This window comes from Lactuca saligna, chromosome 1, assembly GCF_052625555.1.
Source record: "Lactuca saligna cultivar CGN05327 chromosome 1, ASM5262555v1, whole genome shotgun sequence".
NCBI lineage: Eukaryota > Viridiplantae > Streptophyta > Magnoliopsida > Asterales > Asteraceae > Lactuca > Lactuca saligna.
Window position 1 is genome coordinate 145,438,241 of NC_136417.1, and position 72,089 is coordinate 145,510,329.

Here is a 72,089-nt window from a genome sequence, read left to right on the forward strand (position 1 = left end):
AGTTTAGGATATCATCAGCTGAAGGTAAGAGAGAAGGATATTGAGAAGACTGCATTCAGAACTAGATATGGACACTATGAGTTCTTAGTTATGTCATTTGGACTAACCAATTCTCCAGAAACGTTCATGGATTTGATGAATAGGTTTTGTAAACCATTCCTTGATAAATTCATGATCGTGTTCATAGATAACATTCTCATTTACTCAAAAAGTCAGGAGGAGCATAGCAAGCATCTACGAGAGGTGTTAGAAGTCCTAAAGAAGGAGAAGCTATATGCAAAGTTCTCCAAGTGTGATTTTTGGATCCGAGAAGACCAATTCTTGGGTAATGTGGTTAACCAAGAATGAATAATGGTTGACCCAACAAAAATCAAAGCAGTGATGAAGTAGGAACGAACAAAAATTCCCACAAAGATTCGAAGGTTTCTAGGATTAGCTAGATATTACCGACGATTTATCCAAGGATTTTCTTCGATAGCTGCTCCATTAATAGCTTTGACCCACAAAGGAACTACTTATACGTGGAGTGAGAAGCATGAAGAAGCATTCGAGAAGCTAAAGAAGAAGTTATGTGAACCACTGTTTCTTTCTCTACCCGATGGAGTTGAAGACTTTGCGGTCTATAATGATGCATCTGGAGTTGGGTCGGGTTGTGTTCTGATCCAAAGAGACAAGGTGATAGAATATACATCTCAAAAATTGAAGGAGCATGAAAAGAACTACCCCACTCATGATCTGGAGTTGGTAGCGGTAGTTTTTGCCTTGAAGATATGGAGATATTACATCTATAGCACGAAGTGAAAACTTTTCACTAATCATAAGAGTCAACAGTATCTTTCTAATAAAAAAGAATTGAATATGAGGTAACGACGCTGGCTGGAATTACTCAAGGACTACGACTATGAGATACTTTACCACCCTGGTAAAACCAAAGTTATCGCAGATGCTCTCAATCGGAAAGTTAACCTTGTAAGAAAAAGACCAAGAGCGTTGAGAATAGAAGTTTTCTCGAAAATCATGGAAAGCATCAAGAAAGCTCAAGAAGAAGCTATAGAGAAGAATGACCGAAAGGAAGAACGTTTGGGCAAGACGTTAGAATTCAGTACCAACAGTCAAGGGCTGAAGGTATTCCAAGATCGGATTTGGGTACCTAAGAAGGGAGGGATAAGAGATCTTCTGATGGAAGAAGCTCACAAGACCATTTACTCAATTCATCCCGGTAGCACTAAAATATATATGGACCTAATACCCTACTACTGGAGGCCGACGATGAAGCTCGATGTTGCGAAGTATGTGGCCTAGTGTGTGACTTGTGCAAGAGTTAAGGCACAACATCAAAAACCGTATGGGAGTTTAGAACCTTTACCTGTACCCATGGGTAAATGGGAAGACATCACCATGGATTTTGTGACTAAACTACCCACGACGAAAAGTGGTCACGACATGATTTGATTGGTTGTGGATCGTTTCACTAAGAGTTCACACTTCATAGCAGCCAACGAGAGATGCTCTATGGATAAGCTCACAAATGCTTACGTGAAGGAGATAGTAAGACTTCACGATGTTGCTCTTACAATTGTATCGGATCGTAATAGTCGTTTCACGTCAAGGTTCTGGAGAAGTCTACAAGAGGAATTGGGTACGAAGTTGTGTTTGAGTATAGCTTACAATCCGCAGACTGAGGCCAGAGCGAAAGAATGATTTAAACACTTGAAGATATGCTGAGAGCATGTACCCTGGAGTTCCAAGGGAACTGGGCTGAGCACTTACCTCTGGTAGAGTTTTCCTACAACAATAGTTTCAACTCGAGCATCAAGATGGCACCCTATCAAGCTTTGTACGGACAGAAGTGTCGTATGACGTCTTGTTGGATCGAGGATGGAGAAAAGCAGTTTATGGGCCCCGAGATAGTCCATGAGACTTCTGAAAAGTTGAAGGTGATCAGGGAAAGAATGTTAGCAGCTTAGGATCGTTAAAAGAGCTATGCTGACAAAAGAAGACAACCGATGACCTTTGAATTTGAGGATTCAGTTTTGCTTAAAGTCTCACCGTGGAAGGGACTTATAAGATTTGGGAAACAAGGGAAGTTGAGTGCAATGTTTATTGGACCATTAAAAGTTCTTCAGAGGATTGGGAACCAAGCTTACAAGCTCGAATTACCCGAAGAACTAGATGGTATTCATAACACTTTCCATGTGTGTTATTTGAGGAAGTTAACAGGAGAAGTTCCCGACATAATTCCAATCTCAGAGTTAAGAATGGATGAGAATAAGAGGCTGATTGAAGAGCTTCAGGTAATTGTTGACCGTAAGACTAAGAAGTTAAGACACAAGATGGTCGACTTAGTGCTAGTCCGTTGGAAAAATACGAATGGGCTGAAACTCACCTGGGAAACAGAGAGTGACATGAGGAGTCACCATCCACATCTGTTTGCTGATGCATGATTCCTAGACAGAATCATCCAAAGGGGGAGAGAACTGTAATGCCCGTGTTTCTGGGCTAAGCATTAATATAGAGATGTAATAGTCAGGTCAACCATTGTAACCCATTTTGAAATAATAAAGATGAATTATTTGAGTAATACGTGAATTATGTGAATTTATGTGCTTATTACTTGTTTATAACGATATAATAAATAAAGGATAAAAATAAGCGTAAAAAGAAGTGTTAGATAAACCCAATATCGATGAAGAAATTTTTATTGGTCGTCACAAGGATTACGGACATATAAAGAACGTCGAAATTCGAGTTATAACAAAGAAGTTATGATCTGTCGAAGTTTCACGACAAAATCGGCACGACGCTTTGTAACGTAAATAGTGGATTTATGATAGAGACTTTTTGGGCTAAGTAATATAAACCAAAGTTTTAGTATATGTTAAACCGAGAGCGTGCATAAAAAAACGCCCAAATCTGACTTCGTATGAGGAAGTTATGAATTTTCTAAGATTTAGCTTAACAGTGCACAACCCGAAAATTTGAATTTTAGATCGGTCGATTTTCAGCCAAAAGAATCTAAACGAGAAATGAAGATATTGTTAATAGGAGTTAAACGATAAAAAGATAGTCGAAAACAGAGCTCGTATGCGAAAGATATGGACGAAGCTTAGTCTCTACTCTTCAAGCGCGATAAATACGATACAGTTTTTGTAAATCTGAGATAGAATGAGAATTAGCTAACGGGGTCTAAATGAAAGTTGTAGTACTCGTAAATACCAATGCGTGAGTATAAATAACGAAGAAAAAAGAGCTTGTACACGGTATATACGGACGAAGCTTAGGGGTTACTCTACGATAAAATCCTTATAAATAAAGGATGAATCCTTCATAATTTCTTCACACCATAACCTTTCTTTCTCTCTCTAACTTCTCTCTAGCCTCCTTAAACCCCTCCCAAGTCTAGGGAACCTCCCTAGCATGAGAAGAAATCCCCGGAGCGCCCGAAAACTCCGAGAAGAAAAGCTTTCATCTTGGAAACGCTACTCCAGTAAAGCCCCCGATTTTTTTTTAATAAAAACCCGTTGCAACTGAGCTATGCCTACGCTATTTTTAATATAGGTTTTAATTAATTATAATAACGTTATTAGGAACTTATAATAAGTACTTGGACTATTATTATGGGTTATATAAGTATTATTTAACGCTTATATAATAATAATAATAGCTAGACTATTAATTAGTCTTGGCAAATAAAAGAACAAACTATAGTGGTAATAATACTAGGTTTCGTTGAAGGAAATTATTTTTAAGAAGTGAAGCACTGTCTGAGTTCATATACGCCACATTTTCAGGTGAGTGCATAGTTACTTTCATCTTACATAGATATGAAGTATTTAATATAAACTACGTGTTATGTGTGCATATTGTTTGAATACTTGTTGTCTATGCTGATGAAAGATTTTTATATACGTTTTAAATGATTTAAACTGTATATGTATTTTATATCTACAAAAATGTTGGTGTAAAACATAGGTAGATGTAATAGACGATGTGTGAAAAATGATGAGAGGCTGCGATGTTGTTGTTGATTCTGTCATCTAGAGGAGTATGGATGACGACCACAGACTCTTCTAGACAGTCTAGTAGAACGCTAGCAGACTCGCAACCTGTAGGTGTTTGTGAACGATGTGTTCACCGGTGTACTCCATCCCCCTCAAAGCTGTCTTACGGACATTTATTAATGAGGAATCCCCTTAGCATTAACGTCCATCCCGATGTTGATCCTTAGTCTAGGTCCCTTATGATAGGTGTTTTAGGGACGTAATGTGAGGATAACGGGAACAGGTAATCGAGTTATTGTTGGTTAATGAAATTAATAAACTTATTTATTGTGGGTTGAAAACCTTATGTCCTCACCAGGCTCCCAAGCCTGACCCACTCAGTTTCATGTATTACAGGTAGTGGCGTTCGAGCATAGATGTGATGTTTTGGATGAGGGATTACGGATATAGGCATGTAGATATAAAATAATGTAGTAAGACTTATATTGTGTTGTTTATGATTTTGATCTGTAACGAACATGACATCCCTAGTCCTTTTAATGAAATACATTTCTACGGAAATGTTTTGATAAATCTTTATCATATTTTATTGTGGGAACAAATTCCGCAACACTTTTATGAAAAATAGTACTCTGATTTTCAAACAAACATAAACAAAATCGGTCTTTTCTGGCCGTGAAAATGGGGATGTCGCAAACTACAATATACTATTTTCTTATACAGATAAACTTACATTTCTTGAAACTACATCATACTATTTCAGAGTACAACTACATTTACATGTTTTGGTCTTAGGATATTAAGACTACAATACGTTTACAACAGAAATTATAGAATTTTCTAGAAGAACACATTTACATTTTTAACGAACCAATGACAGATTTCCAATACAAACATGCTTATGAACTGACCAACTTAATTGTTGATATTCTTTTCAAAACCACTTGTATTCTCAGGGAATCAGTAGACAGGTATCCACACAGGTATTGAGAACGCGTAGCTTCATAGAGTCACGTCTTTTATTTTTGCTATACATTTTGGTGTCAAGTATATAATGATTTGAACACAGATGTAAAAACTGTACTTTATCAATATCATGGTTGTTGTACTTTTATTACTATTATGCGATTGTCGTGATACTGTACATCATGTCATCCGCTCCCAAACGATTCCGCTGTTCTGATTTCAGAATGTTACAATGCTTATTGATGTGAGGTGGCCACTTGGGGAGTACGTTGAGCGTACAAGCTGGTACGTTGTGCTTACTAGCCCCAGAACGAGTAAGCTAAGTGTACGAGTTGAGTACGTCCTGCGTACTCAGCAGGTGGACTTCGGATTTGGGCTTCTCGATTTCTGCCCATATGTGGACCTTAGGAATTTAGGGCCTTGTTGGGGAATATATTTCTAGTTTGGACTCTTTTCCAATAAGGCCCACTAACGATTTAGGACCAATTTGGAAGATTGGGCCATAATAAGCCTTGGGTTACCATTTTTGGAATTAGACCTTTTTGAGTAATTGGTTTGGACTTTGGCCTTAGGTGAAGTTAGGCAAAGGGTAGAATGGTCTTTTACCTTATTTTGGACTCTTAGTATGAGTCAGGATCCAATCATTAACTGGATGTTATTTTATGATGATAACGCAGGAATCTTCGGACCATCAACTAGAGATTTGTTTGTGAGATTCAACAGTCTGAGGCGAGTCGAGGAACCAATGCCGACTCATGGTTTATTATGTTAGGGTGATAGATTTTCGTGTGACTCTTGCATGTGTGTGTGTTTGTATGCTTAGTGGGCGCGACCTAATGGGTAATATGTATTCTATTGTTTGTTATACTTGTAAGTTTGTATGCTGGGCGGGGACCGTTGTGAGAGTTAAGGCGATGACCTTTGTACTCAGTTAGTGGGGCCTGTTATGCGAGTTAGGGTGAGGCCCGTTATACTCAGTGGAAGGGGACCATTATGCGAGTTAGGGCGGGGCCTGTTACACTGATCGGGCAGGGCCCATTATATGTTCCATATGTGTGGTATGTGGTATTTTAAAGGAAACTCACTAAGCTTCATTCTTATGGTTTTCAGTTTATGATGCATATATATATGGTGCAAAAGGGAAGAACGGGAGATGATTGCAGTCCACACACAATATTGTTCCACATTTCATGATAACTCTAATATTTTATGATGTTTTGGTACATTTTTTCCACTTGGGATTTATGATGATGTTTTGGGATATTGTTTTATTAATTGAAAAATAAAATTTTTGGTCTTACTTTTGGAACACTACATTTAATTTGATTAAATTCCAACATTTTTATTATTCAAGATAAGTGGTCAAGATTTGTGAAATTCCCTTTTGTTACTGATTATAGTTATCTTCTTGATGATTTTTTTTAGCTATAAAAATTTAAAATGTATAAAAAGGTCGGGAATGATGTTTTCAAAATACATAGTTTCACAAACAAATATATTTCAATGATAGTCGTAAATTGCACATCATTGAAGAAGATATTACAGTGATTTCAAAAGTATAGCTTACGTTTCGTGGGCTTAAAGAGGTATCTTGAGCTATATGTCAGCAGAAATACATCAAGTTGAAGTTGCATTTGCATAAAGGCAACAACTTCGACTACGAGGAATGAAAATGATGTGATCAGGATTGGTACCCATTTAAAATTTTTATTATAAAGTAGGAAGAAGCTTGCACAATATGCAATCATCATGGCCGCAACAGAGAGAAAGAGTGCTCCAAGACCGGCAAACAGCTTTTTGGGCAACGTTTCCAAGAAATCTTGTTCTGAATAACGACTTATGAACAAAGATAGCATGAAGAGAATCGAGGTACAAGATGATATTAATGAAATGGCATCTGCTATCACAAAAACCGTGAGGGCCAATTTTTGGATAAACATAGGAAGACCAGAGTCTTGATCATAGCCACCCGGAAGTGTAAACGCAGCTGCAAATACTACGGTTGCTACTAGAGCGGCAACCACCATACACTGCGGTGCTGTTTCCTTCATCCACTTCTCACCATCGACAACTAGTTTTTCATGGCACTTTGTGAATATTTCATGTGGTGTTTCACCTTGTTTGTTCTTCCTTTGTCTATAAGCAAGAGGTATCATCTGCTTTACTTCCTGCAATACATGCATATTATTTAGTCATTTGTAGTTTATAAACTTGAATCTCAGATATATTAATAACTGTTGGGTTAATCAGATTTTAAGTCTAGGTGCAAAATTATTTTAATTTAAGCCTTTGTTTTTCATGGCATTTTAGTATTAGACTAGGATTCAAATTTGTCTAGTATAAATAAGACCCAACCGTGGGGTATTTTTATGCATTCATAACCTTTCATTAGTTTATTCTTGTGCACCAAGTAATTGTTTTTTTGTTTCAATTCTTCCGCTGTTACGTTTTTCCTTCCACCTGCTGCATACCTGTTTCTCTTTGATTGTAATTGAAGCAGGTTCCAACCTAAGTAATCTAACAATAACATGCTGCCATCTATATCGTTCTAACAAACATATTGTAGTGTTTGCACATTGTATGAAGATATATAACGGGGATATAATTCATAAATGTGTGTGGGGTCTTTGTTATAAGTACAACCAAAAGTTAGTACTTACAAACTTCGTAGAATCCGTTGGTTTGGAAATCAGTACAACTTATTTGCCTCAAAGAAATCAACATCACTACTACTAAGTCCACTTTTTTTTTATTACATAAATAACTGTTCATTGATGATATATATATATATATATATATATATATATATATATATATATATATATATATATATATATATATATATATATATATATATATATATATATATATATATATATATATATATATATATATATATATATATATATATGGGAAAAGTGAATATACACTTAAGGGTATATAAGCTTAGATACCCAAAATCACCATACTAAGTTGTTTTGCATCATATAAAACATTCTAATTGTCCAATGTTCTTATAATTTAACTTCTAACTTGATGTATTTCCAAGATTTTTGTAAATTACATATTTATCTTACTCTTACATAATTTTCATTTTCAACTACAATATATATAGCCTAGTAGATGTTCGGCAAAAAGATGTGATTTAAGAGAAAGTTAATAGTGAAATTTCGAATATCTTGAAAGTAAATCAAGTTAAAGTTGAAGTTTAAGAAAATTATAATAAATATATAAAAGAAAATGATGTATTATGGTGTTTTTGGGTACCTAAGCTTATATACCCTTAAGGGTATATTCACTTTTCCATATATATATATATATATATATATATATATATATATATATATATATATATATATATATGATACGAAACGATATATTATGGTGTGTTTGGGTACCTAAGCTTATATATCCTTAGGGTATATTCACTTTTCCCATATATATATATATATATATATATATATATATATATATATATATATATATATATATATATATATATATATATATATATATATATATATATATATATATATATATATATATGGTATTCATTCAACAATTGAAAAGAATACTTATAATTGCACGTAATCTACTATTAAAAGGAATTAAAATTATGACATGAAGAAATAAATAATATTCATTTTTAGGAAAAGGTGTACCTCGAACCATATTAACTCCTGTTGCATTTGTAGAGCGACTCCCGGTAGCTTCTGAAATTGTTTTGGCCCAATAGTCTCCGAAAGTAAGTGCAACATATTGTTCCCATTTTCGTCTTCAATGGTTGTTATTTGCTCTTTGATTGGGCCAATCTCATATAACAAATTATAGACATTTACTTGTCGATGTTTAACAGCAATGTGAAATATAGTCAGCCCTTTGTCATCTACCGTCCATATTAGATCTGGATATGACTGAAGAATCACGATAATGAATCTCACATTACCCACTTTTGCAGCAGCAAAAAGTACCCGGGAAGGATAGATTATTCTTTTATGTTTCTCCTTTTCAATTTCCAAAGGTGGTCCTTGGAGTATCTGTTCAATCTCATCATTAGGAAATATGGAAATCTTATTCCAAATTAATTTTAAAAAATTCAAGGCGTCACTTTCCCTTCTAGTATGCTCTAACTTCACTTCGTATACTACAAACACAAAAAACTACGAAGTAAGTCATCAAACCATAAATATTGTGATAGAAAGTCCATAATCTATTACGTGGTTGATCACTACCTACAATCATATATTGATTAACAGAAAGGCAAACTTTAGTCATAAATAATAGCTAGCGGCCGGCAAAGATGACACAATTTATTCAAAAATAATTGGTGAGTGGAGTTGTTGGGTGTCCAATCAATTTATTCTTAGGCAGGATGGTATCTTAGCGGAAAAAGGGAGAGGGAAGCTTCCCTCACACTGGAACACCATCCCTCGGGTGAGGGAAGCAACGAGCGGGAAAGAGGTGGGGGGAGGGGTGCTACACTCTCTCTCTTTATGCTATTGGGTAGTTTTTTTTTTTAATCTTTTTTTATATTTATAAAATTATATACTTATTAAAAAAATATATCAAAATTCATGGATTTTAATTCCCTACAAAATAAGAATAATATATGTATGAAATATATTTTTTCTAAAAAATAAAAAAATAGTGAGTGGAGTTTCCCCCACCCATTCCTTGGGTTTTAGGTAAGGGAAAAGGAAAGTGAAGAAAATTTCATGTTACTAAAGTGACAGATTGGCAGTATATTAGCCTTTTATTCTGAAAACGAAGGGTGTCTGTAACACCCCAATTCTGATATGATATTTATATTTTTATTTATTATTATTTTTCTTCAAGTTTTTAAGGGGAACTCGACGAGTCGGTAGCTGGACTCGTCGAGAAGAGTCAGGATTTCGAGCACGTTTAAGTTGGCGACTCGGCGAGTCCGCCAGTCTGGATGAAACCCTAATTTCAAGGGTTTGCACCCTATTTAAACAACTTTTGAGGCCACTAGTCAGCCCCCATCACCCCTCAGAGCATTATTCTCGAAACCCTAGAACCCTCTTTGCATTTTGTGTGATTTTGGTGTGTTCTTTGAAGATCTTGAGAGATAAAGGAAGGTGGATCAAGAGGAAAAGAAGGAGATCCTAGATCCTTGAGGAATTTCAGAAGATAGTAAGGTATATCTTGGCCTTTTTCTGTTTCTATGCTTAAATCCCCTTTTTGAAGCCATTAAAGCTATTCTTGAACCATTTCTTGGCTTAGTAGTAGCATAGAGGACTCATGGAGTTGATTAGCCTTCGGATCTAGCTAGGTTTGAATTCCAGAAGCTTAGATCTAGCACCTTTATGGATCCATTTTGGATGGAAGCTCTAGATCTACTATTATAGTGTGCTTTGAACCTTAAAACCTTCATTTGATGTTATTTACACGTAAAGTTAGAAACCTTACGTGTTAATCAAGTCCCAGGAACCCAGATCTATTAATGGTATTGACTGGTTTCAAGCATAATCGAGTATATAGTGTTTGCGCCAAAACTCGACGAGTAGTAGTGAGTGGAATCAAAAAAGTAAGAGTAAGGACTCGACGAGTTGGCGACCCAACTCGACAAGTCAGGTCAACTGAATGTTGACTTTGACAGTTAGGTTGACTTGGACCAAGGGTAGGAGAGTCATTACACCCTCAGTATTATTATCAGTATTTGATTGATGGTGCTCATGGATATTGTATCCGGGGTGAAACCGGAGCCGCAGCAGACAGATTCTGGAGTAGTCCTTTCAGCAGCTAGGCTATGAGGTGAGTTTCCTTCCAGTAAAACGGGTCTAAGGCCACAATGTCGGCCCGTTTAGTTAGTAGTAGTTTCTAGACTTCGGTCTGATGCAGTTTTTAGTTTGTTTGATGCCTTCGTGGCTCAGACCGGATTTATGTATTATGTGTTCTAGGCTACTGCCTGACTTAGTATGCAGTATATGAGTTGATGATGATGTGTGTTATGCTAGTTGATATGGTTTTATATTATGCTATGATCAGTTAGTTCCGGACTTCGGTCCTATGCAGTCAGTTCTGGACTTCGGTCCGATGCAACTAGTTCCTGTCACACCCCCAAACCAAGGATGGCGGAAACGTCCGGGGGTGGAGGACTTCATGTAGAGTATCACAACAATGAGTATAATAGTGCTCAAAGTAAATACAACCGACACAAATATAATTGAAAACGTTACATCAAAGCACATGTGGAACTTGATCTCGTCGAGGAGAATTGCAAGAGTCTCATCGGATAGATTCTTCTTGTAAATTTGGGACGTGTTGGGTAGGGTGTACTTTACTAAGCTCGCGGGAGTAGATTGAAGTAGCGAGTTACAGGGCTGATTCTGACAAGAATCTCGAAAGACACAATTATTTGGGGTATTGGCTTTCCATGCTTTCCGAAGCGTACTAAGCCTTCCCAGAGTGAGTGTCTCTAGAGGAATTTCGTCGGTTATACCGGTGTTCTAAAGGTTTCTTCTTCTTGTTTCTCTTCCTGTCAAGGGTTGCTCCCTTTAGGGTCAAAGTTGGGAGGGGGTTCGTATTTTTCGAGAAGTTCCGAAGGAATTAAGACGGTAGGTCAGCAAGACCCAGAATTTTTTTTTTTTTTGGCGTATTTCTGCTAACGCCTTCGATGCTGATTGTTTCTCAACGGTTTTGATCAATTGAAAGGGTCCTCATGAATTTCCACCTTGGTAACGATGTGTCTTGCGAATTGAACTCCTCAATTCCAAAACTCGTATCTAGAGAACTTCGGGTAATACTTCTCTGATCGTAATGCTTTCGTGGTTTGTTTTAACTGTTCTCCTTGGTTTCCTTCTTACTACGAGGGTAGATAAGTAAGTCATTTGTAATGACGATGATGAACTGATCCTAGCAAGAAGGGTATATCCTATTTATTACGTTCATGACTCCAACGAGTGGTTTGGTCCTATCCGAGGGTTATCACTACGAACTTTCAGCGTCTGCATCGAAATTGGAGGATTGTTCTCGGATATCCTTCTTCAATACTCGTGACTGGTGATATTCAGATCTTAGGTCCAATTCCTGAAGGGTACCTCGTTTCTTGAGGTTGGTCGGCCTATTCGTCAATGCGAGGCAGATAGTAAAGGTTTCTATTAGAGATGTTGTCGGGGCCTCTGAAATCAATGGAATTGTGAGCAATTTGTCTTTCTAATTTGAAGAATAAGACGAGAGCTTTTCAGGGTGAGAAACTTGGTTCTTCAATTTCATTGTTGAGTAGTTCGACAGGTTTGACCTGACAGCTCTTGTAGCTCGGTAGGAAGTATGTGGGTTTGGTTCACTCGACTATGACTTTTTCAATGGCAGGACATTTACTCGTCCTTCTGGGCAACCTTAGTCCGAAGCTCATGGCAGGACTCGTACCATATCTGTCCCAAGCATCTATGCTTGAATCTTGTCTGATACATGTGTGACATTCCCGAAGGTCTCCTGTAAATACATGTGATAAGGCTTCGGGAAGTATGACACTCCTCTGGTTCATGTTTTAGAGTTCCACAGCGAGAGATGACCCAAAGGTCCGTACTGGATGTTTATGAGAGACGATAGTTTCGATATTCAGGGGTTAGGCGAAAGGCCCTTTTGTAGTCGTTTAATCAGGAAGACAAGGGCAATATCAATCAAAATTGGAATACGACAACACTATCTTTTTTTAGATAACATGAGATAGTTGTCTTCAAAGGAAGAGATCACTAGAGTGATAGAGTGTCCTGTATTTCTTTTTTTTTTGTGTGTTCCGTTTTGTTTGATGTTATGATTATCATAGATGATTCATACCACAGTGTCTAGCACTGGTAGTGGGTGTGTTTTCGATAGCCAGTAATGATACTTGATATCATGATTCCTGACAGGTCTCCTTACGATCGAGCGGTATATGATTGTCGTATGTAAATTGACATCGTGAAATTTGTCGAGTGGGTGACCCCACTCAACCCCTAATACTAGACATGGAATCGGAGTTAGGATGGAATTATCTATTTCAAGACTTAAGTATTTTGATTTTAATTTAACCCCGATGTATGGACAAGGTCATTACAACTTACAAGTAATGCTCCTAAGGTCACATATGAATGTCTTTGGTTTGATTTGTATGAGAGAGAAAATATTTTAGCTACTTTTTAGAAGGAAGGTTACTTTAGTAAGCGTACCAAATTTATTACAAACATATAGTACTTAAACGTATTGTTGTTGGGAACATTACAAAAGTCCTAACATGGTTCCCTTGCTGCTCCTGTTGGTGTGTTCATCACATTCCTACTGTTCCTTCGTCGTTCTTCTCAGTTGGACATTCTCTCTTGAAGTGTCCCGTTTCACCGCATAGGTAGCATACTGGGCCTACCTTGGTGCAGTTGATTGAAGGGAGGTGATGGGCTGAGGCCCTACAGAAACGAACGGTATGCCCTTTCCTGTTGCAGTTTTTACAGTGCATCTCCCGGCAAGCCCCATGGTGGTGAAAGCCACATTTGTTGCACTTTGGGAGTGATCCCTTATATGGTCTGGCAGGCATTTGGGTGGCAGACCCCGAGGCTAGTGTCGAGGCATTTGTCATGACTGTTGTTGTAATGGTAGAGGCGGCCTTAGGCTGTTGTCTTTTAGTGTATCCCTTTGATTGGTGGCGCTTTTTCATGTCCCAAAACTTTCTCTTCTTGTTCGAAGGTTCGTGGCCTGATGAATTTTTGCTGGTAGGTACCCATTGGTGTCCCTGATTGTTACCACAATTTGTATTGTAAGTATCGCTTCCACCCTTGTTGATGTTGTTAGTATTGAAATGCACCATGATGGCTGCCACGGCTGCCGTGACTGCAGCTTGAAATGTAGCAGCGTCTATCTGAAGTGTTGGCGTCTTGCTAGTTGGTTTGTTGCCTCTTGGTGAAGACATAGCTTTGTTTCATGACGAAAAACGACTTCGTTAGTGGAAATGATTGTCTTAAGTGCATCCTTACAATTTATATTTACGCATATAAATTTTTGCACATTACTGTACTATCCTTAGTGTCTCTGCTAACGCTCCCGAGATAGAGTTATGGCAGTAGGTAGGAGTAGGTTTCATACGGACGTTAAGCTTTACTCCTCTTAGAATCATGTTTGTCCGAACACACTTGGCTGAGGAATTTTTGAGGGGGTCCGGTGCATTAGTGCTGGTATGATCGCACCCATAGGTCTATGAAGAAGAAACTTCTCAACAAATGCTTAAAGGTGAGACGATAATGAGTTTCTAGGATGGCTATATGTCGCGAGTTTTCTAACTAAGTTTATCTCATATCGATTTGTATCAATGTTCAGTTGTTTAGGGTGTTCTGAAAACAATTTATAACGAGATTCTTTGTATAATAAACTCATGTATTTTAGTAGTTCTGTTTCCAAGTGAAACCTTATACTTGACCCAAGCTAGGTCCTTATCACGACCTATTGATGTATGCTTAGTTATATAATTAAGGCTAGATAGTCCTTCGAGTCTGTTAGGTACATCCTAAACCCATCCTGTTAATATGACTCATGGTTTCAGTGAAAATTTTGACCTCAATGCAGGTCTACATCACATTTGTGCATGGGCGGTTTTGATAGTAGATAGATTTCTTGATTTATATGATCACTTAATTTGTAGTGTCGTGATTTTACTTACAATAGAGTAGCACCAACGCATACTTATGGAGCTAATTTACTAGGTCTGGTGAGCGGCATGAACTCTACTTACGATGATCCATCCCTTATGATGCCTGAGGCAAGGTCGATGCAATTTTTGTAGCTTTGCCAATCAACGCTTGGCTACAATCATCCTTTCCTTGAATGATGTGTGTCCTACCCTGTTACTCTCTTTCCTCTTCATGAGTGGCGATAAGGTCTTAAAAAGAGAGTTGGTCTCGGGAATAGTAGTACAATTCTGAGTCACCGGTACATGAGATGGTGGGGTCTATAGTAGTGCGCAGTTTTCTGAACTCAGATTGTAATCTTCTTGTTTTAATCCCCGATGATCGCGATCCGCCGGGTCTTTGCTGGGAGGGCTCTGTCCGTCGGTCCCCCGTGGTTGAGGTCATAGCACCCTCGTTGGTCTCCACATGGTGGTTGTTTTCATTGTTGTCGACATTCAACCCTCGATCACGATTGCCCAACGGTTCACGGGTTCGTTATAGTCGAAACGGTTCACGGAACCCTTGCTATGCATGGAGGATTGATTACCTCCAGTCCCGCTTATGATTCTTCTCATAATCATTCACCATTCCTCGAGTTCGGATTATGAAAGTAAGGGTCGTCCGCTAAGTAGGATTTTGCTATGCTGTATTTGCGAGAATAGAAGGGGAGGAGATAAGTACTATGCGTCTAACTCTATTATCAATTACTTATAGGGGGTAATCCTTATTAGTTACTTCTATAATGACATAGTGCACACTAATTACATATAACAAGATACGATAGACCTTTGAATAAGTGATCCCACTCTAGATCCACATCCAAACAAGGAAAAGGATGTAAAGTAATGACCACAAATTCTAAGTCTATAATTTCTAAGTTATATGTAACCTTAAGTATCCACTTAGGGACTATAGACCTATTATTAAGGATCTATTTAGTTTTCATATAAGTTATGATATTACAAAATACTCCTATAGTATTTTAAACTCATGTTCTATTCTATTGTTCTCATTGTGGTAGTGTTGGTAAGTTTTAGACTTGTTGCCATATCACAACTATCCTTGGGCATGTACTAATCACTCCTCGGACCAGCATAGTTGATCAGGCTATGCCACTCCCAGGACTGACCATGCATCCCCGAGCTTACCTGTGATATTCAACAATCATTACTTTTGTTTTGTTCTAGAGTGGTGCTGACCTTAATATGTATGTATGCATGTATACCTTTAATAAGAAACTATTTATTTCTAAAAGTATAGTTGTTTTGAAACTTTAAATCAGAGACTTAGTCCCAATGTATTTATAGTTTGTATATCTTATGTGGTTTGATATACTGAGTTCACTATAAACAATGCTCTGATACCAATCTGTCACACCCCCAAACCAAGGATGGCGGAAACGTCCGGTGGAGGACTTCATGTAGAGTATCACAACAATGAGTATAATAGTGCTCAAAGTAAATACAACCGACACAAATATAATTGAAAACGTTACATCAAAGCACATGTTTACATGATTCACATCAATTACATTATAATACAAAATGAACTGTTTGACGATTTATCGTCCCATCCTCAAAACGTTGTTGATTTCCTGTTTTCACTGAATTCCTGAGAATACAAGTAGTTTTGAAAAGTGTCAACACAAAGGTTGGTGAGTTCATAAGAGATTTCGTTGGAAAAGTAAATCGTTTTCCTTGTAAAAGCGTTAGAATATGTATCCAGAAAATCCGATATTTTCTTTAAAATCTGCGTAATGTAGTCTTGTGACTGAAGACCAAAATGTATAAGTAACCTTTCTTATTAATAGAAAATATTATGCACTTAAATGGACATGGACGCGTTTGAATTAAATGAAATTTCTGTATGTTCTCATGTTCGTTAATACTTTATATATATGTAGTCCTAAATTAGAGGACCGAGAAATAACAAGTATTGACCATACTTAAAAGTGTAAATGTGATTTCAAATGATGTGTAGTCGTAACTACCAAAACCAAAAGTTTACAGTAATATCTGTACTCATAGAGATAAAAAGGTGATTTTAAATCGACATAAAACTCGTTTAGGTTTTAAAAATAAAATCCCGTAAACTTATGGATTGTTATATCCCTATGTGAGTCGCTATAATCATACTATGACTATGTGAACCTGCCACGACAGTTTTGTAAAAATCACCATAAATTGTAGAAAAATCGTATGGAGATGTGCAAGTAGCCATTTTAAAGCTAAAAACTTGAACTATTTGCACCTTGTACAGTTTTAAAAAAAAATGTTTAAGATGCCCAAAACAGTCCATGAATGGAGTTGAACTTTTCTGATGAAGGCTGTTAGAAAATTTTAGTTATGTTCTTAGTGTTTTAACTTGTATTCCCCCCCCCCCCCCCCCCCCCCCCCCGAAAACTTGAGAAAACATGAAAATGTAGGGGTATGAACTCACCTTGAGTGATTTCAGTAGATAAGTGTTGAAGAAGAGAAGTGTTCAACCCAAGAACACTTGAAGAATCACATGAAGATTCGAAGCTCTAACATAAATATAATGGAGTTTGTGTAAGATATTCATGATTTGAGTGGAAATAAGTGAGATAATCATAAAGAGAATGGATTATGCTTACCAAATGTGGAGGAAAAACTCAAGATCAGCCCTTGAATCTCGAATTTCTAGAGAGAGAAAGTGAGAGAGGAAAGAGTTTGATCTTCTTGTGAAATGAGAGCAAATGAGAGAAGTGAGGAGAGAGGATGAATATTCAGCTCTCAAAAACGTGGGAAAGAGTCAACACTCCACCTCTTTGTACTTTACCCACTTGCTTTCATTATTTAAATAATGATTTTTATGAAAATATGATTAAATTGTGAATATTTAGGGTTTATTATGTTAAAATATGATTTTGGGTGAAAATCCCGCGTTAAAATAATTAAAAACGGGCCTTAAACGCAAAACTACGCGAAAACCGGGAGAAAATGAGTTCCCAGCGAGACCTCTCGGTCCTAGGCCGAGGTTCAGTCCCTAGGCCGAGACTCGGTCCATGCTGAGGTTTGTAGCCGGAAACGAACAGAGGGAAACGAAGGGGCGAGGAGGTGAGAAACGAGAAGGCGCAAACCGGAAGTGAGAGGCGAAGGCGAGGGTTCGGTCCGGTGATGAAAGGCGAGAAGTCAGAACCGAACGGACTGTAGTGAACAGTACCTTCGGTTCGGTTAGTGAACAGTACCTTCGGTTCGGTTAGTGAACAGTACCTTCGGTTCGGTTTCGGTTCCTTGCTCTCGGGTTCGGTTCCTCCTGGGCGAGGTTCGGCCCTGAGAGGACCTTCGGCTCAGGAGGGTTCGGCTCCTCCTTGCTCTTGGTCCCTAAGAGGACCTTCGGGTCCTAAGAGGCTTCTCTCTTCTCGAGAGGTTTCGGTTCCTAATGTCCATTTTTCTCGTTTTTACCCCGTTTTAAGCCGTTTTTGACCCGGTTAAGGGTCGGAATGACCCGAATGATTCCAACAAGTTACGGGAAACTTTTGAGAGAGATTTGGGAGAGATTTCTCACACTTGGAGAGATTTGGGAGAGATTTGACATTCTTGGAAAGATTTCTCATACACAGAGATATTTGCGAGAGTTTTCACATACTTGGAGAGATTTGGGAGAGATTTGACATTCTTGGAGAGATTTCTCATACAGAAAGATATTTGAGAGAGATTTCACATACTTGGAGAGATTGGGGAGAGATTTAACATTCTTGGAGAGATTTCTCATACAGAGAGATATTTGAGAGAGATTTCACATACTTAGAGGGATTTGGGAGAGATTTGACATTCTTGGAGAGATTTCTAATACAGAGAGATATTTGAGAGAGATTTCACATACTTAGAGGGATTTAGGAGGGATTCGACATTCTTGGAGAGATTTGACATAGAGAGAGATAGAGTGAAAACGATTGAGAGAGGATCCATGTGTGACAATTGTGAGTGTCTGGCATCGCAATGCATGGTTTGTAAACCCTGTTAAGCCTTGTTTAAGGATCTTACACACTCCCGATGAGTATGCATCATTGCTTTATCGGTTTGGCTCGCCACGTACTACAGTTTTAGGTTAAGGAGATCTAGATGTTCGCACTTTTTGTTTTATGATTTCTCACTAGAATAGAAGTTATGTAGAAGTTTCTTAGTGTGAATCTTAGTACTCATGGGCAAATTGAGTCAAATGGTTTGACTTGCTGACTTTAGTTGACTTTGACTTGACCGAAATTTGACGGTTGTCACAGTTCCAGACATCAGTCCGATGCAGGGGACAAGGTCCCAGACAGTTCCGGACTACGGTCCGATGCAGTTTCCGGGCTTCGGTCCGATGCAGTGGGCAAGGCCCAGTACGTTCTTATATGTTATTGTATGGTATGTGGTAGTTTGGGGAAGCTCACTAAGCTTCGTGCTTACAGTTTCAGTTTTGGTTTCAGGTACTTCCGCAAGTAAGGGGAAGAGCTCGGGATGATGGCATCGCACACACCACAGCTTCAGTCTTTATCCTGGGAGTTTGTTTTGATTCATAGTTTGATTTGATACAATTGTTTCACGACATTTTATTATGAGTTGAGATATTTGACGTATGGTTTTTATGATATGACGATCAGTATATATGATTTTTATTACTATTAAAATATAATTTGGCTCGTATTTTAGGATGTTACAGTGTCCATTGACAACCTTATCACCCATGTAGATTCGTCATTATACATGGAGCTTCATCCATATCAAAAACTATTAGTTAAGGTCCCCATATTATCATTGTTCTCTTTTCATGTCTTTATATATCATGTTTTTATGACTAATTGATTTATGGTATTCCTTAGTTGCCTTTAATTTGCTTGTTTACATTGGACATCATAACAAATTATTGATGCAAATGGATTCACGTAGGACTCGGTCTGAAGTTCATGCTTGAATAGTTGACCCTCTATTCAGGACCTCAAAACATGATTTCTCATCAAAAAAAAACCATAAACCATTTGCTGACATGAGGCTATGCCCATGTAATTCTATGGAAACACCCAACCTGTAAATTGCAATACTATGGCCTATTTGGCATAGGGGGTTAGTGGTAGGGTATATTGTAATCAACAAATATCAAATTTGGTTTCAGATTTGTTAAAGTTAAGCTAAACTCTCTTAATTACTAGCAATTAATAAGTATTATGTTTCTGGTTAAAACGGTTACTATGTGAACCATTAATTGTGTTGGTTTGAGTCAGTATAGTTTGAACCATAGCATTGGTTAGGAGACTTTGTAAATTTGACTGTTACACGATAAGAGTAGTTATTTGTATGTAAATTTGACTTTGTAAATTTAACTATTACACGATAAGAGTAGTTATATGTATGTAAGTCTAACGTAATATTTTCTTTTGGGGTTATATCAATAAAAGTATTTGTTTGTGTATAGGACCCATCGTCTAATTGACTCCTTTTCCATTATCTTTTTGGTACTTTTGTGTTCATCTAATGCTTCATTCTAATATAGTGGTATGAGAGCATTATTCTAGATATACAGATCAAGCATAAAACGCAGGGGTGAGGAAGAGTGATAACAAGACAAATAAGGGTATCATTTGCTTTATGAGGTATTTTGGCCTTTATGGTGGAGCTTCCCAATAGATGTCACATGGGAGTGGGTGTAAAAAACTTTATTGACCCCCCCCCCCCCTAATACACACATACAAATATTATAACGAGTAAGAATGAGAACATTCTGAAATTTGTTGGTGATTTAATATCATCAATATAATTTAAGTATAATAGGATTAAATTTGTTGACCAAAAATGATCTAGTTAAATATGGAACAAGTTAGGATGGTGGAAGAGTACACACTTGTTTAAGTTTTCAAAATTCAAAGTACATTGTTATTTAGGGGCGAAACCCCTAAATGAACGGTGGTCCGGGGCGCACCCCTTGGAGTGGAGTCCAAGGGGGCAGAGCCCCTGGCTGGGGTTAACAGGAATCATATAGCCAGATTTTTGGGTTATGTTGTTATATTAAAAAAATGCATCAAAAATCTGATTTTTAGAAAATGGACTCATTTTGACCCTTTTCCCTAAGATCTGTTTTTATCACAGGTTTGAGCAGTGTTATGACAGTTTCTAACCATCTTGTGATAGTTTTCAGGAATCATATAGCCATTTTCTTTATCATTTTCTAGTATACTTCTTCAAGAACAAAATCACTTACATTCTCTGATTTCGTAATCTTTGAATTTCATCCGGTTGAGTGTTCGATCTATACCATCGAAATGTAACACTCAATTTCCGATCTGAGGTGTTTGCCAAGTGTGTAATTTCTATTTGGTACTCAGCGAGTTGGGGTGCCTTAACTCGGGTAGTCGAGGTGCTTTTTAGCCGCAAGTTTAATGAACCAACACGATGAGTTGAGGAGCCTCAACTCAGCGAGTTGGCAACTGGGAAGGAAGCCCTGATTTTTAGGGATTTGCACCGTATTTAAAGGACTTAAGTCCCTTGGATGGCCACCTTACCAGCCTCTTCTGTCCAGAAATCCTAAATTTGAGTCATCTTCCATAGTTGAGTGTGTGATCTTGTGGAGAGCTTGGAGTGTTGATTTTTGATACTCGTTTGAAGGAGCCTTAAAGTGAAGGTGTCTAGCTTGGTGGAAAGGCTTTAGATCCAGAACTTCCCCACTCATTGCAGTCTCTTTGAGGTATAAATCTTGTATCTTGCTTCTTCATTGATTAAATCTCTTCTTTTGGGGTTTTATTTTGATTAGTGGACTCTTTGATGGATTTTCCAAGGATTTGAGTGTTTCATGGGTTGTCATTTTAGATCTGGCCATTTTGTGGCCTCATTTGGCTTAAAGTTGCAAGCTTTATGAGGATTTCGGTGTCATGCATTAATTAAGCCAATTATTAAGTCCATTTTAAGCTTCAGAGATTCATTTAGATATGCATGAATGTAAAGTTGGCAACTTTACGTGGTTTTCCAACTCAAGGAAATCAGATCTAGGTTTTGGGGTCATGTCCTTATGGATTGAGTGCTTATTGTGTTAAGTTGTTAGGGTTTGGGTGAACTTTGCGATTTTATTGATAAACTCGGCGAGTTGGTTCAGTTTTTCCAGACTTTTCAGTTAAATGGAAAAACATGGCGAGTTGAAGGAATAACTCAGTGAGTTAGGTCAAATCGGGCCGTTGACCTTGACTTTTTGACTTTTATCTTCGACCAAGTTGTCCTAAGCGAGTAATTGAGATAACCTTAATTATAATAAACAAAATTATGGGCTTAGGTTAAGACTCATATGAGGTTGTGCCCAATTTGGAAAATTAGGCCATTAGTGGGCTTTTGTGGATCTTTTGGTTTTGGACCTTTTGGTTAATGGATTTAGGCCTCAGTTTTTGTTCATGGTTGGCCAAGGGTAAAATGGTCATTTTACCCCAAGTTTGGATGGTGGGCCTTAGAAGGGAACCCAATTGCTAATTAGGTGTTATTTTGATCTGATAGATCGGAGGTGTCATCAAGGCAGCAACTAGGGATTCTTGCAGCTTCAGTATTCGAGGTGAGTCTCCTCACTGTTCTGTGGGTCGAAGGCACCAATTTTAGTCCATTTGGTTTATATATTATAGGAAGACCTCGGGGTAACCTAGCAAACTGTATGCAAGACCAAAGTTTGAACTCTAGCAGTTACTTAGTTAAGTAGTATAGATTGTATGCTAGTTGTCTTTGTGATACTTGCATGGAAGACCTGGAGGTGGCTCCTGACACATGTCTGTAAGACCCATGGTTTTGGCCCCGCCTAGCAAGGAAGACCACGCGGCAGCTCGTGACATAATGGCAAGACTATGAATGACACATAGCACCTTTATTGATTGTGGTATATGTATAATAAGTATGGCTCAATGATATGTATATTGTTTATGGCTTGTTTGGTATGTGTGGTATGTGATATTTGGGGAACTCACTAAATTTTGTCCTTACAGTTTGTGGTTTATGGTTTCTGGTACTTCCAGCTCGAAAGGAAAGGGCTCGGCTTGATCGCAGTGCATACACCCGTGTTTTCTACAATGTGTGATCTTTAGGAATGAACTCTGATAATTTTTTTATTTTGAAATGCTTTTAAATGTTTGGATAAAGTTACAATGGTGTTTTGATGATAATAAAATGAAATTTTTGCCCTTGATTTTTGGGATGTTACACTGAATACTTCAATTTGATAGTGAATCACGACTTTCAGAGAATCCAAGCAAACTGTTCATCCCTTATTTCTAACAAAATCTATGGGCTACAATGGATATGGACAAAAAGAAGGGTTGTAAAAAGGTTTCAATTTATGGTGCATAAGGCCAAGTGAAAAGATCTTGGTGTGAATTATGTTTGTTTGTTTGATGTCTGATATAAATATGGTTGCTTGTATAGATGATGCTCTCCATAGCTACTTTAATGTTCAAAATTGGTGTTGAAGTAATGGTTTGAGGAAGGAGAATTGAAGAAGTTGAAGTGGAAACCCCTAATAGTTAGTGTCTTTAATCTTTTAATGAAATGGGTGGAATGGATCAAGCTTACCCTTAAGGGGAAGTGTTAAAGTTAAGCTAAACTCTATTAATTACTAGCATTTAATAAGTATTATGTTTCTTGTTTAAACACTTCGAGTGAACCATTAATTGTGTTGGTTTGAATGGATATAGTTTGAACCCTTTTGTTGGTTAGGACTTAGGAGACTTTGTACCTGTCCAATAAAAGTCTTTGTTTATGTATAGGACACATCTAGGGGTGCAAACAAGTCAAGCTACTCGCAAGCTACTCGGGATCGACTCGTTAAAAGTTCGACTCGAAACGAGCTTAATATTAAGCTCGTTTATTAAAAGAGATTGAGCTCGAGCCTATTTCACTAAGCTCAATTAGGCTCGCGAGCCTAAACGAGGTTTTATATAATATAATTTATTATTATTTTCATATATTAAAATAAAAACATATTTGCGAAATTATAGATTTCGGGTATTAGTAAACGAGCTTCTTAACGAGCTTGAGTCGAGCTTAAGCTTATTTAGGCACATTAAACGACAAACGAGCCGAGTCCGAACCCGAGCCGAACTTGTATAATTCTTTACGAGCCCGAGCCGAGCTCAATAAAAGAAAGCTCGAATCGAGCCGAGCTGGAGCTCGAGCCTTGTATAACTTAAACGGGCCTGAGCACATCCTCTTGTTGATTCCTTTTCTCTTATCTTTCTTATATTTTTGTGTTAATCTACGCTTCATTCCAACAAGATCTACATACAAACTTCTCCAAAGTTCTCTTATAAATGTAAACTACGTGCCACAAGTAATAATTCTTAGAATCAACATAATCATCTTTACTTCTATTATATATTTAACAGAAAATTGTTGCAGTACGTGATTGTAACTATAGTTCATCTATGACCTAAAAAATTTTGGAATGATTAATCTTCTCCAACTCGTTAACAATATAGCGTTGCATATGGCCTCAAACTTTAATATCTATTAATTCTTCAAGCCATGGCCAACTCCTAAAAATTGGCATGAAGAACGAATGTATAATATAACTAATCACAAGCATTAGTAGATCATGGCTCTACAAAAATCAATCTCAGATCTCCAAATTACTTACTTGACTCGATAGGTGTTGGAAACGGTAAAATCTAGAGAATATTAAAAAACTTCTTACAACTAATTCAAAAAAAAAAAAAAAACAGCTTAAAAGTTATTGCACATCCAAAGAGGAATGAAAAACAGATAATAGACTAGTTAAGGGGAAATTACTTACTTGACTCGATAATTCTCAAGATATGATTTGGTTCTTTCTCTCTAAATGCATCAGTCTTCTGAGCCAAAACTAAGAGGACATCACTGAGTAATTTCTTATTGGAGGTGAGTTGGGTGCAATCATTCACTATTTTTCCAGCAACTTCTACAAAAAGGTTAGGTATGCGAAAATGTTATGATTCATGCAAAGATCATCCACACGGTTATAGAGTTAAAGCATGATTTTTTGAACAGAAAATATGTATGGAAATGGGTCACTCTTTGTATAATATAATTTTAATGGATCAAATTGGTAAGATTTTAGTAAAATTAGTTATAGAAAAAAGGTTGAATTGGATTAATGGTTGAATGACTTGAATCTAATAAGATGATAAAGTTGTTTTTATGGAAGATGTGCTCAAGAACTAACCCAAGTTAATAAGTGCCCAATTTTATGAGAAACCATTATAAATATTAAGAGTTTGTAACAACTACTTACCATAGAGATCACCTTCGACACATTTTTTGAGAACCCAGCCCCGCATCTCATTCGTCCAAAAATCGCCAGACATTTTTTTGGAGATATCATAGAGACACGTCACCATATCGTAATTTCCACTTACGGCAGCCACATAAAGTGGCATCATCCCTTGACTACCAGGGATTTCTAGCACTGCTTTGTTCTTTTCTAAAATTATTTTTGTTGTTTCGACATTTCCTACCATAGCTGCTAAACTGAAGGCAGTGTTATAACTTTTATTTTGTAATTCCATATCCTTCTTTTCCATCAATTTCACTAAATTTTCAACAAATTCTTTCGAAGATCTGGTGCTTTCTGCAGCTGCTGCAATGTGAAGTGGTGTATCAAAATTTTTTGTGACAGCAAACCTTACTAGCCCAGGTTTTATATCAAAGATGGCTTTAGCAGCTATCCAATCCCCTTTCATTAATGCTTCAAAAAGTGGAACACAAAACTTGATGTAGTCTTCTCTAGTACCTTCACATAAGTAATTTCAAAATCAAACTAAGTATTGTGTTATCGTATGCGTAAATGTGGGTCAATCAAAATTAAATAAAAAATTAAATAATTAAATAAATAAATAAGGGTAAATTAGTCATTTGTTTAATAACTTCCGAAAATAATCCCTATAATCATGGTATTTCTCCAGTTTAAATCTCCTTCCCCTCTTTATCTAAAAACCGATTTCTGAAAACCCTAAATTGAACAAATCGACACCCCACCCTTGTCCCTCCAGCCGTCATTTCCCCTTTATTCCAGTCTGCATCAAGTTCCGATTCCGGATCGGAGTCGGATGACGAAGCTCAAGCTGCTCTCGAATTACAAACCCTAGAAACGGAGCTCTCGACAAGGAGCAGCGAAGCAGCGGTGCAGGTGAGTATAAAAACTATTAGGAGACCAATATGTTTCTCCAAACCGAAGAATTCGATAGGTAATCATACTAATTAATTAATCATATGATCTTCTCCTTTTCTCTTTGTTGTTTAAACTTGAATCCATTGTTTTCTTCTGCAATTTCTGAAATACAATTGGGGCCTCCAAGGGAGGATTATTTTCCGGCTACTGTGATTCAAGTTCGTCGGACGCAACTCAGTCGGCGGCGGCCTCCAAGGGAGGATTATTCAAGAGGAGATAATGAAACTAGAGTCTCAAAAATCAGAATCTAGGGTTTATAATTTTGATCAGGACACAGTGCTCAAGTCAACAGAAAAATCAAAGAAGAAAAGGATTTAACAATCTCCAGATACAAGTGATTCAAGGACCTTTCCGATTGAAATTATTGAAGTAAGTCAAAGTCTTGAACTGTTTTTATGTACTCTCATGATTTTATCTCAAATTGATGATTGTGTTACATTGTTAATTAATAGTTAAAAGTGTCATACGTGGGAGAGAATATAGCATTGGTGAGTTTGAAATGCAGGAAAAGAAGAGACACGATGGTCAAGATTTGTGAGGTTTTTGAATCTTTGAAGCTCAATGTTGTCACTGCCAACATCACTGCTTTTCTTGAGACTCTTTTCAAGAAACTCTTCATTCAGGTTTGCACTAGAAAACATACACTTAAGTGGTGTGTTCTGGACTGAAAACGAAGAAGAGAAGGATTGCAGGGGTATTTTTCTTTTGTATTAAATATTGATTGTGAATCGATGTAGAAAAGAATAAAGAATGGAAGAGTGTTTATGTAGATGATTCAATGGATGATATTGGTGAGATTCCAATTCTATTGGAATGGAATCACGAATTCCAATTCTATTGGAATGGAAAGACGAATTCCAATTTTGTTGGAATCACAGATGTTGATGCTTGAAGAACATACCACAAAATTGAAACAGACCACATTACTCTTGTAGAATGTATTCGTCGTTAGATTTTGATGTTTTCTCTCCCGTTTTAATTGTTTTTTAGTTTTATTCCTTAACAGTAAATGTAATTTTCAACAATTGTTACCCGTATTCTATAAGAAATAATGTATTTTTTGTTTTTATTCGTCAATTGATTATTCAAGGATTTGTTATTCTACTAGAAGTTTTTAAATTCATGATCAAGAAATAGGTTCAAGAATATTTTTATTATTTATGGTTCAAGAATATTTTTATTTTTGAATATACTCATAAAAATATTATGTCAGAATGTCCGAATTAGAAAAATTATAATACGTAAAATCAGATTTTTAAAATTAATAGAATTTATGATCCCTTAAAAAATGTAATTTTCCTTTGTTAAATCTATATTAATTGAATAAAGTACCCTTGTAATTGATTAAGATGATATTTTCAATTATACTTAATTCAATAATATATATTAATCACTTTCTTAAAATAAGTAAACTTGATTGGCCCATATTTATGCATACAATAACACAATAATTACTTTGAATAGAATAACCTAGACCTATATATATATATATATATATATATATATATATATATATATATATATATATATATATATATATATATATATATATACACACACACACACACCAACACACATAAGAGACAGTTCATTTGAGATTAAAAAATAGAGATCTTGAGATTCAACCTCAACCACATATTTCATATTTGTCGTTCTAATGCTTCAACGTACATGCAACAGCTAGATATGTCTAATCATAAATGATTATATGACAAAGAGATTTAATTATATATGATTATAAATGTTTATACATATATGCTTAATAATATATGATTATAACTGTTGGTGGCAAAAGAGATAGTGGTGGAAGAGGTGACGGTGGTATAAGTGACGGGTGTGGTAGTGGTGTGGTTGGCTGGTGACAGTGGTGCTCGTAGTCGTGGTGGTGGTGACAGTTGTGGTGGTGGGAAGGTGGCAGAGGTAAAGGAACCGACGACGCTACATAATCATTTATGATTATAACTAACATGCAACACCGGTACGCAAGAGGGTTAAAACGATAGATGTGAATTATATTGCTGAGATTGAATCTCGAGATCTCTATTTTCTTTTGAAACTCGATGGAACCTATATATATATATATATATATATATATATATATATATATATATATATATATATATATATATATATATATATAAAAAGTTATGAGTTTTAAATGTAAAATTACATAGTATACATTAAAATTAAAATATATGAATTTATATGCAAAATGGCATACTTATTTGTAAAATAGTTTATTTATATTTAAATATATGTATTTTTTGAAATGAGATTTTGTAAGATAATAGATTGTTTCATTGATAAATAGTGAGGTTAAACATCATATAAATAGAGTTACATAAGAGACTTAATTTAAACCCTAAAGGGCTGGACCAAAACCCTAATCACTAACATCCCTGTAGTTTGATCAGGAGGGGATGATTAAACTAGAAAAACAAAACATAAAACATAACATAAATGAAGACAGCGGCAATGGTGGTGGCAGAGCTCTAACGATGACGACTAACAACTGCTTGTTGGAGAAGGAGAGAGAACAAGCGACGACCAGCAGCGACTCTTATGTATAATAAGAGAGGAGCGGCGGCGACGATAACGATCATGCAACCGGTGGTAGAGGGGTTCAAAGAAAGGCAGCGAGAAAGAAAGAGTGCTTGAGTTGCGGCGGACGGAACCAATTTCGATGAGATCAGCGACTACAATAGTGATAGAGAAACAACGACTACATATCAGAGGTTGCCCCACAAAGAATGTGCCATTGGAGAGAGGCAGCTGCAACATCCGAAGAGGCTGAATCGGAAAAGAGATCTAAAGAAGTAGCCAGCCGAGGAGGAGGCGGAAGGTGAAGAGGCAGAAGTACAAGCCGATAAAAGGTCTCTGGTTTGGTGTCATTCGGCTGTTTTATTATTTAGGCGGAGAAAAGAAGAAACGGAAAAATAAGAAACATAATGATGGCACCTCCGACGACTATTAGAGAAGGTCGTCAGAGGTGGAGGGCGGCGGCTACTGGTTGTGGTCAGAAGTAACGGTTTAACTTAGAGCTCTAATACCATATAAGATAATAGATTGTTTCATTGTAAGCAATGAGGTTAAACCTCATGTAAATAGGATTACTAACAGTTTTATTTAAAAAAATTATGTACGATAATTGTAAAATGTGTAGAAAAAAAAAGATTAGTGACTAAATTTGTAGAGAAAAAAGAAATTAGTGTCTAAATATGTAAAATAAATAAATAAATAAATAAATAAAAAAAATAAAAAAAAAAAGTTTGTGGCTCAATGTATATATAAAAATATATATTAATGGTCTGTCATGTACTTTTTGAACAATCTAAAACACAAAAATAAGCTCAATAACTAAATATATACAGAAATTTAGTTACCATTATCTTTTTCTTTAACACAATAATATTTTGTAAAAAACAATTAGTTTGTTACCATTTGCCATATTGAAACAAACCCTTGTGTTCATAGTGCTGCTGCCAACTATTTTTCGCGTGAGGAACTGTTTGAGATAACTGATCAAATTTCTCTTATTCCGATATTGAATTTAACTTGCATTAAATTTGATATTTGCTGGTAGAATTCCGTAGTTTTTTTCTTTTTATTTTTTAACTGCTTTAAATTTGAAGCTAAACATTCACCAACTGGGGGAGAGACATCTTTTCATACACATGATACCATTAGGTTATTAAAATTCCATGTAGTTTAGAAAGTACCTTCAATTAGCTGTCCACATGGTAGATTTAGTGGCAGTGGTGGTGGCGGACCAATTGGAATCGCGATTTGGTTATGCTGCTGCTGCATCTGGTCTGAGATGTTTACTGATAGCGGTGGGAGTGACCTCTGCATATATCTCTCGGGCTGCTTAGTGCTTACTTCCCTGTGTACTGATAGTAAGCATGAGTAACGGAGATACAATCATAAAAGAATGAACTTAGTAGACGATTTATTGAAAATACCTCAATTTATCCAACTGATTGAAGTCGTACCAACAGAACTTTTTTTAGTCACTGTGAATGGATTTTTGAACGAAGAGTTAGACAAGAATTTATATGCGGAGTCCTCTTGGGAAGTCAACGTACATAAAAGTCGAGGATAATTAAGTTGAGGAAAATGCGTTATATGCACGTTATTAAAGGGGAATAAACAAGTCCTATATAATCTCTGGGACGGTGTAAAGTCTTTTATTATTACTTTCGTAGGTCTTTTTTTTTTTTTTGTTTCGAATGATTAATAATATACTGTATTTATTTGATAAAAAATTTTATCACTCATTAACGTTGTTTTGAATTGGTGTTTATTTTTTATTAAATTATATTTACTCTACATTTTATTTTTATATTTTGTAATTTTAACTAATTAATTGATTTCTTTTAACTTTAATATCAAGTACTAAATTTGTAACAATCATGTAATGTATTTATTGTTTTATGTTTTTACAATCATATTAATCAATTTTATTCGTTTGATATTTAGAACAACCGATGTAGTTATATATTTCATTTATGCTATAGTTGTTATCGTCAAAGTTCTAAAGTTTGTCAAAATATGATGGTTGTGTTTCTATAATGATTTTAGGTGTGGTAATGCCTAACATTTAAGTGTTTTTGTTAAATGTGTTAATTTGAAGGTTAATGGTCTTGTAGCCTGTAACATTGCATACATGACCTTCCATCTTCTTCTCACGGCACCCCCTCCCCCTATTTTTTTCTTTTAATTGCAGCCACCAAGATGAGGAACAATGTAGGTCAATATCGAGAGCCAACCCCCTCTTCTTCTTCCTTTTTTTCTTGAGTTGTAGGTTTCCAAGAGAAAGAGCAACAGGTTTATGATGGTAATTCAGTCGCCCTTCTTCTTCTCTTTTGAATTAAACCTCGTCTACAATGAATTGGAAACATTCGTCACTTTTATCAGGGTTTTTCCCACATAACCATAGCCCTTCTTCCCCATACCCCGCCCTAGTATTTCCCCCCGCCACTGCCATGAAACCCAGCTCCTATTATTGCCCCTACTTGTTCATCACTACCAATCCACTAGCAAGCTACGGTGATGGTGGCTTTAGACATATATGCAAACTTCGGTAATGTAACCCACCTCTCACTATCACCCATAATTGCTCTTCGTTATCATCTCCTTCACTTCTCTAATATCCAAAACGTGAATCATGATGAAACAATAAAATATCGATAGATTCTATATTATGAGATGAATCAATGACAAGGTTTGACAATGATTGAAAGTGAGCCAAATGTATTAATCACAACAATAGAATAGTTCTTGGAGGCAGAACTATTTTGTAATTGATTCAAAAGTTGTAACCCTAGATGTTAAATGCACACTATATATAGACAATATAATACAACAATTTCGAACATGGACAGGCCCCATTTCGGAATCGTAATTAAACATAAATCTGAAAACATACATTTGACACAACACTAAATTAGACTTCACAATCTCCCCCTTTGTGTCAAATGGAAGGAGATCTTCATCATTGTCTTTGCGTGTCAAAAATCTTTAGCATAATCTTCAGAAGTGAACCTCGGACAGACAAATACCAACGAATCATGTCCGAAACGCACTTAACATCCACAATAGTGTTGGATTTGTTTGCTTCAGCCCTAGAAAGAATGGGTCAGAGCACTTATGGAATATAAATGCTTATCCCTTAGATAGAACATGCAATTACTGATCACTTCTCCATCCTTCGTCTTGTATACAATGCTCCAGTGCTTCGAATGAGCCCTCCCTTCAGATGTTGGATATCTTCCGGTTGATCTTGTGGAATTAATATCGGTCTCGTTTTTAGAATAGAGGAAATTTCCACATCCATTTTCATAATTTGCAGAATGTAACACTTGACCAACCACTTCAAGTGCTCATAAATGGGATCATACGTCTTCACATCTTTCGCAACAATATAAAATAATGAGATCTAATCGGAAGGATTCATGAATCGCAGATCATCCAAAGTGAATTCGTTTTGAACAAGATTGGCACCTCAGAACCCTGTGAACTATATATTCAGAAAATCTTCCATCTGAACTGGTAAGCCAAACTTCAATCCCACAATCCTTTTTAAACTCTGCAACTCATATTGCAGTTTCGCATATTTCAGGTAAAACTAGAAGAGCATTTGATTTACTGTTTTGTTGGAGATAAGAGATTTTTCAATCTTTTGAAAGCATCTGAAAAGAAAGGCTCCTGGAGTCATGGGCAAATCTAATTGACACTCTATGTCATTGTTGGTGTCGAAGGAGGTGATTAGCTCCAACCAATAAAGATTAGGATCATCAATGGCTTCCTTTTGAATATGTTTAAAAGACCAGGCAGGAAACAAGGATTTATGAATTTTCAAGAATCAGGCTTGAATTTTTAACATCAGCCTTTTCAGCCTCAAGTTTCTTCCTGAGAGCATTGATTTCGTCAAGCTCTTTGTCTCTACTTTCTCTTGCTTCCTTTTCCGATTCAGTCATTATCGAATTTTTTTTTCAGAATCCTCTTCGGGAATAGCTTTTCCCTTATCTTTTCTTGATCCAAAAGCTTCATTATCCTTCTGATCAGCCACCTTTTTCAAGTTTTCCTCCTCTTTTCCCCCTTGTTTCGAAAAAGCATCGCTTCCTGAAACAACCTAGATCTGATTTAGCGATGCGAACACAAGACTAGGGATAGGACTGATTAGGGTTAAGTAAGGACACTTAACCCATTAAGGACTTAATCACCTAAGGGTAGGATTGATTAAGGTTTGACCTAGTCATTCTCGGGAATAATAATAATCCAACCAACATCCCAAATATGCGCCCCGATCATTGTCCAAAGTAGGGCTTCATGATTCTAGGGTTTTCCACATAAAATCATAACTAGGGTTAGTGTTCCACACTTAACCCCTTAAGGACTTAGTTCATTAAGTCCAATATTGTATTAAGTTAATTTTAGAGTATTACCGAGTATAATTTAAAGTTCAATTAACAGTTCTAACACGGGTCCCAAAAAAACTCCAAAATTAGGGTTTCCTTGACGTTAGGGTTTTCTAAACCCTAATTAAAGTTTCTAACCCAAACACATGTCACTTGCACTAAAGTTAGATGCTTAGGTAAAATTAATGTGTAATAAGTCGTTCACCACCCACTGCCACCTCAGGCAGTGGTGGTCGGTGGCAGTTCATGGCGATACCCACCTACACACGACAATGGTGGCAGATTCGAGTGATAAATCAAATAACCAAGCGTACACATAAAAGTTCCTACATCATACATACACACACAAACACCAAAACGAATAAAAAAAGTCCAATACAGCCACCATGATGGTGGCAACAGGTGACAGCCACCACCTCACGATGTTGGTGGTGGGTTTTCTTCAATTTTACGGCCAAGCAAACACATACACACTGTAGTGGTGTTGATTATGATGGCATGTGCGGAATATGAAAGATCTAGTGAATCATCATGTAAAAATCAAGAACACAAGGAGTAAATAAATCTTTGTAAGCTCATATTAGATCTAGAAAGAATATACAAATGGGTTTGTACAAAGTCTCTCTCTCTCTCTCTCTAGTGTAACACTCCAAAATGGTTCCTTACATATAATGAGTGCCACTTACTTCCTTATAAAGTAATGACAACTCATTACACATGCAAGTGGGTAAAGCCTCATCCAAGAGTGACTTTGCACCCTAACATTCTACCCCTCAAAGTTAGGATTAGATGCCCAGCTTCAATATCCAACGAGCTCGTGCGATCAAGACCAAACTCCCCATCAAATTAACACTGATCTTCAAATCCGCAAATGAATATCTGATAAACTCGCTTTGAATACCCATCATTCTCCCCCTTTTATAATCAAAAAATGATTATAAAACGCATTGAATCAACAACACAATACTCCCCCTCAAAGTTGGTTATGTTATGCCAAACTGTCGAAAGTTTTGGGACTGTTTTCGAAACCTTTATGCTTTCTTCCCATAATTCGTTTCCTAGTAACGAAAATTTCCATCTCTTTCTCAGCTTGTTAACAACTATCGAAAGTAATAACCAAGATATCAAACTTTCGAAAATTTAGTTTAGTTCTTAAGTTGAAACTTAATTCGAAAGTATAGACCATCAATCCTTTGTTGTTGACTTCCAAAATCAATATCAACCTAGTTGATATAAAACAACAATCCAACATTGACATCAAAGTAATCCAAAATCGAATAGAATATCACAGACTTCCCTTCTTGCAAATTGTCATGAACTGTATTCCCAAAAGAACTTTCGTTAACAGTTCACATCAATTGAACTTCCCAATATTATTCCACCCTTCGAAATTACATCCAGTAAACCCAAATCAATATTTTAACCCTTCATTATTAAACATTCAATTCAACTATCAGTCTTCGTTTTCTGTTACACAACCCAAAACAAAAATCGAATACTCAAAACAATTCGTCACAGTCGACATCAACAAAATAAACCGTTTGTGATTCAAGTATCGATTTCACATATCTTTAAATCTCAGTCAAACCCTTTTTTTCAACCTCGTTCATTCTTTGTTTTTAGATTCTCAATCAAGTCGATATCGACTCCCCAACTCAGTCGATAAACGAAACCACGTAAACCCAGTTATCGAATCCAACACCTTCCAAATTTTCAATCAGTCTTCATAGATCCTTGGCATCGATTCCAAATCAAAATCGATTCCCAGTAAAATACTTGATATCGAATCCCAGTAACATCAAACTCGTCGATTTCAATCAGTCCTTTTCCCAAATCGATTATTATTCGTCCACAAACCATCGACTTTCGATCAAAATCAACTTCACAAAACTGATTTTAGTTGCAATCGACTCCAAAACAACTTCCAAACTGATAACGAAACTCGTTTGACCTCCAATTCATTTTCTAGTTCATCGGAATCCTAAGTTTGACTTTTGTTACTTTGACTTTTCATTCATTTGATGACAAACAACAAATCGAAACTTTTCTAAACAATTTTAGATCAAACCCATTAATTCATCAATAATCAATATGTTCTTCAACTGTTTTTGCGAGTACTTCAACAATCAATCAAAATTATTTTAAGATCATAGAACCAATTTGTCGACTTCTTAGCTTGATCATAATCGATTTTATGCTTGAACAAACTATATAAAATCGACTCACAAGACCAATTTAAACAAAAATGAAAAATTATTTGATGTTTGATCTAAACAAAAATATTTGGATCAATCAATGGGGTGTGGAACGGTTTTGATCCAGTGAGTCAAATCGATCAAAAATGAAAAAAAAAAAAAAAAAAAAAAAAAAAAAAAAAAAAAAAAAAAACAACTTGAAATCATGGATGTTTTGGAATCCATTTAAGAATTTGTGATACCTTTTTGACTAATCGAGATCCATTTGCAATGAACAAATCGAATTTAGAAGATCTTGGTTCTCTTGTTGGAATGAAAAAATCTCCAAATCGAACATTGTACCACCCATGATGCGTGTTGTACCACTCGTTCTTCAACGATCCAAGAACATCTTCAAAAGAACCACCAACCCTTTTGGGTTTTGACTTCAAATTCAATGCAACATTTGGAGATTGTTGCTTTGGAACCCAAATTTGTTTCACGAATTTCGGCTTCACAATATTTGATGATTTTTGTGAGTAAACCCGCTTGTTTTTGCGATTGATCTTCTTCTTCTTTTTCTTTCTCATCTTTTTGCATCTTAAATATTTGACTTCATGAACAAACTCACTTTTGACAACATTAACTTTCTGAATTTGATTCAAATCTTTTGGAGTTTGATATTTGTTAATTTCTTGAATCATTTCCAACAGACTGGCCTCGGTGTCTAATCACACAACGAGTGAATACATATCGTATCATAATAGTATACAAGAAAGCATGATATCTAATCCAACAGACTGGCCTCGGTGTCTTCTACCCATAAGTACAGTGAGGAAAACTCACCTCTCAGTCTGAACAAATAATTGAATAGGACACTGCTCCGAATATCAGCTCTACCAGTTACCTATACATCAAATAGTGACAAACCTCAATTACAACTCAAAATACCCCTAGGTCAAATCCTTTCAAATCCGAAAGTCAAAAAAACCGATTTGACTCAAACTGAGTACACCCAGCGTACTCAGCATGTACGCTTAGCGTACTAGGGCTTGACCAAAAACGAGCTGATTGACTACGTGCACACAGCGCACCATAGGTACGCCCATCGTATGCATCTACCACCTTTTCCTTCTATTAAAAGCCTTAATCCTTTAGCTATTTTTTCCAAAATCCATATCTAATCCTCAAATAACGTCCTTAACCATAAAGTTTCCAACTATGGTATTACATGGCTATTAAGTTCGCCATATCACAAACCATAACATCTTAACTAATTAAGACATCCTAGTTCATGCATGGAAGGAATCTAAGGTCCAAGATTACATTTTTGTGATTCTAAAGACTCCAAAACATCTGAAAGGATGGTTCATATAAATTAGAGTAATCCATACTCATAATCCCAAGCTTCTGGTACCAAAATGAACACAAATCCATGGCTAATCAAGATCTAAGCAAATTCATCAAGATCAGAGCTTTTTACCTCCAAGTACTGTCAAATGATGACGTGATTCTGGATCCAAAATGCTCTACTCTTCTAAGATGGTTTCCTCTTCCTTCTTCCTCCTTCAAGAGCACAAAAATACATACTTAAATTCAAGATTCCTTCACTCAAGATATTAGGGTTAGCTAGGGTATGAAATGCGGGTGGAGGATGATGAAAGAAAGGTTAATGGGTACATAAAGGTGTTTAAATAGCGCACAAACCCTAAATATTAGGGTTTTGGGTTCGGACTGTGTACGCCCAGTGTACTCAAAAAATTCCCAAAAATTAAAGAAATTGTAACATCCGGATTTCCAAGTATATTAAATTATTCATTTATTTTGATTTTGGGGAGGAACTCGGCAAGTTGATGCTTAGACTTGCCGAGTAGGACCACGAGTTCTTATCCGGATTGGTGACCGGACTCGACAAGTCGACTCGTGGAATCGATGAGTCAACGTTGTTAAGTGAAACCCTAATTTCTCGGGTTTGGGATCTATTGAAAGGCTCTTATAGCCTTCAGTTGTGGCTACCAGCCCCTACAGAGAAACCCTAAGAGAACTAGATCATTTGTGAGGAAGGAGAGGGCATTTTTGATCCTTATGTTGGTGTTCTTGCAAGAAGAAGGTGACCAAGGTAAGAGGGAGCTTAAGAGGGTGCTATTCTATAGATTTCAGAGCCTTGGGACTTCATATTTGAGGTATAGATTCGATCCTTCTTCAGTTTTTGTGTTAACCTTTGGAGGTAGGGTTTTCTAGACCCTTTAGAGGCTTGATTTGATGAGCATTTGGTCCATTCTCGTATTGAGGCTTGGGATCTGGATCCAAAGAGGTCCAGAGACCTTAACCCTTTGATCTTTATGATTGATATTGGGTGGCATGAGCTTAGGATGTCCTATTTTAGGCTATTTCTTCAAATAGAGTCTTTGGGCCTTTGCATGAGCACCAAGTTCTGAACTTTACGTGATTATCATGCTTGGGAAGGTCAGATCTATGGTTTAGAGGAACAGATCTGACCTTAGGAGGTTATTTGAGTTTGAGCATGGCATGAACTTGCCGAGTCCAAGAACAGACTCGACGAGTAGGATTAGTTTTCCCCATGAATCACACAGTTTGTGACTCGCTGATTTAGGGAAATGACTCGGTGATTCAGAGGGGATTTAGAGGACCTGAGTTCATGACTGAACTTGCCGAGTCAAGAGCCTGACTCAACGAGTTGGGTCGGGTGGTCACGCAATTCACAACCAGAGATCATTTTGAAGAGTGGACGGTTGACCCAGTGAGTCAAGTGAGGACCAGGGGTGAGGAGGACACGCATGGACTCGCCGAGTCACATTTGTGCACTCGACGAGTCTGGTCAAGGTTTGACCGTTGACTTTTGTTGACTTTTAGGGTTTGGTCAACAATTAGACTTGCGAACTGTTGAAGGGTAAAATGGTCTTTTAGCCTTCTTAGAGGACATGTGAGAGTCTAGTCTAGCCTAGAGAGTCGTTATTGATTAAGATGATTGTTTATGTGTTTAGGCAGAGGCTAGATCAGTGTATACACGAGCGAGATATTACCCGAGACATCCGAGGTGAGTCTTCTCATTATACTTTACCTTGAGTGGTAATTAGAGTTATGTGATAGAGTTATTGTATGTTATTCATGTGATGTGTTGCACTGCATTATTTCTATGTGATTTATGCCATGTGTATATCAGAGTATATCAGAGTTAAAACCGGAAGATTCACAGAGTTAGGACCAGAAGGTCCACAGAGTTAGGGCCCACGGGCCCACAGATTTATAGCCTCAAGTGGCTAGTATGTGTTATGTGTGCTATTTTTGGGAACTCACTAAGCTTCGTGCTTACAGTGTTTTGTGTTATGTGTTTCAGGTACTAGTGAGGATCGCGGGAAGGCGTCGGCATGATCAGTACACACACACACGCGGAGTTTTATTTATATGTTATGATCTTGGGATTTTTACTTATGTTCGAATACATGAAATAATGAGTTTTATAATATTGTGAAATAAAGTGTTTTTAAAATGTGAAAATTTGTTTGAAATTTTATGGCATTACAGAAATGTCATGCGAGACCAAATTTGAAAATAATACTCATACCGAGGTTGAAAATGTAAAATACCCTAGAAATCGAGATGTTATAGTACTGCCTTATTCAATTATTTATTCTTGTGTTTCTTTATGCATGTTTATACTTTCTGAGTAATTTGAATTAGTTAAACTTCCACAGCCATTCATACATTTGGAAGTAAGTAGCAAACCAAGACTGTTATGAATTGATTGTAGATTGTCAATTGAGGTTAAGACATTATTGCAATAGGAATTGCTACAATATTCATGAGTACTTTGAAAATACAGATTTTAAGTATCGGATAAACCCAAGATTAGATATTATTTCATGAATCTTGTCACAAGTAATTCTAAGAATATAATATCTACTATTATTCAAATGGAGATACATAAGTTGTAATTTATGAATCGGTTGTGTAGTGGTATTACGTAAATGCATTAGTAACTTGATGTTATAAAACATAGTATCATATATGATTTTAGTGAGTAAAGGTTACAATTATGTAGTCAAAGTTTATTCGTTCATTTTTCCCTAATCGGAAAAGTGATATCATTGGTCCCCTCGATGGTTAGATGTTGACATTATAAGTGTTGGGCTCAACCAGGACTAATTGATATGTTCAATTGAAGTCCAATAAAGTCTTTACAAATCGGGAAATCAACAAAGAAAATCTTGGACAATAAGATTGATTCTAATCCATGTCTCGTGTCCATACAATATCCTAAAGAATGAAGGAATAGTTGATCACTTATCTTAGGGCCGACAACTGATTTGAATTAGAATTTGGCAGTAGCTTTAGAAAGCACACTTGTTGTCTACCTCAAGGTCTATAGTTGCAATTGTAGTTATATATTTATCCAAGTTGAAGATTGTTAGATTAGGGTGTCTAAGCCAATAACTAAATTGGTATATTCTTGAATTAGAAGCGAAGTCCTTTTTGGGTTGCCCTCAAAACTAGAAACTGAAGGACTGCATTTGGAGAGAGAATAACTTGTTAGTTTATTATGTGGATAATAAATTTATTAAAAATTGAAATAAATGATTTATTAATATATTATATGATTAATATATTAATGGGAAATGTAATTATTAATTTATAATCAATCAAAAATTAATTTGAATTATTTTTGGGATTAATTAGAATTGATTAAGGTGCAATGACTGTAGCTGACAATGTTCAAAAGTTGAACAAGGGAAGGGTTCTAGAGTTATCATATTAGCTACCTAAAAGTCTCCATGGTAGCCCTTATGAGGAATTCTAAAAGTCTCCATGGTATAAGGAAATCGGATAACTACCTAGATTAAGTATATTATATTCCAGATTAGGGTTTTTAGAGTTATCATATTAGCTATAAATAGGACCCCTTGGGTTCACAATTATCATCCACTCCTACATAAAATCAGAAGAGCCAAATTTCTACTCCCCTCTCCTTTCTACTCTTGTACTCTTGTTACTAGGGTTGGGGTACAAACCATTAGAGGCGTCATCTCTTTGGTGCTAGGTTTTCCAACTTTAATGTGACAACCCGAAATTTATTCCGTCATTTTTAACCCCTTCTTTCGTAAATAAGCCTCGTTTTAATTAACTGTCCGTTAACTTTTGGACTGGTTAAATTATGTGGGACTTTTATAATGACTTGGTAAGGGTTGAAACAAATTATAAACACCCACAAAATACCCTTAAAAATGTTTAGTTTCAACCAAGTCAAAAATTCAACCACTAAATCGGGTGCGACCAAAAGCCCAGTTTAACAGCAGTATCGGGTAGACTTGCATTGAGCCCCAACTCAAGCCCCTATATAAGGGAGAGTAAACTCCATTTTCACCGTTTCCACTCTCTCTCTACAACTCGTTTTCGAGCCAAAAACACCCGTTTCGAGCCCCAAACTAGTAAGAACTCTATCCTAACTTATTGTATAGCTTAGTTAACATGCAAATTCGTGTTTAAGACACCAACTAGGGGTAGGATTATGTGTTTACAACCCAATAAAACTCTTGGACCGTGAACACCCTTAAATGGGGTTTTTAAGCCCCAAAACCCCTCTAAACTACCCCTAAGGCTTAGATATGGCTAAATGACTTATGGAAACGGACTTAGAACACCTTGAAATGAGTTTTTGGAGAGTGAACTTGAGTTTACTTCCCAAGAACTTTCTTGGGCCATAAACTCCTCTTCAAGGGGAGTAAACTCAATTTCATGTGTTAGAAATGCCCTCAAACACCTCCTGTGGCCTTGGAAAATGTCTAGAAGCAACCTCCATTGTAGTAAGGACATTAAACATCAACTAAACCAAGGGAATAGGAGTTTACTGCCGTGAACTCCCATAGAAATGGTCCATGGGCCGTAAAGTCCCATTAAGTGCCCAAATGATGCCTAAACTCCTTCATTTGACTTGGAAAACGCATAGAACTTTATTCCCTACCACTTAAGACCTTAAAACACCAAAGAAATATGTGTGGGAGAGTTTACGACCGTAAACTCCTAGTTTACTGTCGTAAACTCCAATAAATGGTCCATTTGTGAGTTAAAACCCTTTCCAATGCATTAGACTCAAACCTAGATTTAATCCCCAAGTGTTTCAAGGCCATTTAGCACTCAAGAACCTCATCCATGAGTTTACGGCCATAAACTCATGGGTATGAGGTGTTTAGGGCTGAAATCTCTCTTAAGAGTTTACTCTTGAAGAGTAAACTCCTTACCCAAGCCATACATGTCCTTAAATGTTACCCAGGACACTCCAAACACTTAACCAAAGTGTTTTCCGCACTTTAGGATGCTTATACGTGTTTAATTAGTATTATATTTACTAATTGTATGTAAACATATGTTATCATATGTTTAATAGGTCACTAAGTGTGTTCAAGTCTTTACTTGACACCGAGCACCCAACCGGCACCTTCGTCGGATCCACTTACATCAGGTGAGTTCATACCCCTGAATTAACCTTTTAAATGTTTTTACATACTTTTCGGGGGGGTCGGGGATGCAAGTTAAACATGCTAGTTATCATATCGATCACATGTGATTGATAACCCGCATGCACAAGGATTCACTACACTGTCAACTGTTTTACTAAGAATGATACTGTAAATGGTTTTCTAAAATGTCTTTATGTGTTCAAAGCTTTTCTCAAATTGCCTCTTGTGCTGTACCTTTTATTTCAAACTCTGTTACAGCAGCATTTTAAACAAAGGTTTTCTCTACTTTATCAAGGTTACAATCAAAACTTGTTTATGAATGATTTTCTTAAAGTATAAAGGTTTTCCTAAGATTTCATCAAAGTTTTCTTCCATGTTTTATACTCCCACTTTGTTAGATACTACCGCTTCGTTATACTTCCTCATAGTTAATGCTACTACTTGTTAACACTTTTACTTCACGATTCACTTATACTTCACGATACACTTTTACTTCACCATTCACTTATACTTCACGATACGCTTTTACTTCACGATACGCTTCTACTTCACGATACACCTCTACTTGTTAACGCTTCTACTTCACGATAGTCTTCTACTTGTTAACGCTTTTAGTTCATGATATGTTTCTACTCATTAACACTCCTACTTCATTAATACCACTACTTCACGAACCACTCCTACTTTATTGATGCTACTACTTCGAAAACTCTTATACCTTATTAGCACTTCTACTTTGAGAAACGCTTCTACTTCATGGAATACTTCTGCTTTGTTAGCGCTTCTACTTAGTTAAATGTATTTCTGTGCTTGTATAATATATAAATAATGTTTAAAGGACTTAAGAAGGCTTGTTCGCCCTATTTCCTTTTCTTCGTTGAGATGTGGTCTGGTGGGATCGGATATCCATCTGAAGGTTGTTTGATCATTAATTATATATTATGTATACAAGTATAGATATATAGGATTACATCGATCAGTTCACTTCCCTTAGGTAGCTAGGGAATCCTCCCACTCGTCATTCATAAGATCAGAGACACTAGTAACGATTATAGGAATAGTTAAGGGACTCTATTTCTCAACCTATCTCTTATACTATCACTCTCTCTATCTCTCTCTTACTTTATAATGTGACACACTATTACTCACTATGGTGCTTCATTGCGCCAATGACGTGTAACCAGAGTCTCCAGGAAGGAGAGCGAACATCATGTGTATAGATCTATACGGGACTGACACTCCCACACCCTGACTACTAGCTACAGTCCGCACCGGTAAGGCCCATGGGTGACATGAAGCCACTACTACTGCCACTATCTCTACGCGTGACCTGGAGGGTCATCGGATACTCTATTGTCGATCAGCATGGTTACGCACAAGTTCACATTCACTCTTTGTTTTAGACCTTGCTAGACTTATCATTCATTTGATACTGTCTGGGGTCTTTGTTCACTGTTTTTAGACCTTGCTAGACATATCATTCATTTGATATTGGCTGGGGTCTGTTTTTTCTCTCGTTACACTGAGCCAGGCGCGTCGTTCATTCGATACTCTCCTGGAGTCTATGATTTCTTTTTTCTTAGTCAGCAATCTTCACTGCTGAGGCGTATGTTATTTTCCCTGATATTCTCCTACTTTCTTTACAATCAGTACCCTATTTTTATAATGATAGTGTTAAGGGAAAAATCACTTTTTACAACATAACTCTGTCCAGTCTTGGTAAAAGACTACTTTTAAATTAGAAAATATAGGATTTTCTGGAAAGGACTCTAATTCACTGTGTACTCTAAAACTACTACTAGTATAAAGTTATTTGAATTAAAACGACACTAAATACTTATGAACTCACCAGCATTTGTAAAAATGTTGATACTCACTTTCAAATAACTTGTATTCTCAGGTCAGCAATAGACAGGTAGATCCCAGGAGCTTTTGGTGAAGACAGTTTAGTACCAAGTTGCACCTATATTATTACTTGTATTACTTTGATGATGTAATGTAATGTAAACCATTTGAAACTATTACTATTAATCCAATGGTTGTTGTACTTTGATTACTATACTGCATATGTTGTGATACTTGACATGACATCATCCACCCCAGAACGTTTCCGCCGTTCCGGTTTTGGGGTGTGACAGATTGGTATCAAAGCATTGTTTATAGTGAGCTAAGTATATCAATTCATAAAAGATATACAGCCTATAAATGCATAGGGATAAAACACTCTGATCAAGAATTGTACTTTAAAATATAATCATATTTTACCAAAGTATAAGAACATCCAGAATCTGAACACTCGAACACAAGTATCACAAGAAGAACAAGAATAAAAGTCTTCGGATGTTGAGCATTACCATCAAACCTGGGCAGTTATGTAATCGTAAGCTGGAATAAATGTAACCTGATCAACTACATTTATTCGAGATGCGATGAACGTGTGCTTGGGAGTGATAGTTGTGTTGCAACAGGTCTGAAACTTACCAACTAGGAATGATAGAGCCAAACATCAAGTTTAAAATACTATAGGAGTATTTTGGAATACTAAAAGACTCACACTAATCCCATAATCATATTCATAAGATAAGAAACAAACAAGGAATTAAAATACCATAGGGGTATTTTAGGATCCATACATAACCTTGTGTGAAAAACTAAAAAGATCCTTATTGATATACCTACAACTACAGAGGGTATACTCCCAAGGTTATATATAATAAGGATCCCATAGGCTAAGAATGTGTGGTTTCACCCTACTTCCTTTTCCTCTTTGGGATGTGGATATAGAGTAGTATCACATATTCGAAGGCCCATCGGATCTAAGCTATATATGATTTGTATACCCTATGTAATCATAGCAGGACTCGATATGGATCACCCAGTGAAATGTTAATAATCTCTTAGGATTCTTTAGACATTTCCATTCTTGCACGAACCCTGTAGAAAACCCTATCCACTTCAGTATTCAGCAGAAGAGGTGATGCAGACCAATAAAAGGTTCATTGAGAGGATTTACAATTAGGAAATAAATGAACCAAGACGAGACTATTGAAATCACCAAGTGCCAATATCTTGTAGGGACGTCGGTGAGAAATTCGCCTAAACTTCCGAGATTCCCAGTCATCCATCCTGAAGCGATGACACTTAGAGTCGGAATCAGAAGGAAGGCGGAGTAGAGATTCAATATGTCCATACGAGGAGAGAACCCTAGGTAGCTACCTGAAGGAAACCAATGCCAGTCCCAGTCAAAATACGAGGTAGACAGAGGGAGCCAGTACATGGAACCCGAGAAGTGTCTTTTCCTCGTGTTAGTCACGCTAATACACCTATACAAGGGACCTAGTATAAGGATTTTATCATTGGGATGGATTTTACTGCTAAGGGGATTCCTCAACCATATATGTCCGTAAGGCAACCATGAGGGGGATGGAGTACACCGATGAACATCAAGCCCACAAACACCTACAGGTTGCGAGCCTGCTAACGTTCCACTAGACTGTCTAGAAAACTCCGTGGTCGTCATCCATACTCCGCTAGATGACTGGTACAACAACAACATCGTGGCCTCTCATCATTTTAACACACATCAACTATTTCATCTACCCATGTTTTACCCAACATATTTGTGGATAAAATACATATACAGTTTATAACTTGTATAAAACATTGTATTCAACAATCATCTCAAATAAACAATCAATATAATTACACATAACACGTATTTTATAGAAAATACTTCATATCTATGTGTAAGATGAAAGTGACTATATACTCACTTGATTTGATGATAATAGGGCAGCAATTCGTTCCTTAAAATGATCGTTTCTGATAAAACCGGGGGTTTTATTGAGAAACCGGGCTCTGCGAGAGTTGGAGCTTCAAAACCGAAAAGATAAAATTTTCCAGGTTTCGAGCACTTCGGGACGTATTCCGAGCTTTAAAAATGATACCGGGGCTTCGGGGGAAGTCAAAATAGTCAAAATATAAGTTTAGGGGTGAAAAATGTCAAATTTCCAAAAGTACCCGGGAAGGCTCGGAGCCGCCCCCCCACCCCCCCCCCCCCTTATATAGGGTGCGAGACCGAGGGATTCGTGGCTGAGAAATCTCCATGTAGTGCTTGCGAGGCTCGGTCACAAAGGGAGGATGTGGCAGCGAAGGAACGAGGCGCGTGGCAGCAGCAAGGGCGAGACACGGAGGCGGGCTACGAGGCTCGGACATGGCCCTACGAGACTCGGACACGCGGTGCTACGAAGCGGCTTCGTATTGGCCGAGACTTCGGTTTGAGGGAATTGAGACACGCGTTGGGTCCGGATTCGGCCACATCTTCGGTGACGCAGAAGCTTCGGCCTTGAGGCGGTTTCGCGATAGGGGTGACGTGGCCGGCTACTGTTCATGCGAATTTTTCGAATCTTGAGCCCCGAACTTCTAAAATCCATAACTTTCGCATGCGAGCTCCGTTTTTGACGTTCTTTATATGCACGCGTAGCTAAAATTACGCTCTACAACTTTCGTTTAGACTTCGTCGGCTAATTTTGACTTTAATTTTAATATTATTAATTTTAACATACCGGGACAAGAAAATCCGTTAAAAATTCATAACTTCTTCATCCGACGTCCGTTTTCGTCAGTCTTTTTACCGTTGTACTACTATTGACGAGACCTTCGATTCTCATTTAGGTTGTGTCGGATAAATATCGCTCGATCTTAAATTCGAGTATTTAGTTGTCTACTGCTAAATAAAATTTAGAAAAATCACAACTTCCTCATACGAAGTCAGATTTGGACGTTCTTTTTATCAAAATTCTCGGTTTAACGAATACGATGACTTTCGTTTAGATTATTAAGGCTAAAAAGCACTTTATCGTAATATTCACTTTTTACGCTTCCCGGTGCCGTGTCGGTTCTGTCGCGAAACTTCGACAAGTCATAACTTCTTTGTTATAACTCGGATTTCGGCGTTCTTTATATCTTCAGAATCCTTGTTTCGTCCACTACAACTTTCTTAAAAGATATCGGCTTTTTCTAATATTTATTTTCAATTCTTATTTTCATTATTAATTAATTAAATCATAATAATTAAGCAAATAAGCATATAATTCACATAATTCCTCTTTATTACTTCAAAATGAGTTACAAAGGTTGACCTAGACTATTACAACATTATTAATGCTTTTAGCCCAGAAACACGGGCGTTAAAATTCTCTCCCCCTTAGGATGATTCCGTCCCCGGAATCACACATCAGCAAACAAATGCGGGTAGCGACTCATCATGTCACTCTCCGTTTCCCAGGTGAGATTTGGCCCATTCGTATGTTTCCATTGCACAAGCACTAAATCGACCATTTTGCATCGCAACTTTTTAGTCTTACGGTCAACGATTTCCTCTGGTTCTTCGATTAACCTCTTGCTTTCATCCAGACTTAACTCAGATATTGGAATTATGTCGGGAACATCTCCCATGAACTTCCTTAAATAACACACATGGAAAGTGTTATGAATACCATCTAGTTATTCTAGTAGTTCTAGCTTGTAAGCTTGATTCCCAATCCTCTAAAGAACTTTAAATGGTCCAATAAACCTTGGACTCATGAAACGACCCAAAAATACTACCCAAAAATTTCGACTTTTATTATATCAAAAACCACGAAACTGAGTATCACATAATAAAACCATAATAAAATACTGTGAGAATAACTGTATCACAACTGTATCCAAACATATAAAAGAACTGAATCAACTCCCAGGATAAAGCTAAAGCTGTGGTGTGTGCGATGCCATCAACCCGAGCTCTTCCCTTTGCTTGCGGAAGTACCTGAAACCAAAACTGAAACTGTAAGCACGAAGCTTAGTGAGCTCCCCCAAACTACCACATACCATATAAACATATAAAGCATGTACTGGGGCCTTGCCCCCTCCATCGAACCGAAGTCTGAAGCTGACTGACTGGGACTTTGTCCCCTACATCGGACCGAAGTCCGAAGCTGGCTGGCCGGGACCTTGTCCCCTACATCGAACCGAAGTCCGAAGCTGACTGACTAGGACCTTGTCCCCCTACATCGGACCGAGTCCGAAGCTGACTGTCTGGGACCTTGTCCCCTACATCGAACCGAAGTCCGAAGCTGACTGACTGAACACAGCATATCATAACATATCAACTAGCATAAGCATACAAATCTTGTATGAGCCACGCAGGCGTCAAACACACTAATTACTACATTGGACCGAAGTCCAGAAACTACGGCTAACTGAACGGGCTGGCATTGTGGCCTTAGACTCGTTCCTACTCGAAGGAAACTCACCTCGTGAACTGGCTGTTGTGTGCACGACTCTGGAAACTAAAAACTGTTGCTCCGGTATCTCCCCGGCTACAATTCCATAACACACACAATCAGATACTAAACACTACATTGGGTAAAATGACTCTTATACCCCTGGTCAAAGTCAACTCTCCTGGTCAAGTCAACCTACAGTTGACCCGACTCGCCGAGTTGGGCCGCCAACTCGTCGAGTCCCTAATCTCACTTCTCAACCCTACTCGTGACTACTCGTCGAGCATGGCATCGACTCGACGAGTACCCTCTCGATTCAAAAACTCAGACAATTTGCATCCGACTCGCCGAGCCATATGAACAACTCGACGAGTTGTTCTTCCATCTATGAAGATTGCCTTGGACTCGCCGAGTTGTATGAACAACTCGTCGAGTCCCACCACAACTGAGTCTACCCTTCGACTCACTAAGTCCACCCTACCGCTCACTGGCCTCCACTCGGAATCACTCAAAGGGTAAAGATCGGGGACTTGCGACCGGACTCGCCGAGTCACATGCATGCAGATCCTAACAACTCGATTCTGATCAAAACCACCGTATACACTTTATAGATCTGAGCTTCCTTAGTCCGATTATCACGTAAAGATTCTATCTTTACGTGTCCAAAAACATCAATGAAGATGATAAGGCTCAAAAAACATGATAAAGGCCAGATCTAAGGTTCTTATGCAAAGCAACTTCAAAAAGGCTATAGATCCGGGCTCTACAACTCCTAAATGAATAGATCTATGGATATCTCGACCTATTAAGACATCCATACAACTATAAGGTTGGAAAAAGCATCAAACTAGCCTTAGAAATGATCTAATGGAAGTTTTTAAGCATAAAACAGAGGGATTCCGAGAAATACCTCAATGAACTCTGATTTTGACCGTGGATCTTTGCTCTACACCACTTCTCCTTGTTCCTTTCTCCTTCTTCTTCTTCAAGCCTTCAAGAATCCACACAAAAACACTTAAATCAATCAAGGAATGGATTAGGGTTTCTCACAGCTCTCTCTGAGGGTGAAGGAGGAGAGTTTAGGGCACATAACATTGCTTAAATAGCGAGCAACCCGGGGATTTAGGGTTTCATTCTGGAAGGAAGACTCGTCGAGTCCCGAATATGGACTCGCCGAGTCGCCGACTAACACATGCTCGAAATCTCAACCCTACTCGACAAGTCAGGCCATAGACTCGTCGAGTCCCTCTATAAAACTTCTAAATAAATGCCACGGGAACAACATACCAAAGATGGGGCGTTACAATTCTCCCCCACTTGTCTCAGACTTCGTCCTCGAAGTCTGCTACGGCTGAATCTGCAAATAACTTCGGGTAGTGCTCTCTCATTTTCTCCTCAGCCTCCCACGTCCACTCAGACCACTTCCGGTGCTGCCACTGCACCTTCACTAACTGAATTGCCTTGTTCCTTAAGATCTTTGTCTTCCGGTCCAGAATCGCGACCGGCCTCTCAATATAATTCAGGCTGCTATCAACCTGAATATCCTCTAGGGGAACAACTTCTGACTCATCCACCAAAAACTTCCTTAATTGAGACACATGGAAAGTGTTGTGAATCTGACTAAGCTCTACCGGAAGATCCAACCGATAAGCAACCCGACCCACCCGGGCCAAAACCTTGAAAGGACCAATGAACCTGGGACCCAGCTTTCCCCTCTTCCGAAACCTGATGACACCCTTCCAGGGTGAGACCTTCAAAAGGACCATATCGCCCACCCGGAACTCCAAGTTAGAATGCCTCCTGTCGGCGTAGCTCTTCTGCCGACTCTGCGCAGTCTGCAGTCTACTACGTACCTGCTGAGTCAACTCAGTCGTATTGAGCACCACCTCCGTGCTCCCAACGACTCGTTGACCAACCTCGCCCCAACAAATCGGGGTCCTACACTTCCTCCCATAAAGCATCTCAAAGGGAGGTCGATCAATGCTCGCATGATAACTGTTGTTATACGAAAATTCCGCTAACGGAAGATACGTATCCCAACTACCACCGAAGTCTAAAACACATGCCCGGAGCATGTCCTCGAGAGTCTGAATCGTCCTCTCACTCTGCCCGTCCGTCTGAGGGTGGAAAGCGGTGCTGAAATGAAGACGAGTACCCATCTCGTCGTGAAACCGCTTCCAGAATCTGGATGTAAAGCGGACATCTCGGTCTGACACCACTGAAACCGGCACTCCATGACGTGCCACGATCTCACGCACATAGATATCGGCTAACTTTTCTGCCGATATACTCTCCTGGATCGGGATAAAATGAGCACTCTTCGTCAACCGATCCACTACTACCCATATCGAATCTACTCCTCGTGCGGTCCTGGGAAGCTTGGTGATAAAATCCATGGTGATGTCCTCCCATTTCCACACGGGAATGTCTAACGGCTGCATCTTGCCGTGAGGCCTCTAGAGCTCCGCCTTGACCTTCCTGCAGGTCAGGCATCTCTCAACATACCAAGCAACATCTCGCTTCATGCAGGGCCACCAATAATCGGGTCAAAGATCTCTATACATCTTCGTCGCCCTGGGGTGGATAGAAAATCGAGACTTATGAGCCTCATCCATCAACACCTGCCATACCCCACCCCAGTACGGTACCCACACTCTCCCATGAAGCGTCAACAATCCCCGACTGTCATAATCAAACGAAGATACTCGGCCCACTATCCTCTCACACTTTTGCCTCTCCTCCATGAGGCCCTCAACCTGAGCCTCCTTGATCTGCTCCAATAATGGAGTAATCACTGTCATCCTCAAACACAAATCCCTGATAGGGGCTGCCGACACTTTGCGGCTTAGGGCGTCGACCACCACGTTGGCCTTCCCTGGGTGGTAAAGGATCTCACAATCATAATCCTTCAGCACATCCAACCATCTCCTCTGCCTCATGTTCAGACTCAGCTGATCCATAAGGTACCTCAAATTCTGGTGATCCATGTAGATAGTACAACGGACCCCATAAAGATAATGTCTCCAGATCTTGAGGGCAAACACAACTACCCCCAGCTCTAAATCATGGGTAGGATAGTTAGCCTCATGAGGCTTCAACTGCCTCGAGGCGTAAGCTATCACATGGCCTCGATGCATCAACACTGCTCCCATACCTGTGATTGAGGCATCACAGTAGACTACGAAGTCCTCTACTCCCTCTGGCAAGGTAAGGATCGGAGCCTCGCACAATCTCTGCCTGAGGGTCTCGAACGCTGCCTGCTGCTCAGGCCCCCAACGAAATACCACCGACTTCTTGGCCATTCGGGTGAGCGGCACTGCTATCTTGGAGAAATCCTGAATGAACCTTCGATAATACCCTGCCAACCCTAGGAAGCTCCAAATCTAAGATGGAGACTTCAGGACCTCCCACTGCATCACGGCCTCTATCTTGGCCGGATTCACCAAAATACCCTTCTGGTTGACGAGGTGACCAAGAAACTGCACTTCGCGCAACCAGAACTCACACTTGGAGAACTTTGTGAAAAGTCTCTCCCTCCTCAAAACTTCTAGCACCTCCCTCAGGTGCTCCTCGTGCTGCTCCTGCGTCTTGGAATACACCAAGATATCATCTATGAATACTATCACTGATCGATCCAGCATCGGCATGCACACGCGATTCATGAGATCCATGAATGCGGCTGGAGCATTGGTGAGCCCAAATGCCATCACCACAAACTCATAATGACCATATCTGAACCTAAAGGCAGTCTTCTGCACATCCTCACCTCTAACCCGCATCTAATGATACACGGAGCGTAGATCAATCTTGGAGAACCAAGATGCTCCCGGAAGCTGATCAAACAAATCATCTATCCTTGGAAGTGGGTAACGGTTCTTCACCGTTACCTTATTCAACTCCCGGTAATCTATACACATACGATGCGACCCATCCTTCTTCCTCACAAACAGGATCGGCGCTCCCCAAGGCGAACTGCTCGGCGGAATGAAACCCTTGTCTAGCAGCTCCTGCAGCTGCGTAGACAACTCCTGCATCTCAGGGGGAGCTAGACGATACAGTGCCTTGGCTATCGGAGCCGCACCAGGAATCAGGTCGATCCTAAACTCAACCTGCCTCTCAGGAGGTATTCCCGGCAAATCCTCGGGAAAAACATCCGGAAAATCTTGCACTATCGGAACATCATCAACTGTCGCCTTGCCCTTCTCCCGGGCATCCAAGACATAAGCTACATAACCCGCGCAACCCTGCTGGAAATAACATCTCGCTCTCGCGGCGGAACAAAAGGTTGGTCCGCGCTGTGGCCTCTCGCCCTGAATCACTAACTCTCCCCCACTGGGAATTCGAACCCTCACTAACTGCTGCTCACAATCAATCACCGCCCCATTGGGGCTCAGCCAATCCATGCCCACTATAACCTTATTCCCTCGCAGGGGAATAGGAACCAGGTCCACTAAAAACTGCTCGTCGAACAACTGAAGAGAACACCCTCGATGCACCCTGGCGACCCTCACGATCCTGTCATCCGCTATCTCAACCTCTAGAGGATAATCCAGCTCCCCTGGAGCTCCACTAAATCTCTTGTTAAGCGCAAGCGATACAAATGATTGGGTAGCCCCCGAATCGAATAATATCATAGCAGAAATACCATTCACAGAGAACGACCCTATATAAAACATATAATCATAAGCAATAATCAAACAATAATAATACGAAGATGAGGGGAAGATACATACCCGTCACCACATCAGGAGTCGCTCGCGCCTCCTCTGCTGTCATCTGAAACGCCCTACTCTTTGCCACTGGCGCCTCGGCTCGGCCCTGCCGGCCATCTGTAATCCTCAAGGTAGCAGGGGCAGGTGCAACCACCTTCCCTACTGCAGCTAAACTCGGACACTGGGACTTTTTATGTCCCTTCTGATTGCACTGAAAGCAAATCAGATCTGATGCTGCAACGCTAGTAGAAGGAGCCGTACAATCCCTACTCAAATGCCCAGTCTGACCGCACTTGAAGCAGCCGGAACTCCCTGCCTTGCACACCCCATCGTGCATCTTCCCACACCTGCCACAACGACCGTGGCTCGGCTGAGACCTGAATCTGTGATCTGAAACCTTGGGATTTTTGCCCGAACCTCCTGAACCCGAAACCATCTCCGGTTTCCTCTTCCTATCCATCTCTAGATCAATCTCCCTCTCTCGAGCTCTATCAATCATGTCATCCAGCGTTTTACAGCTGGACCGGCTCACAAACTGGCGGATATCGCTCCGCAACATCTCATGATAACGGGCCTTCTTCATCTCCTCATCGGCTGCATACCGAGGAACAAGAAGAGCCCTCTCCCTGAACTTGGCGGTGATCTCCGCCACGGTCTCTGTAGTCTGGGTGAGGTCCTGGAACTCTCGGGCTAACTGCTGCACCTCAATAACCGGTGCAAACTCCGCCCTGAACCTGGTAGAGAAATCAGCCCAGGTCATGGCATCTAACATTGCATCATCTCCAATGGTATGTCCGACCTCTTCCCACCAATCCCGTGCCATGTCCTTCAGAATATAGGATGCTAATCTAACCTTGTCCCCCTCGGGACACCTACTCGAGCGGAACACGTTGGCCACATCCGCCAACTATCTAGTACTCGCTATGGGGTCCCGCGCCCCTTGATAGTCTGAAGCTCCACATGCCCTGAACTCCCTAAACGTAAGTGTGTGCGACCCCATCATGGCCGCCACCTCGGCACGGAAGGTGCCCAACCTCTCATCCATCAGCTCTAGGACACCCTCCTTGATCGAACCGAAGATCACAGGAGTCTGCTCTAAAATGATACGAGTAATCTCTAAAGAAAGAAACTCTCTGGTCTGCTCATCCATGCGCTCATCTCCCGAGCCTGATCCTGATCCCTCCCTGGCACCTCCATTGTCGGCTGCTGGCCTCGAACGCAAAACCACCATTCTGAAACACATCATAGAAATATCAGAAAACTGAAATATCTCAAGGGATCATTGATACTACTACTAGCTTCCTGGTCTTGTCTCGGCCTTCCTTGATTCGAGTACGGATCCTCTGCTTTCAGTAGTACGGGCCCATACTACCTTCCACATCTATCCATACTCTCCTCAAGAACTGCCTTGACTCCACCAAGTCACTTCTACTACTGCTGATCTCTGCCACTCTCATCCTAGGCTTGCCCTAGGGAAATCTTGACTCCACTCAAAACAGTCCTCAGCTGCTGAAGGCCTCCTTGTAATGCTAATTAGCCATCACCTGAATACCATCACATGTGATGAGGCTCGGATAATCCTTCGAGTAAAAGGCTCGTCCCTACAATGGTTAGACTAAAACGAGAGTTGCGCAATAGGGCCAAATCCAATCACTCTGAGATTATTCAACCCTGATCACATGTGACGTGACGTATTCACCTAACGGCTAACTCTCATCACCAAGAGTTCTCCAAAGCACGAAGCAAGCAGCATTCGGACACCGGAAGCTACCCAAGCAATTCTACTCTCATAACGAGAAACTGAACTAGCATACAATGCTAAGCTCGCGCTACCAGGCATGACCTAAATAGGCTATCCTACTGCTGTCTACTCGATACTAGCATGCAATTCTCATAGAGCTGAAACACATATAACAGGCACATAAGGCATCCTCCTAGATCCTTAGTCCTATACTAGCATGCTGTTCTACTGGAACTGGAACGATTAATCATAATAATAAAACTTGTATGGGTAATTTGGGAGTACTTACTTGACCTCGGCTGATCGCATGCACCACACCCTTATCTTGTTTTAAAAATTCTTTTCTCTCTAAGTGCTTTTCAAAATTCATTTGAAAACATTTTTCCTTTTTGAAAATCTTTTTGTCTTTCCCTTAGTTTGAGTTCAGATACACCCGGAGGCATATCCGAATCCCTCAAACCAAGGCTCTGATACCAACTTGAAACGACCCAAAAATACTACCCAAAAATTTCGACTTTTATTATATCAAAAACCACGAAACTGAGTATCACATAATAAAACCATAATAAAATACTGTGAGAATAATTGTATCACAACTATATTTAAACATATAAAAGAACTGAATCAACTCCCAGGATAAAGCTAAAGCTGTGGTGTGTGCGATGCCATCAACCCGAGCTCTTCCCTTTGCTTGCGGAAGTACCTGAAACCAAAACTGAAACTGTAAGCACGAAGCTTAGTGAGCTCCCCCAAAATACCACATACCATATAAACATATAAAGCATGTACTGGGGCCTTGCCCCCTCCATCGAACCGAAGTCCGAAGCTAACTGACTGGGACCTTGTCCCCTACATCGGACCGAAGTCCGAAGCTGGCTGGCCGGGACCTTGTCCCCTACATCGAACCAAAGTCCGAAGCTGACTGACTGGGACCTTTTCCCCCTACACCGGACCAAGTCCGAAGTTGACTGTCTAGGACCTTGTCCCCTACATCGAACCGAAGTCCGAAGCTAACTGACTGAACACAGCATATCATAACATATCAACTAGCATAAGCACACAAATCCTGTCTGAGCCACGCAGGCGTCAAACACACTAAATACTGCATTGGACCGAAGTCCAAAAACTACAGCTAACTTAACGGGCTGGCATTGTGGCCTTAGACCCGTTCCTACTGGAAGGAAACTCACCTCGTGAACTGGCTGCTGTGTGCACGGCTCTGGAAACTAACTACTGCTGCTTCGGTATCTCCCCGGCTACAATTCCATAACACACACAATCAGATACTAAACATTGCATTGGGTAAAGTGACTCTTATACCCCTGGTCAAAGTCAACTCTCCTGGTCAAGTCAACCTACAGTTGACCCGACTCGCCGAGTTGGGCCGCCAACTCGTCGAGTCCCTAATCTCACTTCTCAACCCTACTCGTGACTACTCGTCGAGCATGGCATCGACTCGACGAGTACCCTCTCAATTCAAAAACTCAGACAATTTGCATCCAACTCGCCGAGCCATATGAACAACTCGACGAGTTGTTCTTCGATCTATGAAGATTGCCTTGGACTCGCCGAGTTGTATGAACAACTCGTCGAGTCCCACCATAACTGAGTCTACCCTTCGACTCACTGATTCCACCCTACCGCTCACTGGCCTCCACTCGGAATCACTCAAAGGGTAAAGATCAGGGACTTGCGACCGGACTCGCCGAGTCACATGCATGCAGATCCTAACAACTCGATTCTGATCAAAACCACCGCATACACTTTATATATCTGAGCTTCCTTAGTCCGATTATCACGTAAAGATTCTATCTTTACGTGTCCAAAAGCATCAATGAAGATTATAAGGCTCAAAAAACATGATAAAGGCTAGATCTAAGGTTCTTATGCAAAGCAACTTCAAAAAGGCAATAGATCCGGGCTCTACAACTCCTAAATGAACAGATCTATGGATATCTCGACCTATTAAGGCATCCATACAACTATAAGGTTGGAAAAAGCATCAAACTAGCCTTAGAAATGATCTAATGGAAGTTTTTAAGCATAAAACAGAGGGATTCCGAGAAATACCTCAATGAACTCTGATTTTGACCGTGGATCTTTGCTCTACACCACTTCTCCTTGTTCCTTTCTCCTTCTTCTTCTTCAAGCCTTCAAGAATCCACACAAAAACACTTAAATCAATCAAGGAATGGATTAGGGTTTCTCACAACTCTCTCTGAGGGTGAAGGAGGCGAGTTTAGGGCACATAACATTGCTTAAATAGCGAGCAACCCGGGGATTTAGGGTTTCATCCTGGCACGCAAACTCGTCGAGTCCCAAATATGGACTCGCCGAGTCGCCGACTAACATGTGCTCGAAATCTCGACCCTACTCGACGAGTCAGGCCATAGACTCGTCAAGTCCCTCTATAAAACTTCTAAATAAATGCCACGGGAACAACATACCAAAGATGGGGCGTTACAACTCAACTTTCCCCATTTACCAAATCTTATAAGTCCCTTCCACGACGAGAGTTTAAGCAAAACCGAATCACCAACTTTGAATGTTATCGGTTTTCTTTTCTTATCAGCATAGCTCTTTTGACGATCCTGAGCTGCTAACATCCTTTCCCTAATCACTTTCAACTTTTCAGCAGTCTGATGGAGTATCTCTGGTCCCATAAACTGCTTTTCTCTAGCTTCAAGCCCACAAGACGGCGTACGAAACTTCTATCCATACAATGCGTGATAAGGTGCCATCTTTATGCTCGAGTGGAAACTATTATTGTAGGAAAATTCTACTAAAATGTTCATCCCATTTACCTTGGAATTCCAGGGTACATGCTCTCAGCATATCTTCAAGTGTTTGTATTGTTCTTTCGCTCTGATCATCAGTTTGTGGATGGTAAGTTGTACTTAAACACAACTTGGTACCCATTTCCTCTTGTAGACTTTTCCAAAATCGTGACGGGAAATGACTATCACGATCTGATACAATTGTTAGAGGAACACCGTGAAGTCTCACAATTTCCTTCACGTAAGCATTCGCAAGCTTATCCATAGACCATTTTTCATTGGCTGCTATGAAGTGTGCACTCTTGGTGAAACGATACACGACCACCCAAATCATGTCGTGACCGCTCTTTGTTCTGGTTAGTTTAGTCACAAAATCCATGGTGATGTCTTCCCATTTACCCATGGGTACAGGTAAAGGTTCTAAACTCCCATACGGTTTCTGATGTTGTGCCTTGACTCTTGCACATGTCACACACTCGGCCACATACTTAGCAACATCGAGCTTCATCGTTAGCCACCAGTAATAGGGTTTTAAATCCCTATACATTTTCGTACTGCCGGGATGAATCGAGTACATGGTCTTGTGAGCTTCTTCCATCAGAACATCTCTTATTCCTCCCATCTTAGGTACCCAAATCCTATCTTGGAATACCTTCAACCCTTGGTTGTTTGTACCGAACAGTAATGTTTTGCCCAAATGTTCTTCTTTCTGGTCATTCTTCTCTAAAGCTTCCTCCTGAGCTTTCTTTATACTCTCCACAATTGTTGAGACAACCTCAATTCTCAACGCTCTTGACCTTTTCTTTTCAAGGTTGACTTTCCAACTGAGAGCATCAGCAACAACATTTGCTTTACCAGGGTGATAAAGTATCTCATAGTCATAGTCCTTGAGTAATTCCAGCCAGCGTCGTTGCCTCATATTCAATTCCTTCTGATTAAAGAGATATTGGAGACTCTTATGATCAGTGAAAAGTTTGCACTTCATGCCATAGAGGTAATGTCTCCATATTTTTAGAGCGAAAACTACCGCTGCCAACTCCAAATCATGAGTAAGGTAGTTCTTTTCATGCTCCTTCAGTTGTCTTGATGCATATGCTATCACTTTATCCAGCCGAGTCATAACACAACCTAACCCAACTCCTGATGCATCACTATAGACTGCAAAGTCTTCAACTCCTTCGGGTAAAGAAAGAATTGGTGCTTCACATAATTTCTTCTTCAACTTCTAAAAGGCTTCCTTATGCTTTTCACTCCAAGTATAAGTAGCTCCTTTGTGGGTCAAGGCTGTCAATGGAGCAGCTATCGAAGAAAAGCCTTGGATAAACCTTCGGTAATATCCAGCTAATCCTAAAAATCTTCGGATCTCCGTGGGACTTTTTGGTTGTTCCCACTTCATTACAGCTTCAATCTTTGCTGGATCAACAATTATTCCTTCTTGGTTAATCACATGACCCAAGAATTGGACTTCTTGAATCCAAAATTCATATTTGGAGAACTTTGCATACAACTTCTCCTGTTTCAGGACTTCTAGCACTTTACGTAGATGCTTTTCATGCTCCTGCTTGCTTTTCGAATAAATAAAGATGTCGTCTATGAATACTATCACAGATTTATCTAGGAATGGTTTACAAACCCTATTCATCAAATCCATGAAAGCTACTGGGGCATTGGTTAGTCCGAACGACATAACCAAAAATTCATAGTGTCCATATCTTGTTCTAAACGCAGTCTTTTCGATATCCTGCTCTCTCACCTTTAGTTGGTGGTATCCTGACCTAAGATCGATCTTCGAGAAATAGCTCAAACACTGTAACTGGTCGAACAGGTCATCGATCCTTGGCAACGGGTACTTATTCTTTATCGTTACTTTGTTCAGCTCTCTGTAATCAATGCACATTCTCATGCTCCCATCCTTCTTCTTTACGAATAACATCGGAGCTCCCCAAGGCGATGAACTAGGTCTAATGAAACCTTTATCCAATAATTCCTGAAGTTGTGTCATAAGCTCCTTCATCTCCATTGGTGCTAATCGATATGGTGCTTTTGCTATTGGTGTTGTTCCTGGTAACAAGTCTATTCTAAACTCTACTTGTCTATCAGGGGGTAATCCGGGAAGATCTTCGGGAAAGACTTCCAGAAAGTCACACACCACTGGTATCTCCTGCACCTCCTTCTTTTCCTTCTTAGCATCGATCACAAACGCTAGATATGATGTACATCCCTTGGCCAAACATTTTCTGGCTTTCATTGTGGAGATGATTCCAGAACTCACTCGGCGTTTGTCCCTATACACCATAAATGACTCTCTTTCGGGTGGGTTCACCCTTACTATCTTCTTCTTGCAAAGAATCTCAGCATCGTTGGCGCTAAGCCAATCCATTCCCAAAACGATGTCAAAATTGTTCAACTTTATGGGTAATAGCTCCTCATGGAATTCGTTTCCGTTTAGGTTGATGATGATGTTCCTAATACGATCACTAAAAGGTACGAACTTGCCACTAGCAACCTCGACTATTAAAGCATTATCTAGTATATCGATAGGCAAAGCTAGTTTTCTACCAAATTCATGCGAAATAAAGGAGTAGTTGGCTCCAGAATCAAACAAAATTTGGGCAGGCAATTCGTTTACGAGAAAAGTACCTGAAGCGACATCCACTTCCTCCTTTGCAGCTTCAAGTGTCATTTGGAAGGCTCTGGCTTTTGGCTTTGGTGGGAGATTGAACCTTGCTTCTCCTTTCTTCTTTGGGCAGTCCCTTGAAACGTTCCCTTCCTCACCACACCCATAGCAAACTTTCTTGATGAGGGTGCATTCATTGGCATAATGACCAAGCTTTCCACATTTAAAACATGTAACCTCTTCGCCACATTTCCTAGCATGCTTCTTCCTACAATTGTCGCACCATTTTGCTTCTCCTCCTCCTCCTTTCGAGCCAAACTTTGAGAATTTACTTTTTTTGTTGGGCCTTGAAGGTACCTCAAACTTCCTCTTCTCACCAACATCTGTGCTCTCCAGACCCTTTTCCCTGTCGACATTCTTAGCAGCCCAGATGGCGGCTTTCAATGTGGTTGTTTGCTTAACCATTGGACCAAAATCCGCTGGTAAACCTTGTGCAAACTTATTGACCTTAGAGAGTTCAGTTAGAACTAAGTATGGAATAAGCTTCATCTTTTCAGTGAAACTAGCAGCGTATTCAGTAATGCTCATTTTTCCTATCTTCAAATTCTGAAACTCATTATTGATTTCCAGAAGATCCTGCTCAGAGCAGTATTGCAATTTCAGTTGTACCACAAAATCTTCCCAAGACATCTTACAAGCTTCTCCGTTTGGCATCGAATCAGCTAGTAACTTCCACCAGCTCAATACACCAGATTTCAACAGAGGAATTGCAAGTGCGGTTTTCTGTTTGTTGCTGCATTCACAACTTTTAAACATTGTCTCCATTTCGGAGATCCAATTTATAACTTCCACTGGTGTTGGACTTCCGGATAGACACGGTGGTTTGGATGCCATGCAATCTTTGTATTTGCATCCATGTCCATCACCTCCTCCATTCTGGTTGTTTTGTCTAACTATCAGTGGTTGGCTTGACCAACACTCCCACTGTAGTTCCCTCCTACCGATTTCCCTTCATTCAAATCAGGCTGTTCAACAGGTATCGTAGTTTCTTCCCTATTCTGTTGTAGCAACCTCCTGGTCTCCTCCATCTGACGATCCAACATTGTCTAAATCATCATTTGCACTCCAGCCATCGTTATTGGCTCTAGTGCAGCTCTTTCAATAGGTACTTGCTCAAGTACTGGTGGTTGATTTCTATTTCCATTTGCATTCCCAGCTCCACTGCGGGTTCTTGTCATCTTGATCTATACACCGAATAGGGTGAATTTAGATCTCTATTCACTATAGACTTTGAAACGTTTACATGCTAGTTCTAATATCGTAATCATACGCTTAGAATCCTACACACATAAGGTTTTCCAGATCTGGTCGGCAACAGACCATAGATCCCAACAATAATATCATGTATAGCAAACACATAACATTTAGCACATAAAAAACATTTTAGGCATCTTTCCTAAAATATACTAGTGCTCACACCTCACAATCATCGCTTAGCATTCCGAGTTTAAGTCTAGAAATCCTAAAAATTCCTAGTTCGCTTAAACTAATGCTCTGATACCAACTGTGACATCCCCAATTTCACAGTCAGACTAGATCGGTTTTGTTTATACTTTATTTCAAAATCAGAGTAACCTTTTAATAAAAAATTTGCGGAATTTGTCCCAAAATAATAATATGATAAAGATTTATCAAAAGCATTTCCTTAGAAATGTATTTCATTAAAAGACTCAGGATGTCATGTTCGATACAATACATAAGTATAAATAGTACATTATAAGCTTTACAACAGTTATTTACAACTAATGGCCTATAATCCAAAAGTCCCTCATCATCATCATAATTATGCTCTGAGTCCACTACCTGTAAAACAGAAAGCTGAGTGGGTCAGACTTGGGAGCCTAGTGAGCATATAGGGTTTTCAACCCACAAATAATAATAAATTTATTAATTTCATCAAATCAACAATAAATTTATTAATTTCATCAACCAACAATAACCCTGATTACCCATTCCCGTTATCCTCACTTTACGTCCCTAAACACCTATACAAGGGACCTAGTCTAAGGATTTTATCATCGGGATGGACTTTACTGCTAAGGGGATTCCTCAGCCATATATGTCCGTAAGGCAACCATGAGGGGGATGGAGTACACCAGTGAAAATCAAGCCCACAAACACCTACAGGTTGCGAGCCTGCTAGCGTTCCACTAGACTGTCTAGAAAAGTCTGTGGTCGTCATCCATACTCCGCTAGATGACTGGAACAACAACAACATCGAGGCCTGTCATCATTTTAACACACATCAACTATTTCGTCTACCCATGTTTTACCCAACATATTTGTAGATAAAATACATATACAGTTTATAACTTGTATAAAACATTGTATTCAACAATCATCTCAAATAAAAAATCAATATAATTACACATAACACGTATTTTATAGAAAATACTTCATATCTATGTGTAAGATGAAAGTGACTATATACTCACTTGATTTGATGATAATCGGGCAGCAATTCCTTCCTTAAAATGATCGCTTCTGATAAAACTGGGGGTTTTATTGAGAAACCGGGCTCTACGAGAGTTGGAGCTTCAAAACCGAAAAGATAAAATTTTCCGGGTTTTCGGGCACTTTGGAACGTATTCTGGGCTTTAAAAATGATATCGGGGCTTCAGGGGAAGTCAAAATAGTCAAAATATAAGTTTAGGGGTGAAAAATGTCAAATTTCCAAAAGTACACGGTAAGGCTCGCAGCCCCCCCCCCCCCCCTTATATAGGGTGCGAGACTGAGGGCTTTGTGGCTGAGAAAGCTCCATGTAGTGCTTGCGAGGCTCGATCACAAAGGGAGGATGTTGCAGCGAAGGAACGAGGCGCGTGGCAGCAGCGAGGGCGAGACACGGAGGCGGGCTACGAGGCTCGGACATCGCCCTGCGAGACTCGGACACACGGTGCTACGAGGCGGCTTCTGATTGGCCGAGACTTCGGTCCGAGGGAATTGAGACACGCGTTGGATCCGTATTCGGCCACATTTTCGGTGACACAGCAGCTTCGACCTTGAGGCGGTTTCGCGAGAGGGGTGACGTGGCCGGCTACTGTTCATGCGAATTTTGAGCCCCGAACTTCTAAAATCCATAACTTTCGCATACGAGCTCTGTTTTTGACGTTTTTTATATGCACGCGTAGCAAAAATTACGCTCTACAACTTTCGTTTAGACATCGTCGACTAATTTTGACTTTAATTTTAATATTATTATTTTTAACAGACGGGGACAGAAAAATCCGTTAAAAATTCATAGCTTCTTCATCCGACGTCCGTTTTCGTTAGTCTTTTTACCGTTGTACTACTATTGACGAGACCTAAAATTCGAGTATTTAGTTGTCTACTGGTAAGCTAAAACTTAGAAAAATCATAACTTCCTCATACGAAGTCAGATTTAGACGTTCTTTTTATCAAAATTCTCGGTTTAACGAATACTATGACTTTCGTTTAGATTGTTAAAGCTAAAAAGCACTTTATCGTAATATTCACTTTTTACGTTTCCCGGTGCCGGTCTGGTTCGGTCGCGAAACTTCGACAGGTCATAACTTCTTCGTTATAACTCGGATTTCGGCGTTCTTTATATCTCCGAAATCCTTGTTTCGGCCACTAAAACTTTCTTAAAAAATATCGGCTTTTTCGAATATTTATTTTCAATGCTTATTTTCATTATTAATTAATTAAATCATAATAATTAAGCAAATAAGCATATAATTCACATAATTCCTCTTTATTACTTCAAAATGAGTTACAAAGGTTGACCTAGACTATTACAACATTATTAATGCTTTTAGCCCAGAAACACGGGCGTTACAAAAATGTTTAGTTTCAACCAAGTCAAAAATTCAACCACTAAATCGGGTGCGACCAAAAGCCCCGTTTAACAGCAGTATCGGGTAGATTTGCACTGAGCCCCAACTCAAGCCCCTATATAAGGGAGAGTAAACTCCATTTTCACCTTTTCCTCTCTCTCTACACTCTCTCTCTCTCTCTACAACTCGTTTTCGAGCCAAAAACACCCGTTTCGAGCCCCAAACTAGTAAGAACTCTATCCTAACTTGTTGTATAGCTTAGTTAACATGAAAATTCGTGTTTAAGACACCAAATAGGGGTAGGATTATGTGTTTACAACCCAATAACACTCTTGGACCGTGAACACCCTTAGGGCCGACAACTGATTTGAATTAGAATTTGGCAGTAGCTTTAGAAAGCACACTTGTTGTCTACCTCAAGGTCTATAGTTGCAATTGTAGTTATATATTTATCCAAGTTGAAGATTGTTAGATTAGGGTGTCTAAGCCAATAACTAAATTGGTATATTCTTGAATTAGAAGCGAAGTCCTTTTTGGGTTGCCCTCAAAACTAGAAACTGAAGGACTGCATTTGGAGAGAGAATAACTTGTTAGTTTATTATGTGGATAATAAATTTATTAAAAATTGAAATAAATGATTTATTAATATATTATATGATTAATATATTAATGGGAAATGTAATTATTAATTTATAATCAATCAAAAATTAATTTGAATTATTTTTGGGATTAATTAGAATTGATTAAGGTGCAATGACTGTAGCTGACAATGTTCAAAAGTTGAACAAGGGAAGGGTTCTAGAGTTATCATATTAGCTACCTAAAAGTCTCCATGGTAGCCCTTATGAGGAATTCTAAAAGTCTCCATGGTATAAGGAAATCGGATAACTACCTAGATTAAGTATATTATATTCCAGATTAGGGTTTTTAGAGTTATCATATTAGCTATAAATAGGACCCCTTGGGTTCACAATTATCATCCACTCCTACATAAAATCAGAAGAGCCAAATTTCTACTCCCCTCTCCTTTCTACTCTTGTACTCTTGTTACTAGGGTTGGGGTACAAACCATTAGAGGCGTCATCTCTTTGGTGCTAGGTTTTCCAACTTTAATGTGACAACCCGAAATTTATTCCGTCATTTTTAACCCCTTCTTTCGTAAATAAGCCTCGTTTTAATTAACTGTCCGTTAACTTTTGGACTGGTTAAATTATGTGGGACTTTTATAATGACTTGGTAAGGGTTGAAACAAATTATAAACACCCACAAAATACCCTTAAAAATGTTTAGTTTCAACCAAGTCAAAAATTCAACCACTAAATCGGGTGCGACCAAAAGCCCAGTTTAACAGCAGTATCGGGTAGACTTGCATTGAGCCCCAACTCAAGCCCCTATATAAGGGAGAGTAAACTCCATTTTCACCGTTTCCACTCTCTCTCTACAACTCGTTTTCGAGCCAAAAACACCCGTTTCGAGCCCCAAACTAGTAAGAACTCTATCCTAACTTATTGTATAGCTTAGTTAACATGCAAATTCGTGTTTAAGACACCAACTAGGGGTAGGATTATGTGTTTACAACCCAATAAAACTCTTGGACCGTGAACACCCTTAAATGGGGTTTGTAAGCCCCAAAACCCCTCTAAACTACCCCTAAGGCTTAAATATGGCTAAATGACTTATGGAAACGGACTTAGAACACCTTGAAACGCGTTTTCGGAGAGTGAACTTGAGTTTAATGCCCAAGAACTTGCTTGGGCCATAAACTCCTCTTCAAGGGGAGTAAACTCAATTTCATGTGTTAGAAATGCCCTCAAACACCTTCTATGGCCTTGGAAAATGTCTAGAAGCAACCTCCATTGTAGTAAGGACATTAAACATCAATTAAACCAAGGGAATAGGAGTTTACTGCCGTGAACTCCCATAGAAATGGTCCATGGGTCGTAAAGTCCCATTAAGTGCCCAAATGATGCCTAAACTCCTTCATTTGACTTGGAAAATGCATAGAACTTTATTCCCTACCACTTAAGACCTTAAAACACCAAAGAAATATGTGTGGGAGAGTTTACGGCCATAAACTCCTAGTTTACTGCCGTAAACTCCAATAAATGGTCCATTTGTGAGTTAAAACCCTTTCCAATGCATTAGACTCAAACCTAGATTTAATCCCCAAGTGTTTCAAGGCCATTTAGCACTCAAGAACCTCATCCATGAGTTTACGGCCATAAACTCATGGGTATGAGGTGTTTAGGGCCGAAATCTCTCTTAAGATTTTACTCTTGAAGAGTAAACTCCTTACCCAAGCCATACATGTCCTTAAATGTTACCCGGGACACTCCAAACACTTAACCAAAGTGTTTTCCGCACTTTAGGATGTGTATACGTGTTTAATTAGTATTATATTTACTAATTGTATGTAAACATATTTTATCATATGTTTAATAGGTCACTAAGTGTGTTCAAGACTTTAGTTGACACCGAGCACCCAACCGTCACCTTCGTCGGATCCACTTTCATCAGGTGAGTTTGTACCCCTGAATTAACCTTTTAAATGTTTTTACATACTTTTCGCCGGGGGGGGGGGGGGGGGGGGAATACAAGTTAAACATGTCAGTTATCATATCAATCACATGTGATTGATAACCTGCATGCACAAGGATTCACTACACTGTCAACTGTTTTACCAAGAATTATACTGTAAATGGTTTTCTAAAATGTCTTTATGTGTTCAAAGCTTTTCTCAAATTGCCTCTTGTGTTGTACCTTTTATTTCAAACTCTATTACAGCAACATTTTAAACAAAGGTTTTCTTTACTTTATCAACGTTACAATCAAAACTTGTTTATGAATGATTTTCTTAAAGTATAAAGGTTTTCCTATGATTTCATCAAAGTTTTCTTCCATGTTTTATACTCCCACTTTGTTAGACACTACCGCTTCGTTATACTTCCTCATAGTTAATGCTACTACTTGTTAACACTTTTACTTCACGATTCACTTATACTTCACAATACACTTTTACTTCACGATTCACTTATACTTCACGATACGCTTTTACTTCACAATACACTTCTACTTCACAATACGCCTCTACTTGTTAACGCTTCTACTTCACGATACTCTTCTACTTGTTAACGCTTTTACTTCACGATACGTTTCTACTCATTAACACTCCTACTTCATTAATACCACTACTTCACGAACCACTCCTACTTTATTGATGCTACTACTTCGTAAACGCTTATACCTTATTAGCACTTCTACTTTGAGAAACGCTTCTACTTCATGGAATACTTCTGCTGTGTTAGTGCTTCTACTTAGTTAAACGTATGCATGTGCTTGTATAGTTATATAAATAATGTTTAAAGGACTTAGGAAGGCTTGTTCGCCCTATTTCCTTTTCTTCGTTGAGATGTGGTCTGGTGGGATCGGATATCCGTCCGAAGGTCGTTTGATCATTAATTATATATTATGTATACAATTATAGATATATAAGATTACCTCGATCAGTTCACTTCCCTTGGGTAACCAGGGCATCCTCCCACTTGTCATTCATAAGATTAGAGACACTAGTAACTATTATAAGAATAGTTAAGGGACTCTATCTCTCACCCTATCTCTTATACTATCACTCTCTCTATCTCTCTCTTACTTTAGAATGTGACACACTATTACTCACTACGGTGCTTCATTGCGCCAACGACGTGTAACCAGAGTCTCCGGGAAGGAGAGCGAACATCATGTGTATAGATCTATACGGGACTGACACTCCCACACCCTGACTACTAGCTACAGTCCGCGCCGGTAAGGCCCATGGGTGACATGAAGCCACTACTACTACTGCCACTATCTCTACGTGTGACCTGGAGGGTCACCGGATACTCTATTGTCGATCAGCATGGTTGCACACAAGTTCACATTCACTCTTTGTTTTAGACCTCGCTAGACTTATCATTCATTTGATATTGTCTAGGGTCTGTGTTCACTTTTTTTAGACCTTGCTAGACATATCATTCATTTGATATTGGCTGGGGTCTGTGTTTTCTCTCGTTAGACTGAGCCATGCGCGTCGTTCATTAGATACTCTCCTGGAGTCTATGATTTCTTTTGTCTTAGTCAGCAGTCTTCACTGCTGAGGCATATGTTATTTTCCCTACTTTCTTTACAATCAGTACCCTATTTTGATAATGATAGTGTTAAGGGAAAAATCACTTTTTATAATGATAGTGTTAAGGGAAAAATCACTTTTTACAACATAACTCTGTCCAGTCTTGGTAGAAGATTGCTTTTAAATTAGAAAATATAGGATTTTCTGGAAAGGACTCTAATTCACTGTGTACTCTAAAACTACTACTTGTATAAAGTTATTTGAATTAAAACGACACTAAATACTTATGAACTCACCAGCATTTGTAAAAATGCTGATTCTCGCTTTCAAATAACTTGTATTCTCAGGTCAGCAATAGACAGGTACATCCCAGGAGCTTTTGGTGAAGACAGTTTAGTACCAAGTTGCACCTATATTATTACTTGTATTACTTTGATGATGTAATGTAATGTAAACCATGTAAAACTATTACTATTAATGCAATGATTGTTGTACTTTGATTACTATACTGCATATGTTGTGATACTTGACATGACATCATCCACCCCAGAACGTTTCCGCCGTTCCAATTTTAGGGTGTGACATTTAACAACTATAAGGATTGGTGTGATTTGTTTGCAATAAAAAATCAAAAGGTATGTAACCTTAAACTTGGTAGTTTTCGAAATTCACTAGGGTTATGCTAGGTTTAGTTGTTAATTGTATGTTTCCTTCAAGGTGTTTAACATAGATCTTTTTATAGGATGCATGTATGCTATTAATTGTTAATTGTTTTCCGCATTGTATATGTTTTGTTTTCTATAAAAACCGTCAAAAAGATCCTAACTTTCCTAGTCCAAAAGGGCCAAGGGACATTCCAAAGAGCTCAAAAGGTGTTGGAGTTCTCTCAACTCTAAGAACACAAGCAAAATGGACCAAAAAAGTGCATAAAGTAACAAATAACAAGATCTAATGAACCAAAGAGCAAGTTAGAAGTTTTTTAGTCACAAAGGTCTAGAAATGATGCAACTTTGTTGGATCTAAACTTGAATCTTCGTTTTATGAAAAAATAGAAACTTCTTGATCTTCAAGCTTCACCCAAAAATGAAGAAATGAGCTCACAAAAGGTCCAAAAGCTCAAAAGGAAGGGAGAGGAGGGGCTAGGGTTTATCAAGTAACATTCTAAGGGAGTTAAAGGGTGAGAATTATCAAACCCTGGGGGTTAATGGCCTTTAAATAATCTCAAAAACCTAATAAAAAAGTTCAACCCAATCTTATGGATGCGCTACGCTTTTTAAAGTGTGCCCCGTATCCTCTCCGATAAATTCTGATTTTTTTAGATTTTTCAGCAAATGCAATTAATGGCTTCCTGTTTCGCTCGATCCTTTTACTTTCTTTTGGATAAAATCCCAAAATAAATGATGAAAATATACAATCGAGACTCGGATGTTATATTTAAAGAGGATTTCACAGTTGCCATATGTGAAGTCCTCATGAACGTATTAATGCCCTTTCAATATTTAACCCCTTAAATTGATTTTCCAATTTCGCAGGTCGCTTAAAATTTCACAGTTATTGACTTGTTATGCCAATTTCGTAGTGCCGCCTAAAAATTGATCGCTATTTAAAAACTCTTTAATTTTTATTTAAATCTTAGAAATCGTAAATGAAATTAACCTAATTTTTTGTTTTTCTGTCCTAGAATATGTTATACACAAAAGACTAAAAAGCCTCTCATACGAGCATATGACCCAATGTTTTTTGTGATATAAAGGTTGTGCTTGATGCATCACGGCTAGCAGATAAACTAGCTTATATTTCGGGGTTTTTTAAGTTGTCATGTTTGGCAAGTCAAAAAGTAGCTTATCAGCCGCTTATAAGCTAGTTTTTTAAAAAGCTACTTAGAGTAATCTTTTAGGTGCTTTTTATAAAATTTTCCAAATATACCTTGAATTAATTATAGAAACACATTCTTTTAAATACTTTTTTATGTTATTTTATATCTTTCAGTTAGTTTTACAAAACGTTATTTTTTAATAACTAGCTTTTTATTTAACAGTTAGAAACTAGCTTATATTTCGGGTTTTTTTAAGTTGTCATGTTTGGCAAGTCAAAAAGTAGCTTATCAGCCGCTTATAAGCTAGTTTTTTAAAAAGCTACTTAGAGTAGTCTTTTAGGTGTTTTTTATAAAATTTTCCAAATATACCTTGAATTAATTATAGAAACACATTCTTTTAAATACTTTTTTATGTTATTTTATATCTTTCAGTTAGTTTTACAAAACGTTATTTTTTAATAACTAGTTTTTTATTTAACAATTAGATTTTCAGCTTAAAAAAAAAAAAAAAAAAAAAAAAAAAAAAAAAAAAAAAAAAAGATGTTGCAAAAGTAGTAATGAATCGTTCATGAAGAAGTTAGAGCATCAATAGTCTTTGCATATACAAATCCAATTGCATTGTGTTTTATATAGGAAATTAGGTGAGCTAGAGAATATTAGGCAGAATAAAAGGACAACGAGAATTGTTTAATTTCTTTTTGCTGTTCATTTGTATTATGTTATAACCTACAAACACAAATATAATAAAGTATGATGTTTTCTATATTATACATCAATGGTTCTTGTTCGTCTAATGTTATATTATCATTAACATCAAAAAGAATATTTTAGCTATATTTTTTTATTTATATATTTTAAATTTCTACAAAAACAAGTCTTATGTTTATTAATGAAGTTAAATTTCTACAAAAACAAGTCTTATGTTTATTAATGCAGTTTTTACAAACTCAATAGATTTTTATTAAAATAGCTATATAAATTATATTATTACCTACAAATTAATTATTTGTGTATAATTTATTGTATTATTGAAACAGCCATTTTGTAAAAGAAACAAAATTACACTTAACACAAATCTAAACTGACGCCAAGAGATATTTGTCTGTCTCTTGTACTTTTTTATACTATAAAATACTACCAGTTATTTGTTTTGTTTAATTTTGTATTGCATTATAAAATATTAAATATAATTTCAAGAATATATATATATATATATATATATATATATATATATATATATATATATATATATATATATATATATTAATATTTTTTTCTTGATATTTTATTTAATACTACTTAGACGGGAAGGGAAGTTCTTCCCTCACTTTTTTTTTTTAATAAAACTAATTTTTTTATTTATAATTTTTAAATTAATATCAAACATAAAATTTAATTAAAAATAAAAAGCATTTCATTAAGTAAAATAAAAATTACATTAACCCTAATATTTAAATAAGTAGAAAAAACAGCAAAAAAAAAAATCAAACAAACTACAACATATTAAAAATTATTAATTAATATCATAATTTTATTTAACCTAGATACGTCACTCGGCATCATAGTCTTCGTCCTCACCTTGATCATCTGCATCATTCTCCTCAGCGTCACTCTCGTCGTCGGAATTTTCACTCTCGACAAACATCTCAGAATCCTCGTTTGATTCGTCAAACACATCATCATTGTGAGAGAACTCGTGCGGGGGCTAAATATGAGCCTATAAATGTACTCCACCAAATCAGCACGATGGGCCTGATGAAGGTCGCGATTATGTACTTCTCTTCTATTCACCCTATATTCTTGTGTACCAACGGCTACTCCTTCGACATTTGGCAAAACTTCATTTTCGTTGTATCGGCAGATCGCTCTTCCTTCGTCTTCAAGAATCATATTATGCAATATGATACATGCATACATTACGTTTTGTAACCGTTTCACCTCATATGATCTTGCCCCGACCGTTAGTACTTGTCAACGTCTCTTAAGTACACCAAATGCTCGCTCCATATCCTTCCTAGCGAACTCTTGCGCCTCTTTAAACTTTTTCCTTTTCGCGTCGTTAGGACATCTAAACGATTTCACAAAAACAGACAATGGATGATATATACTGTCAGTAAGATAGTATCCACGCTTATATGCTACCCCATTTGCTTGAAAAGATACATCGTGTGACTTTCCAAGGTAGATATCGTTGAATACAGGCGACTAGTCTAGCACGTTGATGTCATTGTTTGCACCAGCTGGACCAAAGAATGCATGCCATATCCAAAGATCATGTGATGCGATAGCCTCTAGAATGATCGTCGGCTCTTTGTGGTCGCCTCTCATATACTGACCACACCATGTGTTGGGGCATAATGACCAACTCCAATGCATGCAATCAATACTACCTAGCATTCCAGGGAATCCATGTTTGCCTTCATGCACCAAATACAATTGGTGGATATCGTTGATAGTTGGTTTGCGCAAATATCGTTGCCCGTAAACCAAACAGATCGCTTTGCAGAACTTGTACACAGAGTTCCTCACGATACGCTCTAACATTATAAAATACTCGTCCCATTTGTCTACGCCCATGCCGTATGCTAGCTGACGAATTAAAGTTGTGCTTTTTTTTAATGGGAGAGAAACCTTTTTTCCCCTTGCATCCATTTTCCATTGGAAATATGGAAAGCGGCCTTCCAAATCGCCAACAATACGTAAAAATAGTTCCTTCCTCATACAGAACCGACGTCGAAACTTTACAGCGTAGACGGCGTCATCTGCAAAATAATTTTCTATAAGACGATCGTGTCCGGCTTCGTGATTTCTACATAACGGCGGCTTTCTTAGGTTAGGTCATGCA

General features: G+C 38.4%; 1 protein-coding gene across 2 annotated transcripts; it reads right to left on the reverse strand.

The window, feature by feature from the left end:
- Positions 1-6,427: 6,427 nt before the first annotated feature.
- On the reverse strand, positions 6,428-29,878 carry LOC145045193 (uncharacterized). Of its 2 annotated transcripts, none has more exons than XM_078993542.1 (6): positions 29,749-29,878; positions 29,506-29,669; positions 24,851-25,348; positions 24,374-24,517; positions 8,630-9,111; positions 6,428-7,135 (listed from the first exon to the last, which is right to left on the reverse strand). In XM_078993542.1, exons 2-6 carry the CDS (start codon positions 29,636-29,638, stop codon positions 6,518-6,520), a joined length of 1,875 nt encoding a protein of 624 aa, XP_078849668.1. In that variant the 5' UTR covers positions 29,639-29,669; positions 29,749-29,878; the 3' UTR covers positions 6,428-6,517. The 2 variants fall into 2 exon arrangements, with proteins under 2 accessions (XP_078849668.1, XP_078849673.1); XM_078993547.1 differs by having other exon boundaries at positions 29,506-29,676; positions 29,749-29,861.
- Between the last annotated feature and the right edge of the window lie 42,211 nt (positions 29,879-72,089).

Coding starts and splice junctions, on each gene's coding strand:
- LOC145045193 (XM_078993542.1), bottom strand. CDS start 29,638: ATGCAGAGGTCACTCCCACCGCTATCAGTAAACATCTCAGACCAGATG. Junction 24,518..24,850: donor TGTCGAAGGTGATCTCTATG/GTAAGTAGTTGT, acceptor ACCTTTTTGTAG/AAGTTGCTGGAAAAATAGTG. Junction 9,112..24,373: donor CTTGAGAATTATCGAGTCAA/GTAAGTAATTTC, acceptor TTGTGTTTGTAG/TATACGAAGTGAAGTTAGAG.